At 37.7% G+C, this 72,089-nt stretch overlaps 2 protein-coding genes and 1 long non-coding RNA gene across 10 annotated transcripts in view; 2 read left to right on the top strand and 1 right to left on the bottom strand.

Moving 5' to 3' along the window:
- Window positions 1-6,914, top strand: part of LOC307168547 (uncharacterized protein) — a 19,109-nt gene extending 12,195 nt beyond the window's left edge. For all 5 annotated transcript variants that reach the window (XM_079888660.1, XM_079888658.1, XM_079888657.1 and 2 more), the window contains 13 exons: window positions 1-86; window positions 184-276; window positions 645-755; window positions 838-906; window positions 989-1,036; window positions 1,125-1,250; window positions 1,372-1,542; window positions 2,337-2,809; window positions 3,031-3,341; window positions 4,417-4,595; window positions 5,066-5,238; window positions 5,574-5,788; window positions 6,404-6,914. The exon at window positions 1-86 is cut by the window's left edge and continues 169 nt beyond it. In XM_079888660.1, coding sequence (XP_079744786.1) covers window positions 648-755; window positions 838-906; window positions 989-1,036; window positions 1,125-1,250; window positions 1,372-1,542; window positions 2,337-2,809; window positions 3,031-3,341; window positions 4,417-4,595; window positions 5,066-5,238; window positions 5,574-5,788; window positions 6,404-6,648 — 2,118 coding nt within the window. In that variant the 5' untranslated portion in view covers window positions 1-86; window positions 184-276; window positions 645-647 and the 3' untranslated portion in view covers window positions 6,649-6,914. The remainder of the gene's footprint in view (window positions 87-183; window positions 277-644; window positions 756-837; window positions 907-988; window positions 1,037-1,124; window positions 1,251-1,371; window positions 1,543-2,336; window positions 2,810-3,030; window positions 3,342-4,416; window positions 4,596-5,065; window positions 5,239-5,573; window positions 5,789-6,403) is intronic.
- A 2,480-nt stretch (window positions 6,915-9,394) lies between these two features.
- On the bottom strand, window positions 9,395-15,507 carry LOC307169038. The gene is made up of 3 exons (XR_013823027.1): window positions 15,270-15,507; window positions 9,634-9,869; window positions 9,395-9,531 (listed from the first exon to the last, which is right to left on the bottom strand). It is a non-coding gene; the product is annotated as an uncharacterized lncRNA (long non-coding RNA).
- Window positions 15,508-41,129: 25,622 nt separating this feature from the next.
- On the top strand, window positions 41,130-66,291 carry cep170bb (centrosomal protein 170Bb). 4 transcript variants are annotated; one of them, XM_079888960.1, is made up of 20 exons: window positions 41,130-41,434; window positions 48,048-48,182; window positions 51,314-51,403; window positions 53,265-53,345; window positions 53,569-53,625; window positions 53,745-53,859; window positions 56,056-56,160; window positions 56,237-56,755; window positions 57,084-58,201; window positions 58,502-58,678; window positions 58,807-58,933; window positions 59,047-60,738; window positions 60,936-61,167; window positions 61,303-61,462; window positions 61,781-61,819; window positions 62,238-62,369; window positions 62,541-62,629; window positions 63,089-63,182; window positions 63,271-63,322; window positions 63,416-66,291. In XM_079888960.1, the coding sequence occupies exons 2-20, from the start codon at window positions 48,078-48,080 to the stop codon at window positions 63,589-63,591; spliced, it is 5,160 nt and encodes a 1,719-aa protein (XP_079745086.1). In that variant the 5' UTR covers window positions 41,130-41,434; window positions 48,048-48,077; the 3' UTR covers window positions 63,592-66,291. The 4 variants fall into 4 exon arrangements, with proteins under 4 accessions (XP_079745086.1, XP_079745087.1, XP_079745085.1 ...); XM_079888961.1 differs by having other exon boundaries at window positions 48,032-48,182; window positions 56,261-56,755; XM_079888959.1 differs by having other exon boundaries at window positions 48,032-48,182.
- The last annotated feature ends 5,798 nt before the right edge of the window (window positions 66,292-72,089 follow it).

The raw sequence follows: 72,089 nt of genomic DNA, 5'->3' as shown, positions 1-72,089 counted from the left end.
AATTGCAAGTTAGTTCTGTGAAGGAACTAAAAGCAGTTGTTGGCAAAAGCAGGCTTTACATCGTGCCACGAGCCAATGTCTTGCAGGTATGGAATTATACACAGGGATTTATATCATACTACAATCATATAAATGTGTTCTCTGTAATGTCTATGCCTATAACTGAAGTTACCCTCTGCTCAGGTAACATCACCACCCTCTGCCATGTCCTAGAATTCATTCCCACCACTCGCAGCTCCAGCAGTAGATGAGACCTCACAAGTGGTTTCAGATCAGGTCCATATTAAAATGATTGCACATCTAATGATTTTTGTTATGTCCACTATACACTTTTTAGTGATGAGTGGCAAATACAAATATAAACCCTTTTTTTTTTTTTTATGTACAGTATTATGATGTATCAATTTATTCTGTGTGATGTCTGAGCAGTTACATTCCCTAGGATAACAGTTTTTGTAATTTTTTTCTACCTATGGATATTTTCAGTTTCAATTCAGTTGAATTGGCCTTTCATTTAACCTTAATATAAATGATATGTTTATGCACAGTGCACATTTAATGTTAGGTGACAGTTCAAGTAACTTCTTTACTATGCAGTGACTCTAACAAATTCTTTGTCATTATATGTTTTTGTCTTCTCTTAGGTAATGACACCATCCGCAGCCATTCCCCAGAACTCACAACAACCATCCAGCACTACAGCACTTGATGAAATCTCCTTCAGTGCTGAGACTACAGAATCTGTAAATCTCCGTGTGAGTGAAGTTATTTTTGATGTTGTCAATGGTTGTAAATATGACTGATTTGTGACTCATAGTTGTACTTTATTTCCTTCAGGAGTGGCAAGCTGTACGTTCCCAGCAAGATGAAGAATATAATGCTTCTTTGTTGGCAGATATAGAAAAGGTAATTTGACTATTCACAGTTTGCTTGCCAAGGTTAAATTTTGTTTAAAACAAAAATGTGTATTACATATATGGTATTGCAGGACAGAAGGAGGCACTGCTATGAGGTTCTGGAAGAAAAGCGCAAAAAGGTTAGTGCTGCCACTAAATATTTTGTTTAATTATATATATATATATATATATATATATATATAATATATATCCTTTTTTTTTTTTTAGGCCATTGAGGAAAGACGCCAGCGAATGGCAGCCCGTGTTGAACCTCTTGATGGAAAATATCTGAAAGCCAAATATCCAAATGGAGATGTGAATAAGAGGAAGTTCATCATGTCTGATCCAATTCAAGTAAGACTTCATTGTGAAGAAGGATCAAGGTGTTTTTTACATAGATGTTTTTAGTTATTTTTCCTCATTTCTGGATTTCTTTATTTATTAATATTTGCCATCATGGGCTCTTTGTTTTTAGGTCTTGTTTGATTTTATTGGAACAGATGAAATGGCCAGTGAGGTGTTCAGAATCCAGGAAGCTACTTCTTCAAATGCTATAGAGAGCACTTCTACTGGGTCAATTTCAGATCATGGAATCAAACCGTTCTCTACATTGTATGTCCTTTGGACATCACCTTTTGATTATCTGGTAAGTTACTACGACAGTATCACTTGAGCAAGTTTTTTTTTTCATAATGATTTTGATTTGGCCATATGCATTACCTTTTATTGATAAGTTATCATTTTTTGGCCTGATTGTCCCTGTTAAATTTTATCTTAAGGCTTGTTAAGAATCCCTGCGTCCCAGTTTACCTACTTATACCATGCCCTAAAAGTATGTGCTCTTTTTGTGAAGAAAAAGTACATACTTTTGAGTGTGTGAGAAGACTAGGCAAGCTTTTGGGACATACTATCCAGTCATAAAACTGTGTCTTTAACGGACACCATAAACTAGCCTGTCAATCATCTTTTCACAGTTAATATCCTCCACAATTTAATTTAATTTGCTACTAGCCTGAGAGAAAATATTTATGAGCCTTGCATGTAAAGACATTTACATTTATGCATTTGGCAGATGCTTTTATCCAAAGCGACTTACATTGCATTCAAGGTACACATTTTACATTTTGTCAGTTCTTGCTTTCCCTTGGAATCGAACCCATGACCTTGGCATTGCTAGCGCCAACGCTCTACTGTTTGAGCTACAGGAAAGCCTGTAAAGACTCTAAAGACTCTTTTTAAAAGTTCACATTGTTAGTTAAGATTAAATATAACATGAATAACATTAAATAAACATGCACATAAACTAAGATGGAAACACATTTACCAAATAAAATCCAGTACATGACAGATTATAACTCATCATGCCCAAATGTATAGTCAGTACAGTTGTGTTCAGTCTGTGATTACAGTCTACATTAATGTCTGTGTGTTTCATTTCAGGAAAAACACTGTGACCCTGTAAATGTTGCCCAGCCTCCAGTGGATTCGCCCTTTGTTCAGTCTCCAGTGGCTCTATCCCCAGTCCAGTCTCCAGTGGCTCTATCCCCAGTCCAGTCTCCAGTGGCTCTATCCCCAGTCCAGTCTCCAGTGGCTCTATCCCCTGCCCAGTCTCCAGTGGCTCTATCCTCTGCCCAGTCTCCAGTGGCTCTGGCCTCTGCCCAGTCTCCAGTCGCTCTGGCCTCTGCCCAGTCTCCAGTCGCTCTGGCCTCTGCCCAGTCTCCAGTCGCTCTGGCCTCTGCGGCTTTGTTCACAGCCCAGACTCCATTCATTCATTTTAATTTTGAAGACCAACCTACAGAGCCAATTGTCATTGATATTGATGAAGAGACACCACTTAGTTTTCCATCTCCCCAGCAATCAGACATTGTAGATCTATCCCTAATAGATCAAGGGAGGTCCGTGGCCCTAGATGAGTATGTTCCTATATATGCTTATACTTTTTATGCATTCGCAAATTAACAAACACTCGCACACAAAGCCACCAACTCTTAATTTAAAAATAATGGGATGAGGTTGCTTTGTGACTGGAAGTCCCTGCATGTGTGAGTGGGACTTTATGCAACTAGCAATATTCTAAAATATACCATAATGTTCAGCATTTGACTAAAAACAATCCAATCTTTGTCTCTTGCAGGGTTGACCTACAGACCATTCTAAAAAAACTGCAAAGCAAAATCGATGGAAACAGCTGCCCAACAGCAAACCAAATAAATGTGTTCAGAGAAAACATACTACAGTGCAGCCTGCAAGCTATCAAGCGGCGACGATTCAACCCACAAGCAAAATTAGATGTAGTGTTTGTTGATGCTGAGGAAAATGGGGAAGGGGCAATAGATGAAGGCGGCCCTACTAGAGAATACTTGCGGTTGTTGATGCGGGCCATCCATCAATCAAATGTCTTTCAGGGCCATGAGAAAGACCGGAGTTTGGCTCTAGACACACAAGGTCAGTACTCCTGTTAAAACAGAAAGCTTTTGTGTCAGGTTATGTTTTAATGCTATTCAGCTATTCGGTATCATGAAAAAAATGCTCTTTTTTTCTCTCCCACCACTACTGGTCAGATGATGCTTTTGGATTCCACCTTAACAGTCGAATAGTCTTTTTGATCTTTTGTGTTTGTATTTTTTTGAGGGTTCATAAACTGACAAATCAAATTTCCTAAGTTTCACATTGTACTATTTAAACATTCTGCTTGTTTCAGAAATAATATCTAACTTGGTAGTCCAGTAAAGGGTTTTATTCAAGGGTTTTATTGAATCCAGACTCGTAAAATGTCCGTTATAATGACAGTGCTACACTGTAGTCTCATGCTATTTACACCTTGTTTGCATTTCAGGTGATGAGGGTAGATCTAAATATAATCCTATAATCTACACCTCACACTTTGTTAATCTATACAGCTGTTATAATAAAAAATTTGTTTAAGTATTCAATAGTTACACATGTGTGTATATAACTGTTTCATATGTTTTTGTGGAAGCTGCCACAAAATAAAAAAGGTAACTGAGTTTTTATCTAACAATTCTGACTTTTTGCTCCCAATTGTGCAATATTTATTTTCTCATAATTATGGGATATAAAATTGCAATTGTGATTATAATAAAGCTTATAGAGTTGACTTATAAAGTTTATATCTCACAGTCATGACTTTATAGTACACAATTTTGAGTATATAACTTGCAGTTGTTAGTTCATATTATGCAATTCTAAGAAAAAAGAATTTGGACAAAGATAAAGACAAAGACCTACAAAGAGTCTTTGCACAAAGAGACCTACAAAAGATGAATCTGTTTAAAAAATGTGTCTGTTTTCCTCAGTTACATTAGAAATGTAAGACTGTAGAATGTAAGGATGACAGTCCTGTTTTCACCTGCATTTAAAATTGTCCAATTATGATCAGATCTCCTGAATTCTAATAAGGAGTGACTGAGGGGTAAAATATTAACTTGAATATTAAAAAAGTATTTAGAATGGTTCTGTAGGAATTTCTGACATCAATATTTCTTCTGTTTTACTTTAGCTTTGGAGAATAGGTTGTATGCATCAGTGGGGAAGATGATAGCTATGTGTGTCGTCCATGGAGGAGTTGGCCCACATTTCTTCTCTGAAAGACTTTTTCTGCAGATCTGTGGCATGCCAACATCCTCTGCCTCAGTGGATGAGGTTGGAGATCATGCATTGAGGGAGCAACTAATCAAGGTACAGAGATGTTTGAGAATTTAAATAATTGTTTAAAAATGATGCTATTATTAAAGATCATTATTTTGTGTATTTGGAAAATGTGTTGACATGCTTCAACGTTTAAAAAAAACATTATTTTTCATATGCAGTGCATTATTTTAGCTCCTCTATGCCCAGCCTCTCTCAAATGTGGTGTTTTCTACAAAGCCCCTCCTTCCATCTGCTCTGATTGGTCAGCTGACCCAGTGCATTGTGATTGACCAAACACCCACAAGTGTGTGTCAGAAATGTAATGCCCCTTACCATAATTGTGAGCTACAGCTTTCAAAGTACATATAAAAACAGTTAATGGGTACATGTTGCTCAGCTCTGCTTGAGCAGGCATCAGTGTCATACAGAACACAGGGCATCTAGAGCTGCTTTTCCACCATCAGGCCGAACGTTTCTCTTTGCTTAACAGTTTCATTCTTTTTTCGCAACTGTTTTAGATACAGGAAGCAACAACTGTTCAGGAGGCAAATTGTGCCATTGCAGAAGCAGCAGACAGCTTAAGTATCATTGGTGCCTTGAGATATATATCACACCTGACAGAAAGGAACTCTCTTGTCCAGTCAGCTGCAGAGTTCTTTGTGAATGGGAGACTGCGGGCTGCCTTGGACCAGTAAGTGATTTAAAGGGTTAGTCTGCCCAAATATTGAAATTATGTTGTTAATTATTCACCCTCATGGGTTTCCACACCCCAGGACTTTAGTTAACTTCCAGAACACAAATAAAGATACTACCATGCTAACATCTCCTGAGAGTTGTAATGATAGAACACCTTTTGTGTTGAAAACATACAGTCTTAAGGGTTGACCTGAGTAATTAATGACAGAATCGTTTTGTTTTTTGTTTGTTTTTTTGTTTTTTTGGGTGAAGTAAATTAAGCCTTTACTTTTTGACAACATAACTATCATCAGCTTGAAACTTCCATTGACTGCTTTGTTTGTTATGCAGGTTTTCAGAAGGGTTGCAAACTCTCGGTTTGCTGGAAGAGATGCAGAAATATCCTGCACTTTTTAATGACATGTTCGTCAATGAGCAGAGGCCCCTTCAAGCAAAGGACCTCTGCAGTCTTTTTTATGTGAACTTTTCCCCACAAGGCAGCAACAGAAGGGCAAAGGAAAACCAGACCATATGCTACTGGAGGGACTGGTTGATCGATGTTGAAGGTATGACATGTTTTTATATAATGTTGAAGGTATGCCATGTGAAAAAAAAAAAAAAAAAAAAATTCAACGTTTAAAATTTCTACAGTATAATGAGTGAATACTTAAATCCATTTTCCAAATTGTATTTGTGCCTTGTCCTGAATCATTACAATTACAGTAAATTTATATTCAGACTGTTTCATTATGAGCAGGACACATTTAAAGGAGCATTTAAATTAATAGCTAGAATGCTAACGCTACTTTATGTAGCTTTTAATTCTCTTGTAATGTGTCATTTGTATTTGTTTTATGCTATTGGTCCTCTATAAACAGTGATTAATAAAAACAGTGACTTAGATTTAAAGAAAACAAGTGTTTGAAGTGAAAAATTATCTGATTTTTGGTAAATCTAACCATTATGCAGAACAAATACTTAGGATTGTAAATTTTTTTTTTTTTTTTTTTTTTTTTTTTAATCAGACAATATATAGAAACCCTGCAGCTAGATGTAGTCATAATTAGACAGGCTGGCTAATTCTGTTTAGAACAAAATATTGCTGTCAAAGAACTGCGTGTACCACACATTTTAGGTTAGTCTTTTGAGGTTTGTGATTTTTCTGTACATATATTTTACAGAGGGAGAGACTGATGGAGTCACTCTTGAGATGATAATGGAGTTTGCCACTGGAGCCTCCACAGTGCCACCTTTGGGTTTCCCCCACCGCCCAGAAATAGAGTTCCTCCATCAAGACAGGAAAATCTTTCCAGAGGCCAATACTTGCCTCATTATACTACGACTGCCGATACACACAGAATATGAAATGTTCAAGACCTACATGACAGAGGGAATCATGCAGAGCCCATATTTTGGTGTTGCCTGAAATGGTTAAAAAAAGAATGTTAATTTTTCCTCTTTTAAGGAATAGTTCAGCAATAAAATAAAAATGTTGTCAATGATTTGACTTACAGAAGTCTCATGCTTTAAGCTTTAATATTAGCCTACCTTTTTACACTTAAGTAATTTTAGGTACAGTTACAACTGAGTACAGCTTTTATAAATTTAAATTTCCATTAAGAAGCACCTTGAAGTCAAATATGTTTGAGATGTGCATCCATTGCAAAATAAAATGCATTGTTCTGCATTATGCATGTTCGTGTTTATTGTGGAAAAACAGTGTTACATTGCTCATTAACTGTTTGTTCAGGTTCTCTCACTTGTACACCAGCTTTTCATCGAAAAAAAAAAAAAAAATTCAATGTTAGCATCTAAGCATCTATTAATTCTTCAACAGAGCATCCTTGTAGTTCAAACTTTTACATATTAAAATATTACAAAAGAATGACATTCTTTATAACACACTCTAATCTGCAACACTAGTTTACCAAAACATTAGCAATTTCTGCACAACAAACCTGAAACTTAATCTTCAAATCTGTAATATGGTCAATAGCATGGGAAACCGTTTCCATTTGCTGAGGAGTAAGGTTAATTTGAGGCTGTTCAACAGTTACAGCAGGGATTTCTTAATTTTCAGCTGTGGGCAAAGACTCAATGCCATGTTGAAACTTTGTGAAGGTCGTTGCTGGGATCAAGCAGTTCAGAATCTTCAAGACTGTAGAATATGCTGTAGAATGATTGTAGCACGTGTAAAAATACATCTCTCCACAAATGTTCTATCCTTTGGTTGGACGGATTCCCCAGTAATGTGACTAATGGATTGATGTTAAAGGGATAGTTCACCCAAAAATGAAAATTCTATCATTGTTTACTCACCCCCAAGTTGTTCCAAACCTGTATGAGTTTCTTTGTTCTGCTGAACACAAAGGAAGATATTTGGAAGAATGTTTGTAACCAAACAGATCTCGGTCCCCATTGACTACCATAGTATATTTTTTTCCTACTATGGAAGTCAATGGGGACCGAGATCTGTTGATTACAAACATTCTTCCAAATATCTTCCTTTGTGTTCAGCAGAACAAAGAAACTCATACAGGTTTGGAACAACTTGGGGGTGAGTAAACAATGATAGAATTTTCATTTTTGGGTGAACTATCCCTTTAAGGAATTTTTGGAAGTTAAACCTGTTGATCTAAAATTTTCATTCAAGCCATTAAACATTCGATCTTTTTTCATACATTACCAGTTTATTCATCTTTTTTTATTCATCTTGTCAATCCCATTCAAAATAGTTAGATCCTTCTCCACTTTTCCAAGGATTCATTGAATTTCTTTTTCATGCATTTTCAAGTCTTGTCTATTGATTCATATTCCATTTAAACCTTAAGATGTTTCACATATTTCATACATTAAGAGTTCAACATTTAAATCTCATTCATACTAATTAGATGCTTTTCTGCTTTTTTTCTACAAATTATAACACAATGGGAGTAGAAAGGAACAATACAAATATTGTCAGCCAACAATACTACTACAAAAAAAAAAAAAAGGCAATAAAACATAACACAGCACCAACAGTGCTGTTAGCTACTGCCAATGTTTGGACTGGCACCCACAAATCTAGCACACCTGACATTAGCTCCATCAGCTGCAGCTGCACCGACCATACCGCCTTATTTGAACAGAAAATATAACTTAAAGCTGTTTAAACTAAAAATGTCTTACAGTCCTGGATAATATATGCAGCCAATAAACTTTTGTCTCTGGGCTTGGAATTGGACTATACCTGAGTTTGCAAAATACTGATAATTGCAGTACAGCAAGCCTGATATTTTATCTTTAGATCAGAAAGGTGTTGGATTGCATTGTGTACAGATGTCTGTTGTTGCTGAGTGAGGATGAGTTGAGGTGGCTCTACATTAACAGCTGGGAACTCTTCCTCATCAAGTGTAGGCAGTGTTTGAATTCCATACTGCGCTAGGATGGCATCAATGTTTTGGTCGCTGTAGGGATTTTCCCCAAACACATTGTTGACAGCTGTGCTGTCTGTTGCAATGTTTTTGAGCATGCCCTCTGTCCAGAGTTGAGTTGGTGTGCGATTATTTTCTGTTCGCAACGGATGGAGGTTCCAGGCCTGTCTAAACTGCTCCAGTCTTTTTTGAATCTCAGGAAGATAAACAATATGCAGTGAAAGTCTGTGGACATCATCATCTGCGTTTAGAACCTCTGAATCCTCTAAGGAGTAGAACATAAGGTAAAACTGCTGCAACACATGCAAAAATACATCACGCCAAAGGCGTTCAATTCTCTGATTGTGAACTGATTGTCCAGTTATGAAACCTCTGTGTTCAAGTCCTTGAACTAGATGCATGAATAAAGCCACAAGGACATTTTCACCACCATGGTCAGATCTGACTCTTGATGGTAAGGCATAGAGGCATGTTGCTTTCAAAAACTGAGAAAGCACTGTTGTGGCACGATTGTCTGTGCTGCAGTTGAGGTAAGTAATCAGACGGGAGTATCCATCAATTGCACCATGAATCACAAAGCCCCATCTAGAAAGGTTGAAAAGCAAATATTACTTGAAAATGATGATACTATTGACAGTAGTCTGCAAACAATATAGCTGTAAACTATAGTTTTTTTTTTTTTTGCTGAAGTTCTTTTCAAAATATTAAAAAGGTAATAATAACCTTCTGAGACGCATGTTCCCATCAATGTGCCACAAACTATTGGGGTAAGGTACATGATAAACACGTCTTGCAACTGTCCTTGCAGCAGCAGTAGGATTGACCCGTGTCAACATCTCACGCACCCTGGACCGTGTAACAAGCACACCCTGTGCGCGCAACAGGGCTCTTATCATCTGCAACAGATTTGTGAAAAGATCTAAATTGACATGATATTCACAAAACAATGCACACAAATGTGAATTAAATACAGCCTAAAGATAAAGACCTCCAATTACCTCATTTCCAGAATTAGGATATTGGCTCTGAAGTTGCCTCACATGTTGTTCTAGTTCACCATCATCTATTGCAGACAGCATACTTCTAACAGGTATACCCAACAACTTTGATTTCTTGTACAGAAATGATGAGGAGCATCCCAGTATTTCAGCAGTTTTTGAAATTGTATGGCCTTGCTTCAGCAGAAATTCAATGTGTTCTCTGGTAACATCAATGGCTGGTCGGCCTCTTCTCCCTACAAAAAGAACAGGGTTTAATGTAAGATTTTTGCCCATTTTTAGGAAATTACAGTTTAAAAATTTTAATAAATCACTTTAACCACTATATGGCTATAGAGCTCCACTATGCCATATGCTATTTGAGTGTGTGTGTGTGTGTGTGTGTGTGTGTGTGTGTGTGTGTGTGTGTGTGTGTGTGTGTGTGTGTGTGTGTGTGTGTGTGTACATTTTCAATGCGTCTTAGTGTTACCAATTTATTTTTGTGGTGGTTCTGCATTTTAGATTATTTTATTTTACAAATGATAAGAAAACATTTTTTATAGTCTGTAGGCCTATTCCTGTATATTGTATTCCTCTATGTGTGTGTGTGTGTGTGTGTGTGTGTGTGTGTGTGAGCATGATAATTTTGGATTGTGGATGTTTTTTGCATTGTTGGAAGTGTGCCACTTTATTTCTTTCATTTCTGTCTATGTATTCTGGTTCTATGTGCGTTGGTTCTGATTTTGATGATGAATTTTGTCTATTTTGAGTCCAATGATAAATAAATATTTATTTATAGATATTTAAAATATATCATAAATCCTCCAAACACTGCACAAATGTTGAGTAAAAACATTAATAAACAGAGTAAAATTATATTTGTAAAATAAAAAAAATAAAAAATATTGTTCTATTACAAAATCAAATGTTATTGTCTGGGGTCCAATAGACCCCAAAGACCACGAGTGTCACTATTTTTGTTTCATACCATGTGGAAAAAGAGAAAAAAAAATTGAATTCAAGCAATAGTCATTTGGGGTCCAATGGACCCCGAAGACCATCTGAGGGTTAAGCACAAATAAAAGACTGACAAGGCCAAATGTTCAGTTTTCTGATAATATAATTCGCATATATAAGTGTGGCAATACATTATATAACAATTATATTAATACTAATTATAAAAATAACAACAGAGTTGCTTGATGCAAGTAAATGGTGGTCTAATTATTGTATGGTTTCTATTCTGTTTAAGGCAGAAGAATATGATTATGTAACATATTTATTAAAAAAATGTTAGTAATGGACTTAAACTTCAAAAAAACCTGTAAAGTAGTGGTCTAGGTTCAAACATTCCGACACGCAAAGTGAAGCATTCACGTGACTGGAAAGAAAGTGGGGCTTCTTTTTTCGAATCACGTGTTTCTCTGAAAACTACGCACTCCGGCACAGAGCTTCATTAGAAATTGCGCTGCGTACTCGATACGCGCTTTGAAGCTTCTTCAGTGTCATATGTAACATAACATAGAGCCATAGCTAACCAGCTAGGTCAGATTTTTTTGTCATTTTTGTTGTTGTTGCTTCCTACAGCTCCCGCGGTGAACCTTTCTACTGTCTATGGGTGAGCCACGAAAAGCAATAGGGGTCTCCAACTTTTTTTTCATCTGAGAGCTACTTTTTAAAAAGGAAAGTGGCCGAGAGCTACTCATGTAATACAATACTTAAATATCTTAAATAATGCCTTATAACTCTCATATTATTAACAACCAAAACTGTTTTAGACCTAAAAGAGTTTTTGTAGGCCTAAATATGTCACCCTTAAATGTCAGAGAAAAGAACAGAATCAGAGATTATTTTTTAGTTGATCATAACTATGAAATGGCATGAACATTTCATTTCATGGTACAAAAATGATCACGGTCATCACAGAATCCTGTTCAAAAAGTATAAATACTACACAATGAAATCAATTCACCAAGTTGTAGCCTATGTCGAAAACCAGCAAATAACAAATAAAATTAGCATCAATATGCACTTTTTGTTTACATAAACATTAAAATAATAACATTAAAAATGATAGCCAGATTTTAAAAGTGTCTTGCAACGTTATCTACTAATGCATCAAGTTCAAATCAAGTTGTGACAAAAAAGGTTTTATAAAAAGATAAACCTCACATATTTCAGCCTTTAAATCATTTTTTATAAAAAGAATGAGTCAAAAAAGATAAATTAATGACATTTACAATGCACATGATTAGCTTATTTTTTATTATTAATAGTAAGATTCGGTCCGATTTGCCTGTGGCGTCTGTCGTTACTATGCAACCATGCGCTGCTCTCCACAACGACAAAGATTTCCACCACCGAAAAATGCTTGCTGTAGCTTTGCTACAATATTTATTAACAGATAAGAGAAAAACACCTGTAATGATTGGTTGGTTCTTGTCATATGGTTTGTGGCATTCTGAAAAGTTGCGCCTGGAAAAAATGAGCGCGCATTTGAATGACATTTGAATGAACTTGAGCGCGCAAAAGACGCGATATGTGAACGGCCCCTTGGCGAGCTACCTCAAATCAGGCCACGAGCCATGGTTGCCAGGGTAGCGGTTTTCCGCACAATTGGGCTATTTTAGAAAAGGAGTTGCAGGAAAAAATACGGAGTTGCGGGTTGCGGTTTTTTGGGCTACATTTATAATGTACCGCGGCCGCAAAAAAATAAATAAAAATAAAATAAAATAATTGTGGACAAATATAAAAGGGAACCTTTTATTAGTGGGTGTTGATCCCCGGGAATGAATACTTGGCAACAAACGCTGCTTCTCGCGAGACGCGAGTAGGCGCGCGCGCCACATTGACATCACAAATCAAGCATCATCATCACGTCACTCACATGAGAGCGTTGTAGTCAGAAGCGTCGGTTCGGTTGTCTGTGGATGAACAAGCAGCATTCTAAAATGTCAGGTAAATGGGGAAAGTATGGAAAGAAGTATCGCAAAGAATGGGAGACAGAGAAAGGATTAAAGGAGTGGATTCGAAGTGTTCCAAATGATGATAGAAAAGCGTTCTGCAAATATTGCAAATGTGAAGTAAGAGCTCACCACGGTGATCTGGTAGCTCATGCTGCGACTGAAAAACATTTAAAAAATGCGGCTCCTTTCTCAAATGCCAGAACATTATTTGACACAGGCAGTTCCTTTCTAAGAAATAATGCACCTGTGAAAGAGGCAGAGTTGAAGCTGGCTGCCCATGTTGCTTGTCACTCAAGCACTTCAACTGTTGACCACTTAGGAAGTGTTGTGGAAGAAATTTCGAAAAAAGGCATTAGTTTACATCGAACGAAATGCACAGCACTAATTAATTCAGTGATAGGACCAGTAGTACATGAAGACCTTTTGGAGGATGTAGGAAGTGGACCATACTCTCTAATTGTTGATGAGAGCACTGATGTCACGACCAAAAAACAACTGTGTATAGTCATCAGATATTACAGCAAAAAGCTCTCACGAATCATTAGCACTTTTGCAGGAATGATCAATATAGTAGCTGGTGATTCACTTACCATAGCAAATGCTTTATTCAAATTTCTGGATGAAAACAAATTGTCCATACTGAATTGCATCGGTCTTGCAACTGATGGCTGTAACACAATGTGTGGGCAACATAATTCAGTGCTACAGAAATTCCGTGACCGCAATCCTCATATTGTCTACATAAAGTGTGTGTGCCATTCTCTTCAGCTCTGTGCATCAAAAGCCGTCAGTGTCCTCCCCAGAAATGTTGAGTACATGGTTTCTCAGACCTACAGTTGGTTTTCAAATGCCACCCAGCGTCTCCAAAAATATTCTGAACTGTACAAAACCATAAATGTAGGTGAAAGCCCGCTGAAAATTCTGCAACTGTCTGACACTAGGTGGCTCGCTATTAGTGAGTGCATCAACCGGATCCTTGCACAGTATGTGGAGCTTAAGTTGCATTTTCAGTTGACAAAAGACAGTGAGAGGAGCTATGCTGCGGAACTGCTGTACCAAATGTATAGTGACAATATTAACCTGATATACCTGAAATTCCTCCAACCAATTGTGTCAGAGTTAAACAGACTTAATAAAATCTTTCAACTTGACAAACCTGATCCTGCAAAACTTCTTACGGAACTTCTAACATTTTACCGGTCCCTGCTTGAGCGCATAGGTTTGCCGAAGACATTCCAGAGCTGGCAAGACATCATGGAGTTTAACCTTTCTGATGAGAATCTTTTGCCACTTGATGCCGTAGACTTTGGGGTGCAGTTCCGTCTTGCTTTGTTTGAAGCCAATGGAATAAGTGACCTAGCTGAACAGGACATGAAACGCAGGTGCGACGCTACATGCTAGAGTTATCTAAGGAAATTAGGAAGAGACTTCCAGATAACATTAAACAGTTAGAGGCTCTCAAATTCCTGTCACCGAGTCATACTCTGTCGTCAAGTAAGCCAAGGATTGATGATCTTCCCTTTTTCCACCTCTTCAAGGGAGATGTAGGAAAAGCAGAGCAACAGTGGAGAGTAATTCACACTCTGGAATGGAACAATGCAGAAGATGGCAAAACAGAGGACTTCTGGGTAGAAGTTTCTGCATACACAGATACTGCAGGTGATAGAAACTTTGAAGATCTTGGGAATTTTGCATTGAGTCTTCTTGCTCTACCATTCAGCAATGCAGCAGTTGAGCGTTCATTTTCCCAAATGTCACTGATAAAGAACAAGCTACGAAACAGGCTAGAGCAGAATTCTTTGCTAAATACTGTATAATGAGGATTCGAGCTTACATGCAAAGAAGAAACATATGCTGCCATGAATTTAAACCATCACCACGGATGCTTTCTCTCTTTACTGCTGAAATCTATTCAGCACCACCTGAGAAGGGTGGGGAAGAGAGCACCAATGTCTAAAATAAAACAGCCCTGAGATTGTATATAGTTCTGTTCAAATCTGTAATCAAAATGAGGCTGCGCAGTTAGACCATCTAAGAAGAAAATGTTGTGAAAAGTTCTGAAAAAGGAGAAGACAAACAACAACAAAAACAAAGGGACAAGTGTTCAAGTTCACCCAGTAAGCATATTTGTAATAATATTGATAAAAGCCAGTGTACGTTAATTTAGTTTAACAGTGTGTTAATTTTAATATTGATGCTTGTGTGTAAACAGAACAGCCGCAGATCTGGAGAGAAAAGCATCAGAGAGAAGTGCTGAGAAGAGAAAAAGTAAGTACAAGTTAGTACTTCTGACTAGGGTCAGAAAATATCAGAGAGGACATGTTCTTATTTGACCTTTATTGTATGAGATTGTGTATTAAAAAAAACACAGTGTGTGATATTAAGAATTTGGGTAAGACAAAAGGCGAATACTTTAAACTTAAACTTATATACATTTATTTTAAGGCCCTTTTGTGGGAATCCAGCCGTTGTCTAATCTGATTGGACACTGAAAAATTGGGCTAGTTTTCATTCCATTTGGGCGGGTTTTGAGTTGTCATTGGGCTGGAAATATTTCTGGGACCTGGCAACCCTGCCACGAGCTATTGGTAGCTCGCGAGCGACGTGTTGGAGACCCCGCTAAATGTTTTAAACGGCCGGATTTCCCCTTTAACGTTAATGCAATGATAATGCAGTGATAAACAGACTCACCTGAACTAATGCGCCTGACAGAGAAACGTCTGTCTTCCCCAGCATGGAAATTTGCGTCTATTCGAGTTTTTAGTTGAGCCAAACTGCTTTTGAGTTCATTGTTTGTGTCTGGTGATAGCAAATGCTCAATTCTTCCGAGATTTCTTTCACACTGTTCAATAGAACGACGTTCTCTCTCTCCACAAATCCCATGTGTGAGGGCTCGTTGAATTTCATGCCATTTTCTGGTGGTTTTTTCGATTACAGCCAACGCCATGACTGCTTTCTTCTTCTATTCACAGAAATAAGGAAATGAACCCACTTCTTCTTTGATTATGGCGGGGAGGGGAAATTACGTATTTATGGATATCTAAAATAGAGCAACGTCATGCACAATAATTTGCACTAGTCATAATGACGTTTGAGATATCTTTAACTTTCATTCTGCCTAGGCGAAACTGAATTACAGATATCTGCAATTGTCATTTAAGATGTGTGACGAGTTGAATGTCGTTTTCAATGATGTCATTGCAGATATCTGTAATTCAGTTTTGCCTAGTCAAAACTGAATTACAGATATCTCTATCTGTCGTTTTGACTAGTCACAATTACGTTACAGATATCTTGAATGACAATTCCAACTATCCAAAATGTAATTACGACTAGTCAGAAAGACGTTGGTGATATCTACAATGTTAATTCCGGATAGTCAAACTTAACTTTTAAATGTTAAAATGGCTTGCCATACAACGCCATTGGATCAGAGCGCTGTCAATCACTGCTTGATTTGCGATCCGCAAAGCAGAATCACTGGTCCGCGTTTTTCAAACAGGAGAGAGGGACACCTCGACACGTCACTGTTTATGGTATAATACACACTCAACAGTATAGATACTTTGATATCGCACCGTATGTTAGTCTGATTACTTTCATTCATGTGTGTGACTGATCAAGCTATTGTAATTCGCCAGTAACGTTAGATTAGCTAACGTAACTTCGCCAGACTATAACGTTACTGAATAGAGATGACTTGTCAGTGTTATTCAGCGGCAGCGCACTGCACCACATAAATATAAAATAGATACATATTACGTTATCTGTTGTTTTAAAGACTAAAGGCACAATATTTTTCCCAAAAAAGCCATGGCATGGTAAACATTTTTTTTTTTATTTTTAGACAGAATTTAGTGTGTGTGTGACGGAAAAAAAAGACTTTTTTTTTTTTATTATTTTTTTTTTTTTTTACAAAACTGTGTCTTCCAATAAATGCAGTGCCATTAATACCATCTATATTAGGGCACTGGGCATTGCGAAGATTTTTTAAATTGTGCTTAAAATTTTCTAAATAAGTATTTATTTCCAGTTTAATTTTCTGATTTCCCATGGGCCCCCCCTCACTGCTTCTTGGTCCCCCCTGTGCCCCCCCTGTGCCCCCCCTGTGCCCCCCCCCCCCCCCCCGCTAGCATTAACCGCTAGCATTAAAACATCAAGACTCAAACTGCCCAACTAAAGCAAACACTGATCACCATAATGTTGACATCAAACCAAACTATTAATTTCAATAAATCATCAACATCTAAACCTCTCTTAATCTCAATAAGGACTTTTGTACACATATGAAATAAAGTCTGGTTGTGAAGTGAAGTGAAGCTGGTAATGCTGTTTGTGGAGTTGTTTAATTACTTTGGAGCCTGACATCAAATGTTTAAGATGTCAACCCAATTTTAATTTTCAACCAAAATCTTACGTCTGAGCGATGTTGGAGTCCATGTCCAATAACATTTCTAGCTGGGGTGACTCACATTGTGGCCATAATATGAGCACACAGTGAGTGTGCTGTGAGGTTACACTTTTAGCTCACTGTGACCTCACATTGGGATCATATGATCACTGTGAGATCAACGTGTTGGGTAGTCCAGTTGAAACTCCAAGGTTGAGAGCCAAACAAAACTTATCAGAAGATTCACTAATGCCCACAATTCATATTAATTAAATATTTCATATTTCATTTTTCCGACAAACAATAAAAAATTGGCAAATAAATTAGGATTAATCCGATTCAAATAGGATTATGATTGATCCTGCAGTTGACACTTCCACCAGTTCCACTCTGACTAAAAGGTTAGAGAGAAACTGCATGAAGAGTAAGACTTGCAACATTTTCTTTAATGATTTTGCCTTTCTTCAGTTCTGTCTTCCCCCTTAAAGGTGGCCTAGCATTGAAACAGATGTGGGGAACAAAGTTGCCACGGATACCACAGCCCAGGAGTAACCTAAGTTCCAGTTTAAATTCCTAAGTTCTTGACTAAATAAAAGATCATTTCTGTTAACCCGGCTCCTGTCTCTCTTGTGGTTGTGTTTTGTGGCAGCTTAAACCTCTCCTCGTCTTGGGGCCCGTGTCACAGTGTCCTTTGTATAAAGCCAACATTGTCTCATCCAAGAGACAATACCACATCACTGCAAAAACTTGAAATGTTTAAAACGATGTGGTATTGTATCTCGGATAAGACAGCAGATACAAAAATCAGGTTTTATGGAGAAAACAGGCCTGACACAGTTCATTTTGCATTTCGAAGTCAGCATGTTCTCTAAGTGCGCAACCGACGTCACGTTTCTGCGTGACGTGGATTTTCAATGTATGTGCTAAAATGTCACGTAAACTTTAAAGCCCACAGAATTCAACTACACAAAACCATTTTAGAGGAGAGGCGCAGCAGAATGGAATGCAGATTGAGTTTCGATAAACCATTAAGACTATATTTTCAGGAATCATTTCTATAGGTCTTTGCTTGGAAATGTGTTTTGAAAGTGCTTCTCTCCCAACTCATGATGCGCCTTTTTAAACGTGAATGAATGTTCTATGTTGCTTTTTACAATATTGAAGAAAGGAGTTCTGAGTTGTGTTTGGCATTTAAGTCTCTTTTTGGAATTGTTTTGTTTTTTGCATCTGTAGTTTCTATGCAGCAAACTTTGTTGAAATGCAGAAATGTTTGCAATGATGTGGTACTGTATGTTGTGTAAGACAGCAATTGGGAAAAATTGGTTTTATGATGGAAAGCGTTCTAGATGCGTGCTCATTTCGGGGTCAGCCATTGCAAGTTTTCTAAGTGTGCAATCAACGTCAAGTGTCTGAAATGCTTACATTAGCAATTGCGTGCATGACATTTTCGTTGATGAAGGTTCTGTATTACTTTTGTCAATATTGAAGAAAGGGGTATGATCTGAGTTGATTGACATTTGTGCCTTTTGAGAAAGTGGATTGTTTTAGGAGCTTTTCTGGAATGCATTGTGGCAATCCAATATCGGAAAGAGGAGCCCAGGACCAATGGAGCAGTTCCCGGCTAGAAAAAGTAATCATTTATGAGCATTTCCATCTACTCACCCTCCAAACTTGGAACCACTGATGGCCAATGGTGGCCTAATGGAGGTCACCATAAAATTGGGAACTCTGCTTCACTCAAGGCTAGATGGTCCTAAGTACAGACTCCTTCAGGATCAGGTGCTGAAGAACAGGTTTGCCTAGAGAGAAACTGGCTGAAGAGTAAGAAGACAGAGTTAGACTTGCAACGTCTTCAATGATTTTGCCTTTCTTAAGTTCTGTCTTCCTTAAAGGGTTAAAGTGTTAAGGGGTTAAGGTGGTATAGCATTGAAACAGATATGGGGAACAAAGTCACCACGGATACCACAGCCCGGCCGGGAGGAACCTAAGTTCCAGTTCAAATTCCTACCCAGTCAACACGTTGATCTCACAGTGATCTCTCCATATGATCACAATGCATCCCCCTGACGACAGCTGTTTCACTACATTGGCATTTAAGATGGCATGACTTTAAATAACTTTTTGTTTTTCTTTAAGAACACCTTCTACCTTTATAAAATTAATCTAAATATTATTTCATTTTTATATGTTGTCGAATATGGTTTTATGACTCTAAAAGAAATGAATATAGCAAAAGGCAAAAGCAGATCTTGCATGGAAGTGAGTGATGTGACACTGGTTGAGGACCAGCATCTAAGAACTCATTTGACACTCATTTAATGCATGTTCACACAGACGTCGGTGAAAAGATTAAATGTAGATGTCTTGATTAAAGCATTCTTTGGCATTAGGGGCTGTTCACACAGAATGTGTTTTTCCATTCCACTCTGCTACTTTTCCATTGTTTTTCAGTGTGAACGCACTAACCGTGTTTAACTGTTGCGCTCGCGTCATGACACAGCATTCTCCAAAACGCAGCACTTAAAACAAGTTAAACTAAAACGCGCCTTGAGACCTTGCGTTTTCTATGGAGTCAAAATAATGCCACATAGTTTTGCAAAGAGATTTTGAAAAAGATTTGCAAAATAAAATAAAGTACTGCAAAAAGAAATATATAATTAATTGCAAAAATCAATGACAGCTGCAATCCTATTTTATCTCTGCAACATATTTTCCATACTCACACCTACTAAGTTATTTGCAACGCTGCTTTTATTCTGCGTTTCAGACAAGCGTGTGCTCGCAATACCGTTTTCCCTTTGCGCTGCACTTTTCTCTACGTTTCTCTTCATGGCGCTGTTTTAACGTGGGGGTGGAGTCAAGGAACCCCGCGAAGTCACCAGCAGGAGACGTGGGCATTCCGGCTCTTTTTTGTGAGCTGGCTTGTTTGACTCAGCTCACTGAAAAGAGCCGGCTCTTTTGACTCACAAACGGCTCTTTAAAAAATATATGTTTTAACCTATTTTTTTTACAGTATGGTTTTAACTCGCTGAAAGTCCACCGCACAACTGTGCAACGTGAATATTCACATTTTTAATTGTCCATAACAACCCAAAAACTTGTCTGCTTGCCTTGCACATCTAATTAATGGGCAAAGTTATGACTGACTATTTTTCTTACTTTATGTTTTATTTAATTTTTTATGTGGATGTTATTGAGCTTGTAGAAGTTTAGCTCTTGCGTTCTTCTGAACATCTTGCGCTGCAATTGCCCGATGTCATTTCTGAGTCATATCAGACCATAATCTCTCTCTCTTTTAAATGCCTAATCCACGAGTGGTAGGCTACAATTGGCTGTGTAAGACTGAAAATACTGGTTGAGGCCCTGGTCTGAGACAAAGGGCTAATTACCATTTGACCTCCCCCATACGACCTCACTTCCGCAAACTACTAAGAACTCACACAAGAATATGGTTTAATGTGAATGTTTATCATTGACTGTTATGTTTTTGGTGTCATTTGAAATGTCTCAAAGTGAGTGGTACAGATATCTCATATCCAGATAGATAAAATAAAAGGTAATAAGGTTTATAGAAGTTTAGAGAAAACTGGTTAAGCCATTTGAGGGTGGTTTTCCCCATTCCCCGTATCACCTGGGCACACAGGATAAAGGAAGGTGTGCGTGCTCTATCGGGTCTCTTCTTTGCTGGACACGAATGGAATAGGGTCTCTCTCTCTCTCTCTCTCTCTCTCGCTCTCTCTCTCTCTCTCTCTCTCTTTCTCTCTCTCTATCTCAGGTACAAGCTGGGTAAGATTATTTGGTGTAACCAATGTATAACCATGTTCTAGATATTTGAATTGATTGTGGAATTGATCTCTGATATCTGAAATATTAAATTGCTACAATGTGATTATTCCAACTGATTTTGACATTGTTCATTTAATGGTTAAAAGGAATAGTCAAACATTCGCTCACGTTTAGTGAGGCACAGATAATATTAAAACCTTTCATTTATGGAGTCAGATGAAATAAACGAGTATACATATGATTAATGTATTACAAATTTAACCAACCAATACTTTGCATGAGTGAGGACAGAACACGTGATAACCTTCCACGTGTATTGGCGAACCGGCAATTGGACCAATATATATCGGGCCTTACAAAATGGTGACCTCGAGGCGTGATCTCAAAACAGATTCACGAGAAACGTCCTTTCCAGCAAGTATTGGGATCTTAAAATCAACAAGAGGTTTGAAAATCATCTCTTTCTTCCGCTGCTATGGTAAGTAAACTTTTTCTGCCCTTTATAGAAGTGTTGAAAAAATGTTTGCATTGATTACGGGTCGGAATTAAAGCCCAGCTTTGTTTAGAAGCGTGATATGGCAGCCAGATGAAGAATGAAAAACCTTGTGTATAGATTTTAAAGATCGCCTTGTTTTGCCTAAGCAACAAGAAACGAAACCTAAAGTGAGAAAAACATCTTCCAAATAATTAGTAACTCGATGAAGAGCTGAAAAAGTAAAGCCTAAAAGTTAAAAAAATCAGCCGCATGTTTTCCGGCCATTGTTGTATGGGCTTAAAACTAACCAGCAACACGTGAAAAGAATGAGCAAACTAACAGGAAACAGAGAAAGAAAAATCTAAGTTTGTAAACGATCGGAAAACACAGTGATTTTATAAATAAAAAGGCAGATCGATGCATTGTTTATGAAAAGAAAATTTTGGGAAAACAGGATGATATGATTTAAAGGCTAAAACTCAAATATCAAGGCTAACGCTAAATGCTATTGTCCATGTTGTTTTCAAAACGCTCAAGGCTAATGCTAAATGCATTTGTCCATGTTGTTTTCAAAACGCTCAAGGCTAATGCTAAATGCTATTGTCCATGCTGTTTTCAAAACGCTCAAGGCTAATGCTAAATGCTATTGTCCATGCTGTTTTCAAAACGCTTAAGGCTGAGGCTAATGCTAAATGCTAAAGCCATGCTGTGTCCGAAATGCTTAACCCTTTTGTGTCGCTGGCTGACTGGTAGATCCAAAAACAGAGATTAGAAGTAACAGAATAATCTAAGTAGTCCCATTATTGTGAAATCATGTGTACTGATCATGTCCTGTTTACATTATGGGCTGAAAAGGTTGAGCCTACAAACTCAGTAGAAAAGGTCTTAACATGGATGCTATTGACAATGAAATTTTCACTTGGTGGAAAACAGTGGGTAGCAAGCAGAAGAAATCAAAACATGGTGAAATAATTGAGGCTTTAAACTTCATAAGTTATAAACGGCTAAATGAGTTAACAAAATTTCTATCTTCACTTATGGATGCTAAATGTGAAGAAGTGCATTCTAAAAATGCAGAGGCACAAAAGTCTGAAGAAAAGATTCAAGATCTCCAAACACAGCTAGATAAAGTACTAGCTGAGCTGTTAGCCCTGACTGAAAAGTGTAAAAATCACAAAGACACCATTGCAGATCTTAAGGCTAAGCTAAATGCTAAAAGCAAGTCTCCCAAAAAGCTTAACAGCGATTGGGCTAAAAATGTACACTTCTTAGATGAGGCAGCCTGCTCTAATAATCTCGTATCTTTTCAGACAGATGAAGCATGTGATAAAGTTATGAAAAGAGTGCCTGTTTCAGCCCTTAAGGTGGTACGGCACCCAAACGGCACAGAGTCAACCATTCGGCGTCCCTTAACAGTAACTGAATGTAGCTTGTTTAAAGCAGAGATCAGACCATTCCCTTTGAAAGGGCCATTCGAACCATGGTGGAGACGCATTGTTAGTCTAAAACATGCATTTCAACTCGAACCAAAAGATATTTGGCAAATTGTTATCAGCTCAATTCCAGATGTTCTGATCTATAAGATACCACAGGTTTTGATGACGGGCACCATTGTGCAGTCAATGCATCAAAATGAGCCTGAGAGCGAAATCTTGAATAGACTAAAACAATGCCTTCGCGAGTTGCGTGGTTGTAGTCCTGTTGGATGGGAATTGATTTTCAATCGGAAACAGAGTACTGAAGAATCATTTGAGACATATGCAGAAAATATGTTTGAACTTTTTGAGGAGTATTCTGGAATTGAAGGTGTTAACCACAACAATGTAATTCTCCTTGAATTCCTGCTTACAAATGCAGGGCCGCGTGTACAGCAATCACTCATGTGTGGTGCTTCTCCAGCACAAAATACATTTGAAGGTATTGTTAGCTGGGCAACAAGAATTGAGTCACGGAAACAAATACATGGTGAGGTAGCTGTGTTAGAATGTCATGAAGATCCTCCATCTGCAGGAGAATTCAGAAAGCCACACTGTGGCAAACTGAACAGATTCTGTAATTATTGTCACAAAACAGGCCATACAGAGGAAAAGTGTTGGTCACTGGGCAGAGGCAGACCTCCACCCTATTTCATAAAACGCAGACAATCACAATCTAATGACACTAACCAGCACTCAACAAGTAACCAAAGCTCAAATGCATCTAAAACTCTTACTGACCTAACAACTTTGGACGCTCAAGGCCTTCAGCTATTAGCGTCATTTGCTAGTCGGGTAGCAGCCCAATAGCAAATAGCTTAATAGTTTAACATCTAAATTCATTGAACCTGTCTGCATTTTCAAAATTGAAATTGTGCTTAACACATCGTGCACTACACATCGTGCACATAGAACACAATTTGGTTGTTTGTGCTACAACATGCACATAGGCTAATTTAAAGTTTATTCTTGAAACACAGGATTGCTTTACTGTAAGTGTATTTGAAATACTTAAGCAAAGGTGATATAGATGTTGTATTCTATTGTTTTGCTGTGGGTGTATTTAGAACACTTAGGTAAAAGGTTGTAGATGTTGTATTCTAGGCCATGTATCCTGTGAACTGAATTAAACATGTGGGTCTGTGCTGAATTTGGTGGCTATAATGTGATTCACAATGAATTTGAAAATCAGAAACAGCGAACGCATCTCATTAATCCTGAAACAAAAACCTTTTCATAGTCAACGTTCCAGAGACGCGTCAGAGAACGTAGAAACTCTGAACTTTGAACACAAATCATAGATTCTTACGTTTGAATTTATTCTGAATTACTCTGAGATTTGTTTTTCCCAAATAAGATTAACGGATTCGTATATTACCACAAGATTGCGTCAGAGATTGGCGATGGCTAATAACTGATATCAGGAAGTGTGCGGGCGACTTGGATGAGAGGATGGGTTAGTCCGACTAGGATCAGCTTTACGCTGGTTGATTAACCTAGCTTGGACGCTTCCGATGACTTCTGTTCTAATTTAATAGTTTTGGAAAATGATTGAATTAAGTTCCTGAAGGGCATCCAAGGGGGCTATTGAATATATCTTTGATTGTTGCACGTGGGAATTACGGCAAAATCTTAGCTATTTAGCTAACTGCCTCAGCTTCTGATCTTCGGGACTGACCACTTGTGTCGTGCATCCTTAGGAGAAGGACTGCAAAGCGATATAGTTTCCTTATCTATAAACGGAAAAATATAAAGTAAGAGTAAATAGAAGAATCAAACGTTAAAATGGCCATTTAAAAAGACTAAATGAGAAGAAAAGGTATTTGAAACCTAGCAAAGAGAAAAGAGAAACAGCCAACGTACATCTTATCAGTCCTGAGCCAAAAGCCTTTTCATATTCAAATGTATTGACATGAGAACAAGCAGAGATTTGACCATGCGTTAAGTTGTTTTCCGGAGACTCGTCAGAGACCGAAAACAATATAATTGACCTGTATTGTTAGAGAATATAATTATATTATAACTTGAATTATAATAAACATTATATTACACTCGCGGAGCAGGACAATAATTGGAGAAGTGTGACTTTCGTCATTAAAACTGAATTTCAAAAACAGATTTTCATTTGTGTGCTACCCAGTGCCAAAAAAAGGGGAAGGGTATGCCTTTATTTTTCACCGTAGGAGTGTGGCACAGGTAATAGCACGCTAAATAATCCTTGACTGGGGTGCACCGACTGAATTGAATCTGATAAGATAAGTAAATGCTAACCAGACAACCCAGAGATCTGGCTGTAATGAGAGAAAGCAATGAGCATTGCACATGCAGCGGACTGAAGGCTGAACTGGAAAAGCAGCTTCAGGTGTCACAACACACTGAAACAACAGCAACAATTCAGACTTGGTCAATGAAACTCGGTTTCATGTGACATCTGGAATTAAAATTGCAACTGACATGATAATGGAACAAGTAAAAGAATTCCACACGTCTGAATTTAATGCTTTTGAAATATTGGAATTATCTGCCTGTGGTTCGCTCTTCTCTGTTTTCTGTCTCAGGCTTACTTCTGCAAATTCCTCGGAAGAGATGCCAGGAGGGGCAGGAGCCCACCTGGAGCAAATCCAGGACAGCGGAATTGTTAGAACATAACCTGAGACTCGGGAGATGGGTGAAAAGACACTTCAAGAGGCCATTCACATCTCACAATAGTACATCACTGCGTAAATATGGCCTCCCAGTTTAGAACTGGAATTAAATTTGCAACACAATTGTAATAGATTATATTCCACCCATCTCCTAGAAGTGAACACTGAACACACACCTCCCACACTATAGCCTCACAACATCATCACCTGGGGTAGATGGTCTATCCAGGCTGAACACTGCACATCAGACGAAGATATGTCATCTTCACACTAACAGATCCAGATAGCTTCACACACACAGGGTGGAGCTGATCTCATGATCTTGGTCTAACGGAGACCCAGAGAATAGCATACGCTGTTCACAACACACTGCCAACTCATGGGAAAACACTGCAATACACATATGAATGGCTACAGTCACAAGTCAATGATGCAAATTACAAAGCAGAGACAGACCTGCTATTAGATTTCAAAATGTTTAAACTTTCTGATTGTTATTAGAGTGGTTGGAAAATCAGAGGGCCCCTGATTTGTCAACACACCACTAATAACAGAAACATCATAAAAAACGGATAGATCTGAAGTGTGACCACTTCAATCAATTACAAAATTTACAATTCAACTCTGTCATCGACTGTGACTTAGCCAGATTAATACACACACTCTCAAACACACTCTCTGACGAACACACACACAAACACTCTCTGTCACAGACAAAGATAAACACACACACACACTCTCGCGCAGACAAAAACACACTCTGACATTCTAAAAGACACAAACACATAAAACCATTAATTATACCACTTGTTTGATTATTCGGTTTACACCGACCTCTTGCAACATTTCTGAAACTTATTTTGATTTCTGCATTTTTTCCTCTTTCCCATTTTTTTATTTTCATTTCTGTAACTTATTTTGATTTCTGCATTTTTCCTCTTTCCCATTTTTTTTATTTTAATTTCTGAAACTTATTTTGATTTCTGCATTTTTCCTTTTGAGTAATTCAGAAAAACATTTCTGAAACTTATTTTGATTTCCTTTGAATAATTCAGACAAACATTTCTGAACTTTAGATTTAGATAGATAGATTAGATTTAATTTCTGAACCTTATTTTGATTTATGCATATTTATATACTGTTTTGGACATCAATTCAATTGAATCTCTATGTTTGGTTACACCAAAATTTTGCTGACACTCATGAAATGTTGTTTTAACCCAGCACTGGTTGTTTTGTTAGAATGCCGTTTATTTAAATGTTTCTAGAAACAGGGTAAGAGCTTGTAAGATCTTCCTTTGTCCTTCCTTGACCCTCTATAGGAGTACTATTGGTGCGGTAATTAAAAATCTGGTAATTAATGAGACCAAATGTACCACTCACATTTGCTGACTTGAACATGGTATTTTACATTGAACATGACATGATTTTGCTTTATTGCATTATGCGTTCCTATGCATTTCCTTACGACTGTAAGTTCATATATGTGCTCAATCGTGAAGCGGACATTTAAGATGCTTTTCAGGTGTCAAAGGAGAACCCCTTCATCCACTGAGGTCTGCCCAGACCACCGTACCGCTGGAGGTGACAGGGTGGGTCAAGGAGGGTAAGATCATCATCGTGGAGAAGGTGCCAGGGAAGCGGAAGTTTCCCCATGAAGGAATGACACGTCAACTGAACAAGTCACAAAAGGTTCAGATTGACTCTATGAACTTTGCTCACGTCACAGGATTACAGGAAAAGAACCTGAATGCATTCATCCACGTGCTGGACTCAAGCTATACACCTGATGAGAACAGGTGTTCTGTGAACAGGTGTTCTGCAGGTGAACACAGTCCACTGAGCTTCTACAGATGCCAACATTGCAAAGACAATTTTTGTGCTACATCTTCAAGGATTATAACAAACGTCTTACTGTGACCCCGTAAGTGTTCATCAGAATGTGACCCACGGGATCAAGGAGGGAATCTGTAAGACTGAAAATACTGGTTGAGGCCCTGGTCTGAGACAAAGGGCTAATTACCATTTGACCTCCCCCATACGACCTCACTTCCGCAAACTACTAAGAACTCACACAAGAATATGGTTTAATGTGAATGTTTATCATTGACTGTTATGTTTTTGGTGTCATTTGAAATGTCTCAAAGTGAGTGGTACAGATATCTCATATCCAGATAGATAAAATAAAAGGTAATAAGGTTTATAGAAGTTTAGAGAAAACTGGTTAAGCCATTTGAGGGTGGTTTTCCCCATCCCCCGTATCACCTGGGCACACAGGATAAAGGAAGGTGTGCGTGCTCTATCGGGTCTCTTCTTTGCTGGACACGAATGGAATAGGGTCTCTCTCTCTCTCTCTCTCTCTCTCTCTCTCTCTCTCTCTCTCTCTCTCTCTCTCTCGCTCTCTCTCTCTCTCTCTCTCTCTCTTTCTCTCTCTCTCTCTATCTCAGGTACAAGCTGGGTAAGATTATTTGGTGTAACCAATGTATAACCATGTTCTAGATATTTGAATTGATTGTGGAATTGATCTCTGATATCTGAAATATTAAATTGCTACAATGTGATTATTCCAACTGATTTTGACATTGTTCATTTAATGGTTAAAAGGAATAGTCAAACATTCGCTCACGTTTAGTGAGGCACAGATATTATTAAAACCTTTCATTTATGGAGTCAGATGAAATAAACGAGTATACATATTAATGTATTACAAATTTAACCAACCAATACTTTGCATGAGTGAGGACAGAACACGTGATAACCTTCCCCGTGTATTGGCGAACCGGCAATTGGACCAATATATATCGGGCCTTACAGCTGTTTTAAAATATAAAATATAACTAATATCAAAACAAAATACGTACCCCAGGCAGTCTCATCTAGGAGATGTTTAGGCCTCCTCCAATAGTACTGACAGCTGGGCTCATAGCTTGCAGATTTGCTTAGTGGCAAACTTTTTTCATTTGACATTTGTTTCGACTGTCTGATCATTCTCACATTCTGTTCCTGTCAATCATACACGCTGTAACGACACTGACAGTCCATCCGGCCAGATGCTCTGAATTAGCGAATCCTGATTGTTTCTCTCATGCTAAAACACATATGAGCATATACAAGCCCTAAATGACTAGCTTTCTGACACAATGACTACAAGTGTCTACAAGGAGGGCCTGGTTAATGTTTCACACGACTTAATGAAATCAACGAACAGGCCCCGGTTTGTTTCTCAAACTATCACGTGCTGCGACCACAATTCCCTTACTGTGTCTAACGTTTGTTCTTTGTGTACTGAAGGCAAATTACAAGACGTACCCCATTCAGTTGTTTCGGACAACTAGGACTATCTTGCTTCTCTCAGCAAAATTATATGACGCCTCGGGCTGTCAAGTTAGTCTGCCCACAGAACTACCTTTGTTTTGGCCGAGTAACATGTTCCAATCAAAACCCCAACCCCTCACATGGTACGCCACCACAAGATGCAACTGAAGAGACATTCTAACACACGCACATTACCATATATGGACTTCCACTAGTAAAATTTCATTTTTACCAACTATAACAACTGTATAAAGAGTGTTCTGTGTGATTTGCATGTTCCCCAGAATGATATTAGAGTAGTTGTGTTTTTGAATTACAGTAATGTAATCTTAAAGTGCCTTTGTGTCAACAAAATAATGTATCTCTATGTTGCTATCTTTGTCAATAGTCGTTCTTAGTATTGTTTTAATCCCCTGTGCACAACGAAGAAGATTTTTGATAAGAGACTGTGATAAACGTTATGGTTCCATGCGTTTTAATTCCCCGAGCATAATATCATATTTTGCCCCCTCGTGATTCCACACGAGGGTCGGGAAGCATTAACACACCCAGACGATCTTCCTGCTCGGAATGCTCTAAACTGATTCGTCATCCACGAAAAAGGAGGCGTACACAGGACACTGATAAAAAGTCCAAACCCTCCTTCTTCTCGCTCTCATTCCTACGCTCTTCTTCCTCCTCCAAAACCCAAGTCCGGACCGGCTTCGGCCTGCTTCTCTTTTCTTCTCTTTTATTTCTTTTTATGTTTTTCTATAGTCTAGTTTCATTTTCCTATTCGCCTCTGTTCATTCACGAGCTGAATGAACTTAGCCTGAATCATTCCCGGCAACTTCACCTCAAAGAAAGAGACTCTTTGAAGCTCCCGCGCTCGCACGCGCGCCGGAAGACACAGCACGCGCACACCGAAGCAAGCCCTGCTTCCTTAAAGAAACACACGCAGCTGCTCTTAGGACACACGCACGAACTCGGCGTTCTTCAGCAACAAAGAGAACCATTTTGCAAGATAAGTTTACTGAACTTTTAATGTGATTTGATTCCTTGTTGTCTCTCAAGGTTACTGCCTGTGTTTTTGCCATGCTGAGATCATCTCGGTGATCTCTCTCGTCCTGAAACTTTAGTTTCACTTTCTCCCTTCCTCTCCCTCTCTCATCTGTTATCCGTTTAGTCTTGTATTTTGTTTACGTGTCCTGTACATACATATTTACTCGTGTAAATTGTAGAACTTGTATTCCTTAGTTCGATGTAGTATTAGTCCAATTATTAAAAACCCATTATATCCTAGATTGTCTCTGTATAAGTGTTCATTTTACAAGTCAATGAAATGATGATCAAGCTACGCTTTACAAAGGTGCTACTGTTAAGTAACCTACATTTTATAAGAACAAGAAGCTAATTTTCTTGGCCAGAAAACATAGCTTTCTTCGAATTATAAGAAAGAGATAATTTTGTTGAGAAGTTGATGGAATTAATTTTACGACCAGTTTGCGGGACAAACAACTGTTTAATTAATACATTAATTTCCCTTAAAATTATTCTGATTAATTGATCTGAAAGAGGGACATTGTGGTATATTAATGATTGAATTATAATTCATTGTAATTGAACATTGATGTATACGAATAAGTCTAAATTTCAGCTTCAATAATTTATTAATATTGTAAGAATATAGATGAATCAACCCGATTCATAATTTTGATTCCCTATAATCATTTGAGCTAATTCATATTCGTTACAACGCGATGTCAACCAATTAAACTGCATGACGGAGGGCCGAGCCAACTCACACACACACTCTAGTCTAAGTCACGTGTCTAGTATCTGTAAAACCACATTTTTCCATCTTAAAAATATATCTAAATTACGTCATATGCTCTCATTGACAAATGCGGAACAATTAGTTCATGCTTTCATGACATCAAGGCTAGATTATTGTAATGCTCTACTGGGTGGTTGCCCTGCCCTCTGGGGTCCTTCGGGTCAAAAATGACCCGAAGCGTTTAAATAAAAAAATATTAAAAATCGTAGCTTCATCAGAATGGTCCGAAACTTGGTGACTTTGTTGGTACTTGGTATATGAACACCCAACAAAATTGGGGACAGGATTTGAATAGTCTAAGTGGCTGTAAAAAAAATAGTCACACTCAGGACATTCGGGTCAAAAATGACCCCCATAGGAAATGAATGGGAAATTGGCAAAAATGTGACAATATAGAGTTTTTTTGTGCGTACAATCTACAAATCAGCCATGATCCAGAAAAAAAGTACACAACAGTGAAGGGGTGAATCTATAAAACATCAAGAGTGCAAAACAGACACATCCACACACACACACACACACACACACACAAACACACTTTTATACACATACACACTAATAAATTCAGATTACAAACATCTGTTTTGAATTTTTAAAAATCACAGCTTCATCGGAATGTTACGAAACTAGGTGACTTTTATGGTATTAGGTATGTGAACACACAAAAAATATTGAGGTCATGATCCAAGCATGCTAAGTGGTCGTCACACTTCTGCTCTTTGGTCAAAAATGACCCCCATAGGAAATGAATGGGACATTGTCAAAAATATGAAAACACAGAGGTTTTTTTGCACATACAATCTACAAATCAGCCAGGATGCAGAAAAAAAGGACTCAACAGTGAAGGGGTGAATCTCTAAAACATCAAGAGTGCAAAACAGACACATCCAGACACACACACACACACACAAACACACTTTTATACACATATACACTAATAAATTCAGATAACAAAAATCTGTTTTGAATATTTAAAAATCACAGCTTCATCGGAATGTTACGAAACTAGGTGACTTTTATGGTATTAGGTATGTAAACACACAAAAAAATTGAGGTAATGATCCAAGCATGCTAAGTGGTCGTCACACTTCTGCTCTTTGGTCAAAAATTACCCCCATAGGAAATGAATGGGAAATTGTCAAAAATATGAAAACACTGAGGTTTTTTTGTGCATACAATCTACAAATAAGCCAGAATGCAGAAAAAAGGACTCAACAGTGAAGGGGTGAATCTCTAAAACATCAAGAGTGCAAAACAGACTAAATCTGTTCAGGCAAAAATCACTAGAATTCGCAAGCCTTTCTACAGAGAGCTGTAAATCCACTAGTGGTAAAAATGTGCTATTGCGTGATAAAAATACTCAATGTGTCCACCAGATGGCGCCCATCTCATTTCAAAAATTGTTTTCATGAGGCCTAGGCTTGACTCTAAAATGAAATTCAGCTTTAATAAAAAAAATAAAAAAAATATATAAATTTTCCATTATATTCAATGGGAAAAAATGGGTCATAATTATTGCATAAATATTAATTATAAATCATAAAATTCTCTCAAAACACCAAAAAAGAAAAGAAAAAATATTATTAAAAACAATAAAAAAAAAAAATGTATGATTTTTTTTTATATATTAATTTTGCCCTCCGGGTCATTTTTGACCCGAAGGTCCTGAGTGTGAGTGTTCAATGAAGGACCCCAGAGGGTTAATAAAAAAACTACAGCTAGTTCAAAACGCAGCAGCTCAAGTTCTTACCAGAACCAGGAAGTATGACCATATTAGCCCAGTTCTGTCAAAACTGCACTGGTTCCCTATTAAACATCACATCAATTTTAAAATATTGCTGATGACTTACAAAGCACTAAATGGTTTAGCTCCGCAGTACTTGAGCGAGCTCTTAACGCATTATAGTCCTTCACGTCTATTGCGATCTCAAAATTCCGGCCAGTTGATAATACCTAGAATATCAAAATCGACTGCTGGCGGTAGATCCTTTTCCTATTTAGCACCAAAACTTTGGAACAATCTTCCTAACATTGTCCGGGAAGCAGACACACTCTGTTAGTTCAAAGCTAGATTAAAGACACATCTCTTTGACATAGCATTCACATAATACATTATAGACTTCTATGATTCAGTGTTAGGCTGCATAGATTAGGTCAGCTGGAACCGGGAACACTTCCCATAAATCCTGATGTACTTGTTACATCATGAGAAGAATGGCATCTACGCTAATTTTAGTGTCTTTGTTTATCCCGAGGTCTTCCCGCAGCCTGCCGGATCCAGGCCGTATCCAGATCTGACGAAGGCCCTTCGCCTGGACCCGATGACAATGCAGTGCTGAAGTGCCAACTAGTCTCTCCCTATGGAGGATCCCTTTACCACTCTACAGATAAAGCGTCGTCGGGAAAACTCAATTTGCGTATCTACCCCGAATTGATAAAATAAAATAAAATTCTGAATCAAAACTATAAGGAAACACCAGTAATTTGTTTAGGCTTGGTTTGTAGGGAATAACAAACCTGCACACATATATTCAAACGCACATAACTATAGAACCAATTCTTAATGCGCATGTGAACGCCATCAGCGTTTCTCACAGGATCGCGTTTAAAGTTTGTGTAGAGAGAATGGTGTCTTCTTGGCGGCCCCTAATTTAATAACAAATGATCGTTGCGACGGAAGCGAATCAATCAAAACTAACTTTAGCTGTAAAATAACTTTATTAAAGAACCGCTATAAAGCCAAAACATTCTCTGTTACCTTAAATTATACGTTTATCTCTGTAAAGCTGCTTTGAAACAATCTACATTGTTAAAAGCGCTATATAAATGAAGAGTCATCTTCATTTATATAGCGCTTTTAACAATGTAGATTGTTTCAAAGCAGCTTTACAGAGATAAACGTATAATTTAAGGTAACAGAGAATGTTTTGGCTTTATAGCGGTTCTTTAATAAAGTTATTTTACAGCTAAAGTTAGTTTTGATTGATTCGCTTCCGTCGCAACGATCATTTGTTATTAAATTAGGGGCCGCCAAGAAGACACCATTCTCTCTACACAAACTTTAAACGCGATCCTGTGAGAAACGCTGATGGCGTTCACATGCGCATTAAGAATTGGTTCTATAGTTATGTGCGTTTGAATATATGTGTGCAGGTTTGTTATTCCCTACAAACCAAGCCTAAACAAATTACTGGTGTTTCCTTATAGTTTTGATTCAGAATTTTATTTTATTTTATCAATTCGGGGTAGATACGCAAATTGAGTTTTCCCGACGACGCTTTATCTGTAGAGTGGTAAAGGGATCCTCCATAGGGAGAGACTAGTTGGCACTTCAGCACTGCGTTGTCATCAGGTCCAGGCGAAGGGCCTTCGTCAGATCTGGATACGGCCTGGATCCGGCAGGCTGCGGGAAGACCTTGGGATAAACAAAGACACTAAAATTAGCGTAGATGCCATTCTTCACATGATGTAACAAGTACATCAGGATTTATGGGAAGTGTTCCCGGTTCCAGCTGACCTAATCTATGCAGCCTAACACTGAATTATAGAAGTCTATAATGTATTATGTGAATGCTATGTCAAAGAGATGTGTCTTTAATCTAGCTTTGAACTAACAGAGTGTGTCTGCTTCCCGGACAATGTTAGGAAGATTGTTCCAAAGTTTTGGTGCTAAATAGGAAAAGGATCTACCGCCAGCAGTCGATTTTGATATTCTAGGTATTATCAACTGGCCAGAATTTTGAGATCGCAATAGACGTGAAGGACTATAATGCGTTAAGAGCTCGCTCAAGTACTGCGGAGCTAAACCATTTAGTGCTTTGTAAGTCATCAGCAATATTTTAAAATTGATGCGATGTTTAATAGGGAGCCAGTGCAGTTTTGACAGAACTGGGCTAATATGGTCATACTTCCTGGTTCTGGTAAGAACTCGAGCTGCTGCGTTTTGAACTAGCTGTAGTTTGTTTATTAAGCGTGCAGGGCAACCACCCAGTAGAGCATTACAATAATCTAGCCTTGATGTCATGAAAGCATGAACTAATTGTTCCGCATTTGTCAATGAGAGCATATGACATAATTTAGATATATTTTTAAGATGGAAAAATGCGGTTTTACAGATACTAGACACGTGACTTTCAAATGAAATATTGGTATCAAAGAGCACACCCAGGTTCCTAACCGACGACGAAGACTTAACAGAGCAGCCATCAAGTGTTAGACAGTATTCTAGGTTATTACGTGAGGACGTTTTTTGTCCAATAATTAGAATCTCTGTTTTTTCAGAATTTAGAAGTAGGAAATTACGAGTCGTCCAATTTTTTATATCAGCTATGCATTCTGTTAATTTAGTGAATTGGTAAGTTTCGTTAGGTTTTGAAGAAATATAGAGCTGAGTATCGTCGGCATAACAGTAAAAGCTAATTCCATGTTTCCTAATGATATCTCCTAATGGTAGCATGTACAGAGTGAACAGCAGCGGTCCTAGTACTGAGCCTTGTGGTACACCATACTGAACTTGTGATCGATGAGTAGGGTGACCACCCGTCCCGCGTAGCGCGTGCGCGCACAGCGTTTGAAGCCCAATTCATGCGTCCCGCAAATTGAGACCGTGTCACGCATAATCTATGCTTGCTCAAAAAAAAGTTGGTCGCTCTATATCCTCGAGCCCCAAGCAGACAAACGAACATTACTTGACATTTCAGCACGCTATTGTTGCCACACCCACCCCTCAGTTGAACTGCTGACTAGGTTGTTGTCAACTTTTTCGTTGTTGTCATGACAGCGCACGTACGCGCATACCAGACACACTGGGAAGGAACTTTTAGATGCGCGCTTTCCAATTCGAAAAATTCGAGAAAGAGAGGCACCATCATCATCAATTAAAAAGAGAAGGTGTGGGTACAAGAAAGACTGGGGAAATGAATATTTGTGGCTGAAAGGTGTTGAGGGGGATACCGAGAGGGCTTTTTGTGACCTTTGCAAAACGTCCTTCTCAATCGGACATGGAGGGGAATACGATGTCAATCGTAATTTTTTTTAAATACTTTTTTTTTTTTACTGTTCCTGTGGTGTTGAGCAACTACAATTCCTGTTAATCCTATAATTTTATATTATAATTTATTTAAAGTGAATAAATTGTAATGAAAAATAAATAAAATTAAATAGTAAATCTTAAGTGGAAGTACATCTGTCAATTCATTGAATGTTCAAAATATTATGAATATTTATTTAGAAAAAAAATACACATTGGTTGGCCTATTCATGAGCATACATCAGCAATTACTCATGTTTAGGGGAATAGGGCATTATTACCATGTAAGGTGGTATGTGCTAGAAATGGGTAAACCACTATCAGTGAGTCTGCCAGTGGGGTGGGGGCACCGCCGCGCCAGGCAGTGTCCCACATTGTCCCTCAGAAACATACCCCTTGTCCCCCCTTGGGCTTATTAGCAGGTGGTCACCCTATCGATGAGACATCTCTTCATTTACTGCTACAAATTGATAACGGTCAGATAAGTATGATTTAAACCATGCTAGTGCAATTCAACTAATGTCAACATAGTTTTCTAGTGTATTTAAAAGAATGTTGTGGTCAATGGTGTCAAACGCAGCACTAAGATCGAGTAACACTAATAGAGAGATACAACCACGATCGGATGATAAGAGCAAATCATTTGTGACTCTAACGAGAGCAGTCTCAGTACTATGGTACGGTCTAAATCCTGACTGGAAATCCTCACAGATATCATTTCTTTCTAAAAAGGAACACAGTTGTGAAGATACTGCCTTTTCTAGTATCTTTGACAGAAAAGGTAGATTCGAGATCGGCCTGTAATTGACTAATTCTGTAGGATCAAGTTGCGTTTTTTTAACAAGCGGTTTAATCATAGCCAGCTTAAAGTTTTTTGGTACATATCCTAGAGACAAAGACGAATTAATGATATTAAGAAGAGGATCTATGACCTCTGGAAGCATCTCTTTCAGTAAGCTTAGTCGGTATAGGGTCTAACATACATGTTGTCGATTTAGATGATTTAACGAGTTTAGTAAATTCTTCCTCTCCTATAGCAACGAATGAATCAAATTTTTCCTCAGGGAGACTACAATGCACTGCCTGATGCGATACTGTAGTAGACGGTTGCATAGTTATAATTTTCTCCCTGATATTATCAATCTTATAAGTGAAGAAGTTCATAAAATCATTACTGCTGTGCTGCTTGGAAACTTCTGTGTTTGAAGCTTTCTTTTTCGTTAGTTTAGCCACTGTTTCAAATAAAAACCTAGGATTATGTTTATTTTCTTCTAATAGGGTTGAAAAATAAGCAGATCTAGCAGCTTTTAAAGCCTCTCTGTATGCAATCGAGCTCTCTTTCCATGAAATGCGAAATACCTCTAGTTTTGTTTTCTTCCAGTTGCACTCCATTTTTCTGGCTGCTCTCTTAAGGGCCTGAGTGTGCTCGTTGTACCACGGCGTTGGATTATTTTCTTTAATCTTCTTTAAGCGCAAAGGAGCAACTGTGTCTAAAGTGCTGGAAAAGAGAGAGTTAAAAGTTTCTGTTGCAATATCAAGTTCTTCTAAGCTATCCGGGATGCTAAGATGATGAAACTGATTAGGAAGATTATTGATAAAGCAATCTTTAGTGGCAGAAGTGATAGTTCTAACATATTTGAAACAGGGAGTCGGCTTTGCAGCCTTGGCTAAATGTAATTTACACGAGACTAGATAATGATCTGAGATGTCATCGCTCTGCTGCAGAATTTCAACGGCATCAACATCTATTCCATGTGATAATATTAGATCTAGAGTATGATTACGACGATGAGTAGGTCCTGACACGTGTTGTCTAACTAATTAAAATTACAGCAACACCACCCCCTTTGCGTTTCAGACGAGGCTCATGTTTATAAGAGTAATCTTGCGGGGTGGACTCATTTAAAGTAATGTAATCGTTTGGTTTTAGCCAGGTTTCTGTCAAACACAGCACATCTAGGTTATTATCTGAAATCATATCATTAACAATGAGTGCTTTTGAAGTAAGCAATCGAATATTCAGCAACCCAAGCTTTAGCATTTGCTCATCTGTATTATAGCTGTTTTTTATTTGTTGAACATCAATTTAATTTTTAACCTTAGATGGGTTTAAACGTTTTTTTGGATTTCCAAATTCGGGGAACAGACACAGTCTCTATATGATGATAGCTAGGTGAAAGAGGCTCTATGTGATGGGATTTATCTGACCTGGGTGACGCGAGGCCGCTAGCAGACAGTCGGTTTAGCCAGTCTGTCTGCTTCCTGACCTGGTGCCCAATTTGTCATGTTTGAGCTCTAAGACTATGAGCCATATTACTAGAGAGAAGAGCAGCACCATCCCAGGAGGGATGAATACCATCTCTTTTCAACAGGTCAGGTTTGCCCCAAAAACTTTTCCAATTGTCTATGAATTCTATATTATTACCAATTCTATATTATTACCACCCTGCAATAATCAAGCCACGCCCCATTAAGCCCCGTCCCCAGCACTCCTCTGATAAAATATGTTCCCGTGCCTATGTCACAATGTGAGGTCACAGTGAGCTAAAAGAGTAACCACTGTGCACTCACTGTGTACTCATATTATGGCCACAATGTGAGTCACCCCAGCTAGAAATGTTATTGGACATGGACTCCAACATCGCTCAGACGACAAATTTTGGTTGAAAATGAAAATTGGGTTGACGTGTAAACATCGGATGTCAGGCTCCAACTTCATTTAAACAACTCCACAAACAGCATTACCAGCTTCACTTATTGCTAACCAGACTTTTTTTTATGTCAATAACTGGCCCGAGTCTCAGCCAATTACTTACCCATAATTGGCCCTGCACTGGGCCTGAATAGGTTTAGTGTTGGTAATGATTATCAGCTTTAAGTAAACCAGAAATCCCACACCTGAGCCTTATCTACACTGTCAAAGAAAAAAGAAAAATCATAAAAAAAACAGTAAGACCATAAAATATTCTAATCTAAATAAAGTGCAAAAAACTTTTACAGAAAAACTATTATTTACAGGTAATTCCTGAATTATTACCAACAAAAACATTCACTGTAAAATGCAAATCTTTTATCAAAAATTAATGACTTAATGTATCTATATGGTACTGTATCAGCCACTATACAGTTACTGCCTCTTAAATAAAGCAATATGCAGCATAAAGTTAATATTTCTCTGCTCATCCTGGATTGAGGCAAAAGGCTCTACTCTTCAGCACAATGGTGTCCCACAAAACTCAGACGTACCAGAAACCCTTTAAATCCCAACACTAACAGATCTCTCAAGATCTCAGCATCTTCACTTATTACAATCCAGACAGTATTTCTCTCATATTAAAGTTCTTAGTGAGATTTAACAGAGGTTTAGATGTTGATGTTTTATTGAAAATAATAAACATTGATGTCACCATTATGGTGATCAGTGTTTACTTTAGTTGGGCTCTTGACCCTTGACATTTTAACTTTAGATTGTTTCTGAAACTCGTTTGTTATGGCAAAAAAATGCAAGAGGATGTTGACACCGTGATGGTGTTCATTTCTTTGTGAATCATCACTCAGTGACCTGATTCACTGATATTAGAGTAAAACATTTTATTAAAGGAGAACTCCGGTCAATTTTAACATACCTATGCGCGTGAACTCAACAATCGATTACTGTGGACTTCAACCGAAAACAGGAAGAAAATACAGGTATGTGCGCTGGCTGAATTAACATCATTTTTATTAATATCTTTTACATCTACTGATGTCAGATTCACCCGCGTTCACTCTGAAGGAATCACTCACATGGCTGGGCACTTGTGATGACACATCAAGGATGTTAAGAGGCTAAAAGCAGGTTTAAAACTTGCCCCATTGAAGTCAACAGGGTGCAAATTTTAAAAAGAGGATGACAAGGTGTAGGCAACACCGATTTTTGTCGTTGTTCTCTGTACTGACAGCACTCCAAATTTACAAAAAAATGAGCTCAATGTTAAAATTGACTGGAGTTCTCCTTTAAGTTGTTTAATGTTAGTTATTAATACTACTACAGAATTTCCTGCAGTCCTGTGACACTCTAAAACCTTTTATGAAGTCATAATGCAGAAAATATTTTGACAAAGTCATGTAGCCTCACACAGACATCAAGAATCAGCATATGAATCTCAACAATGGTGACAATGAAAAAAACAACATTTAGACAAACTCTGAACGTCACAAAACAAGCTACTAAAGTCACAAAAAAAGCTTTGTTGATTGTCACCTCAAAACATTTTATGTATAATGACTTAAAATTCTGAATACCAGATTGTCATAAATCTGATGTCACAATAACACAAGGCTACTGTATGTCATGTGAAGTTAACTAAAAATATACTCAGATATTTGACTTTAAGTGATATCAGTGAATGAAGTCACTAAAATGACAATATCATCACCAATATGTGATCAACAATAGTTATAATTATCTTACATTTTTTGCTACAACAATCATGTATCAGAGACACACATAGCAGCAAAATAAATACTTATTTTAAAAAGTCAAGTGTCAAGAGCCCAACTAAAGCAAACACTGATCACCATATTGGTAACATCAATATGTATTATTTTCAATTAGACATCCACACCTAAACCTCTCAATGAGAACTTTTTAATAAAATAAATAAAGTCAATCTGGACTTTTTGAACTGAAGATGCTGAGATCTTGAGAGATCTGTTAGTGTTTAATGTTATGTTGCTGCCAGTCATTTGAATTAATCCAGGAAAAACCTGTAAAATAACAGTGTTTGTCTGTAAAACATTAAAGAAAAATTTCTGTATACGTTTTTTGTACTTTAATTAATTTAATTTTACGGGGTTTTTTGGCAGCCGTAGCTGACAGTCATTGATCTTTTTTTACGATCAGAAGAGAGGAAGGAGATAAATATCCCTGAATATAATTGAATTTGGATCTGTTCCTGTAATAACTTGAGAGAGATAGGTCTGAGAATTAAAGATTGATCATTTACTTAGTGAGTTCACAGCAAACCCCATGATAAACACAATTAATGAAATATTGCACGATTATGGTTAAACGATCATAGAAATTTTAATGAATCCATTATTTTAAACTGTAGTATTCTTTACAATTCTGTCATAATTTATTCACCTTCAGTTTGTTCCAAACCTGTAAGAATTTATTTCTTCTGCTGAGCACAAAAGAAGATGGGTAACCAAACAGTTGATGGGCCCCATTGACTTCCATAGTATGGAGAAAAAAAAGAAAAAGAAAAAAATACTAAGGAAATGGGGTCCATCAACTGTTTAGTTACTGACATTTTTCAAAATATCTTCTTTTGTGTTCAGCAGAAGAAAGAAATTTATACAGGTTTGGAAAAACTTGAGGGTGCAATGACAGAATTTTAATTTTAACTTTTCCTTTAAATCTGTCCTTTGCCTGCATCAACCTGTAAAATTATTAGTGTTATAGCCTACATTTTCGGTAATACCTTACAAAATAAATCAATAGAAAATTCATATTTGTGGTGAAATATAGACTGAAAAAAAAAGAATATGTTGAAAATTTATCAAATTTGTAGTTAGCTATAAAGTGTTTGGAATGAATGCACATTTTCTTTAATAGCTGCCAATAAGCACGACCAGCTTTATATTTATATTGATCCCCCACGCGAGTGCGCGGTTGTTCAGGCGCTGGTGTTGCAGTCTCTGCTGTACACATGCACCGGTGGCGGCGCTGGACGCAGATGCCATGATAGCATGATCCGTGTCTAACGGGAGAGGGTGTTGTCTACATGGAACCAAAACACTGATGAGAATCCACGACCTTTAAACTGGATTTCACACAATAACGGTGCAGCCGGGATGCGCCTATCACATTAGGGAAAGCAAGAAGAAGACGTTTGATTCGTTTATCTGGGAGAGATCAGCGCATCTGGAGTCGAGTAGGTAAGGTCGGAGATATTCAGTGTCATCAGAGGCTGTGGATGAAAGGGCAGATGCGCACTAGATGTATTTATTTCACAAACAGAAACGTTCATGTTTTGCTACCTCATAACGATTCATGTACACGAGAGTTTGATATGCGCTTGAATTAAATAAATTCAGATCGGAGATGTCTTAATTCTACCATAATCAATATGGCTCAATATCTGTAAATTCGTGGATTTGGTTGACGTATACTGATGTAACATTGATGTCTGATGTAATTGTGGAGGAGAGAGTGAAATAAGGCAGCAGAAGGCGTCTCTCTTGCGACGGCTGCTGATCCTCCATCACCAACCCATTGCTGCTCAGACTCACTGTCTGATCGCATGGAGCAGACAGGCCCGATTTAATGCAAATGTGACATAAAATACAAGAACTATGCGTGCATGCTGAATCGTATTGTCCACTAATAGCATGAAAATTGCGTGTGTATGATATGAATAATTGATAGCATCGTCCCTTTGAGACGAACAGATGAAAGATGTATTATCTGCAGGCCTGCTGAAATATCATAGCTTCTTACATATAGGTCTTTGGCACATTTTAAAAATATCTTTAAAAAAAAACAAACGTTTTATCTGCTGTTTATTTATCTACATTTCCTACATTTCAAATAAAATCTGAAAAACTGGCTGTTATTTCGATGTAATATGTCTAGACAGCTGTCTTATCTAATAACGTATTAAAACTGTCAGTAAATGTGCAACTGTTAAGCTTCCATTTTGAGGAAACCGAACTTCAGTTAAAACAAGAACCCATTATGTCTATAGTTCTGTGTTAGGGTATAGGTACATGAATTACCTTAAAAAAAATACCATGCACTAAATTAAAACTTAAGTTAATGCATTTCATTTGCCAGAAGCGACTGCTTTAAATGGATCATCTTCCATTTGAATTTATTAACTGATACTTATAATGCAATGCACTAATAATATGACCATGGTATATTATTGTGAACATATTTAATTTGATACCACTAAAAATAATTTAAATAAACAGATTTTTACTGGATCAGCAAACATTTTTAACGGGATAAGACGTGCGCGAAATGTGATTGTTGTCCATCATTCTGCGCAATTGTTGAAAAAGAAAAACGTCACGTCGCAATATTGGAAATATTTGCGTTTTAAACCATGAAGGCGAGCACTTTGCGCGAGAGTTATGTCGGTGAAGAAGTACTATCAAATCCCATTAAATTATTCACTATAGAAAGTGAAAGTAAAAACTGACCGATGAGAGCTGAATCTACTCAACATGTTCTGATATAGCCTAACCTTAATTTATTTTCTTAATATTTCTCTTGTGGCCCATGGTGAAAAAAATGAGAATTATTTCGTGTTAAACACGTTGTTTTTAAAATGAGGACTAATATAACATCTTCATCGCTGCACGTCGGTTATGCAGTGATGCGCTATGAAATTATTGCGGGGCGAATTCTAATTGTAATATTAATTGTAATATTGATTTGATAATAAAAGTAGCCTCATAATAATAATTGTAACAGACAATGGGCCCTATCTTGCACCCAGCGCAATTGACTTTGTATACCGACGCATGTATCATTCCTATTTTGCACCCGCGCACAGCGGACTTTTCAGCGCAAAGAGGAGGCGTGTTCCGGCGCAAACGTTCCCTCATGCTATTTTGCAGGTTTAGAAAACAATTCTGCCACTGACCGAAAAAAACTAGTCTAAAGTCAGTGGTGTTGCACATGTTATTCATATGCTATTTTAAGGGCATGCTTGGCCATAATCAATGTAGCGTGTGCACAACGTGCGTACACTTTGATTCTCTCATCTACACACAGACGCAGCAGGTTTCATTTTTGCAAATCATAGCCTACATTATTACGATAGATAGATAGATAGATAGATAGATAGATAGATAGATAGATAGATAGATAGATAGATAGATAAACAGTTTATTATAAAAGCATACATCTAGCTTACACATTTACCCAAATTATCATACGCCTGTTTAACCAAAGTTAATTTGGGTGTGTTTCTCCATCCTCAACGTCCCTGACGAGAACGTCGGTCTCCTCGGCTGTGAACCGCTCCTGGCGCGCGCCTGACAAATCTTGTCCTGCTCTTAAAGGGAATGTGAGATGTCGCTCTGATTGGTTTATTTCACGTTACGCCCAAACCACACCTATGAATAATGAAGCTACTTCAGACCAACCCATTTTAGATTTGCGTGTATTCATAAAGTGTTTAGGCGAACCCTGCATGAACGCTCAGTCAAATAATCATCATTCAGATCACCGCAAGGGGGGCTTGAGATCATCTTAGGGGGGGCCAAGCCCCCCCAAGCCCCCCCTTGACGCCGGGCCTGGACAGGAATCTCTGAACTGCGGCCCAAACAAACATGGTGGTGCCCATCCACCGTTACGGATCAAGATCATTTATAAGAATTTTTAAACAACAAAACTTACTTACACGTATTTGAGAATCGGAACAGAAGACAGTTGACATGGTAAGCAAGTTTGTAAATATTTAGAAATAAAAGCGCTATCTGCATACCTGCAAACGTACTCGGTTACCTAACATAACCTCGGTTCTCTCTAGAAGAGGTTCTCTCGTATTGCGCAAGTTTGCTTACGCTACGGGTAAAGTCATCTTTTCTCGAGATCTGAAGCCAAAAATTAAATTTTGTATTTATTGTCAACGCAGTGCGGCAGCCAGCAGACCATAGCAGGCTGTATCAGCGTGCTCATTGGCTGACCTGCGGCAACTGCAGCAGCCTACCGGTGAGCCCTGCGTGACGTCACGCCCAATGAGGGCGCCCTCCACGCGCAAACATTGCTGTTGCACGCGCAAACCATTGGTGTTGATGTTATTGATTATAACATCTATAATTTACAGCATGAGATCCAACAATCACTTATTTTGAAGGCTATTGAAATAACTTTGTGCATAAATCATTCTGCATGACTTAGACATATACAGACATCAACAATCAAAACATGAATCTCAACAATGGTGACAATCAAAAGTTTCATGTCGCAATGCATGCTGGGTTCAGTGTTGGGAAAGTTCACTTTCTACATGAGCTAGTTCAAAGTTCAGTTCACAAATTTTAAAATGAACTAGTTCAGTTCATAGTTCATACTCAAAATTTTGAACTAAGTTCACAGTTCCAAAAATGAACTAGTTCATAGTTCTATTTTCCATGTTGCTGCGAGATTGTTTTTCTAAATGATTGCCACAGCCCATATAGAACCACAGACAATTATTTTATCAGTTTTAACACTGAAGCTATGCGTCAGATTTTTCCCATCCTCACCGACCTTGTCATAAAACTCGTTTAAATTATCATCATACGACGCCTTCTTGCAGCTTTTTGTTTTGATTTGTAACGTAAGTGATGAGTCGTTCATGAACGATCCATTCATTGCGTCTGTCACGTGACAAACGAACGAAAGACTCGGAAGGTAAAGAAATTATTTATGTTCCCTGTAAACGATTTTTGACTGCATTATAATGATTTATTAATTCAGAATATGATCAATATTGCGTAGGTGGATGTGTCCTTGGAATTTGTCAGTTAATAGTATAACATTTAAAGCCCCTTAAATGAACGAAATGACTCGAAAAAAGATTTGTTCATTTTGATGAACGAGATCGAACAAGAGTCAGTAGACACTGGTGGCTGGTGTTGCCAGATTGTTTTTTTTTTTCCCCGCTACATATTAAGGCCCGGTTTACGGTGTGTTTTTGCCGGGTTTTCGCCTGGAATGCTCTATAAAAATCTGGCATCCTATTGAACGAAGTTAAACTGAGAGAGCGTGGCGTTCACAGACACCAGAATGAACGAGTTCACAGTAACGTTCATCAGGCAGTAATAGAGTACGTTCAGTTCACGTTCACCCACGTTCACTATCGTTCAATGAACGCGTTCAGGCACAACACTGGCTGGGTTCCAGTACACAGTAAAAAATTAAATCTTAAAAAAATCGGTCAATGACTGTCAGCTTCGGCTGCCAAACAAAAACCGTAAAAATAAAGTAAAATATCCTAATTTAAATAAAGTGCAAAAAACTTTTACAGAAATTTCCCCTAAATTATTTTACAGCTATTTCCTGAATTATTACAATCAAACACCTTCATTGAAAAAAAAAAAAGAAATGACTGTCAGCACTGGCTACCATACAAAAACCGCAAAATGAATGTAAAATATCCTAATTTAAGTAAAGTGCAAAAGACTTTTACAAAAATCTTTATTCAACTTTTTAACAGAAACACAATTATTTTACATAGGCTATATTTCCTGAATTTGTACTAACAAACACATTCCCTGTAAAAAGCGAATCTCTTGTAGGTAATTACATGCATGATTTATTGCGACTACACGTCACTGAATCAACAACTACACAGTTACTATCTTTTAAATAAAGCAACATGCAGCAAATCATCAGTTCTGCTCATCTCTGCTCATCCTGAACTGACAGCACAGGCTCTAATCTTCAGCACAATGGTGACACAAAACACACGATACAGAAACACTTTAAATCCCAACAGAACATTAAACGCTAACAGTTCTCTCAAGATCTCAGCATCTTCACTTATTACAATCCATACTTTATTTCTTTCATACTGACGTTCTTATTGAGAATTAACAGAGGTTTAGATGTTGATGTTTTATTGAAAATAATAAAGTTTGATGCCACCATTATGGTAATAAGTGCTTGCTTTAGTTGGGCTCTTGAACCTTCAGTTTTAACTTTAGTTTTTCTCTGGTTGCTTCAACTGTGTGTCTCTAATACATATTTGTTATCAAATAGAAACTCATATCAGATGATTTTGTTCACTTTTTAGTTTATTGATACCACCTTAAGTTTAATATCTGATTAAGTCATAGTCATTTATTATTAGTTGTTAATTTTAACCCAGCTCAAAACACTTTCTTTTATATTTATATATATATATATATATATATATATATATATATATATATATATATATATATATATATATATAATTTTTATGTCATCATAATACTGATGCCATACCATCATGTAAAAAAAAATCAGTCACATTAGTGAATCAGGTCACATTATGACTAACATCATCAATTAAGTAATCAACACCATCTGATGACCTTTTTTCCTGGATTTATTTATTTTTTGTCATGACAAATGTGCATCAAAAACACAGTTAATACAACCAGAGAAAATCTATAGTTAACAGTTCAAGGGTCATGAGCCCAACTAAAGCAAACACTGACCTCCATCATGGTGACATCAAATTTCTGTTAAGGTCTTTTGCACTGTACAACCAATATTATACTTTAATTTTATGTTTTGTTTTTTTTGTTTGGCAGCCGTAGCTGCCAGTCATTTTACCCTTTTTTTTAAATATTTTTTTCAGGTTTTTTTTTTTTTTTTTGGGCTGCCAGTCATTCGACCATTTTATCATTTAACTGTTTTGTTACTGTTTAATTACAGATTATATTTATAATTTTACATACATTTTTATGTAATTTAAGAAAACAGAACAAATACAGTAAATTTTCTGTATAAAAAATGTGAATTACTGCAATTTGTCATTAATGTCACAATACCTAAAATAACAGCTGAATTTTTATTTTAGATATTATTTGTAATTTTACAGAGTTTTGAGTACAATTAAAAATGTAAGAAAATGAGCATCAAAAATTCTGTTATTTTATGGAAATTTGGATTTTGTTTTTTTACAGTGTAGAGCATAAAACCAGCATGCACTGCAGCATGAATACTGGGTTTTTTATTGCCACCATTGTTGAGATTCATGTGTTGATTTTTGATATCGGAGTATATGTTGTTTTTTTATGTGCATGATGTGGCTAAAAAAATTCTTCATTGTAAATGATTGTTGCTAGAACTTTAGCTGTAGTTTTTCAAGATCTCAGCAGAAGTTATTTTTGAGAATCAACAGAGGTTAAGATTGAAAAGATTTTATTGAAAATGTATGGTCACCATTACGGTGATCAGTGTTTGCTTTAGTTGGGCAGTTTGACTTTTGGCTTTTAGTTGAGTTTGTGGTCTTTGTAGTAGTGTTTATTAAAACATAATTTGTTGTAAAGAAAGATAATCCGATGAAGTAATTTTTGTCTCAATAAGAACTTCTGTAGATGTATGACAGAAACAATTAATAAGTATAATAATGTGTAATGGCTGGAAGTAAGTTGTAGTTCTTGTTGTTCCTCTTTCCTTCAGTGATTCTGCTTGTTAACAGCTGGTGTTCCTCATTAATGTTCAACAATCACTTACATATTCATTCAATTATTACTTTACTCTTTGTAGTGTGGAAACAACAGGATTTTCCTGTTGGGTTGAAAGGGTTAATAGTGTAAAATAAAAAGACACACCCACCAAATGTATTTTAATAGTAACAAACTGCAAGTTAAAAAACAGGTATATACTGGTCAATTTATTGGTCAATTTAAGGCAGTCGATTTCCTGCAAATTAAATGAGTTTCAATTTAGTGCATGGTATTTTTACAGTAACATACTGTACAATTAACAGTTTTCTCCTTCTTGTATTAAAATATTACATAAAACCTGTATTTCTTCTCAAGAAACAATCTTTTACAGGATGCAAAGGGGTTTCTTTGAGCAACAAAGATGAGTGTGACATCATGGTTCCTGGTCAGCAGCTCTGGTACTCGTCACCGTCTCCCACGGGAAATGATCTTTGTTGGACGGGAGGACTGCGAGCTCATGCTGCAGGTAGGGTTCATGGCTGAACACAAGCATGTTTAAGTTTTCATACATGAAAATCATTTGAAGATTGTACTTAATAATTACATATAATTCTTCAAAATAATATGTTCAATTTTGAATTTGAACATCTATACTATCTGTAGTTATTTTAACATCTTCTGGAAGAAATAGCTGAAATGGTCTACAAAGCTAGCACTACAGCTGTAGTATTTTGTGCTGTGTCATGTTGAAGTACTGTTGTTGGGAGAACAGATTTATGAGCTTGTGTCAGTAATGGTCCATTGGTGTGAGCCGAAACCCAGTGCTCACTTCCTGAAGTGGATAAATTAAGCGTAGCGTCAGTTCTGGCAGGTCACGTTAGTCAAGCTCGCATCAGCTGACTCTCAGCTGATCCACGTTTACCTATAGGAATACAACGCTTATCACTGTATACATATATAAGCTCCTTCAGTATTATCAGCAGCTATCGCGTTTCTCAGGAGCAAATTACCCTCCTCCATCCCCAGCTCCTCCTCTCGTCAGTCAGTATGGCATTCTGATTCCCCTTGAATTATGCATTTGAAAATTCTCGAATTATGTTGTACTTTAAAATCTTGAATTAGTGAAATCTGCAATACATTCATGTTGGTTCTGTTCTGTTTAACCTAAGGGGGGTTATTGCTGCTCTCTCTGCTCTTATCCATGCTAGGCTGCATGGATGCACAGGGAGTTCTTGCCCAGAATAGAACCATACCGCCAATCCAAACTGTATGCAACTGCCAATCGTATTTGACGATAGTGGTCCTAACAGAACAAGGGTCAGTTTTTTTAACAATGTTAAAAAAAGTAGATTATAATAAAGTTTGCATTAAATATTTTAATGCCTCAGATGTAAAAATGAGTCTTAAATAGGTTGTTATATAATTATATTCATGCAATAAAAAAAATAAAACAAATCTGAATACTGCTCAGACTATTGTTGCATCAAAATGAGTCAACATATCAGTTTTGATCTGTTTAATGGGATCCCACAAAGTCTGGAGTAAAATGTGTTGCTTGCTCAACCATTATCAAGAAAGCAAAAAAGATCAAATGTGCATAATTTTTTTTATATGTAACATGCCTTAGCAAATTCTTAACTTATTTAGAGTCAATTCAAAAAAACATGTGGATAAAAGATAAAGGAAAAATGGAAACTTTCCTTGCCATTATTGCCATCATTGCGAGAGAAAAAAGTCAGAATTGTGAGATTAAAAGTCGCAATTGCTTTTTGTATTTTTTTATTCAGTGGCAGAAACAAGCTACCATTTCTTTCTTTTTCTCAGAATTGCAAGATATAAACAAAATTGTTATAAAGTCAGAATTGCAAGATAAAACATTAGTTTCCTCAGAATTGGACTTAACTCGCAATTGAGAAAAAAGTCAGAATTGAAATATAAATTCCATTGTGTGATAAAAAAGTCAGAATTGTGAGATATAATCTTACAATATACCATATACTATAAGATATTTTAAATTTATATCTTGCAATTCCGTGAAAAAAATGACAGAATTGTTAGATAAAAAGTCGCAATTACCTTTTTTTCTTGGCAAGAAAGGAGCTTTCATAGAAAACTTGCTACTATAACAGCAACAACATATTTGAGCTTGAGACACATGCAGCTATTTTGTATTGTTCTGCAAATCTTCTGAAGCCATATAGTATAATAGGAATTTTTTAATGGTCACCATTGTTGAGATTCATATACTGATTCTTGATGTCTGTGTGAGTCTTAACAATGCCATCAGTGAAAATGTTTTGAGTACAAATTGTTTGTAAATTGTTTTTATTTTACCCACTTGCCATAAAACTGCTGTCTCTTATGTTGTAGAATAACAGTTTTGAATAACATTAATAATGTCTCGCTTGTTTAATTAATAAGTATACTAATTAACTAACCCAAGCAGGTCACTAAACAATGATTGTAATCATCAATCAACACATGATTATATTTTCTTTTGGATTTTGTGCCATAACAAATGTGATTTATAAACACTCAAATACAACAGCCAAAGGAAAACTGTTGCAAAAAAGTCAAGGGTTAAGAGCCCAACTAAAGCAAACAATGATCTCCATCATGGTGACCTTAAACTAAACTTAATAAATCATCAACTTCTAAACCTCTGTTAATTCTTACTTCCATCAAGGCTGTGGCTGGAAGTCAGTTGTAGTTCTTGTGTTTATATTTACTTCAGTGCTTGTTAACAGCAGGTATTAATCTTTCATTAATACAATTTTTAATAATAAAAATTCAAAATTGAAAGTTGCTGTTGTTTAAAGACTAGTACTGTAGTTCCTTTCATGCACATTTGGGAACTCGTATGCGTCAAATTCTGGCTGACTGTCACTGAATCCAAAAAAGTGTAAAAAGTAAAGAGTATGTCATTGCTGTCAGGTGCATGAAATGCTGAAGACCAGGGCTCTTCAACTCTGTGATTTGCAAGCAATTTTGAAATCCTTAGCTTGTCCTGGTGTGTTTGGTTAGAGCAAAAACTCAAGCAGGACACTGGTTCTCCATGACTGGAGTTTTAAAGATTGCAAGCAATTTCAGATTTCAACAACCTTTGTACACATACCATATAAAAAAAAGGTGTCGTCACTAATGGTCAGTCGTTATTTGTAGAGTGAATCTACTATTTTTATGTCATTAACTACAACTACAAGAGGTTTTTACCGTGTACCAGTAAACATGTAACCTGCCATTCAAGCCATTTCTTGACTTGATTATATAATCAGTGAGCAAAGGGCGGGGTAAACAGATTTGGCTTTGCTGATCATAATTGAAAGTTTGATCTTGAAATTAGATCGAGTTGTTGCAGCCAGGACAAAAAAAAAAAAAAAAAAAAAAATCCCTCTTTTGTGTTCCATGAATGAGAGAAAACCATATTTTGAGATTAAGTACTTGCAAGCCACACAGGTAAGATTCATAGAGCAGAAATGTGGGACCTGTTTAAAGATTTTAAAGATCCAACTTATGTTTACTTTGCTAAAAGAGCACTACCTTTCCAGCTGAATTAGGTGGGAGGCCTCAAACATGTATGAGAGTATTGTTTGGGTGGAGTGAAAAAGTGTGAAGAGTCATCAAGATGGCTAATATAGATGTCTTTTTCACCTTTAGTCTCGGAGTGTGGATAAACAGCATGCTGTTATCAACTATAACCCTGCCACAGATGAGCACCTTGTCAAGGATCTTGGTAGTTTAAATGGGGTAAGCTTTTAAACAAAAGGCAACAGGGACTTTTACTGTCATAAAAACATGAGTGCATTTTAACAGACTACTGTGACATTATCTGTGAAAGACAATCTGTATTCTCTTTCCCCTTGGTTTTAAAAATAAAATGGACAGAAGTAACAGACTTAATGTCACTATGGTGCTGTTGCAGACTTAAAAGCTTAAAGTTATTGCTGGTGTCGTCACTGCAGTACAGAGAGAATTAATTAACCCTTGAATCAGACCCAGTCCCAATGACAAATGTGTTAGGATAGGAAACTTTCTTAAAGTCGTCATGAAATCAAAATTGACACTATTTACTTTGTTGGCGCACTACTATTACTAATCTTGTGATGAACATGTACAATCTGTGCAAGTTAATACACAGAAAAAAAATTAGTTTGTCGTGGTGTTTCCGCTCTGGAACGGCGTTCCTTCTCTGATGATGTCAGTTTGACAGCTTGGGTTGAATATCCTTAACCACTCACTCCCCTCCAACCATCAGTCTGCTATGAGCGAGGGATGGAGAGGAGGTGCGCTAAAATAAACACCCTCTCTATTAAATATTCCATTTCACTTGGAAATACATCACAACACTGAAGCAAAGACAAACTTTGTATGTAAATTAAACTAATTTAATTGAAGACATGTTTATAAATAACTTAGTTCAGTTGGATTAACACTGATGTTTATCATTATACAATACGTACATAATGAATCTCTAAGTACAACAAACATTAATCTATGAGTGCCCACAGCCTGAACACAAGCACTACTCTTCAGCACAATGGTAACCGCAACATTCAGTAACAGAAACTCCTATAAATGTCCAACATAACATAAACTACCAACATCTTTCCCTTCACTGAAAAACACATAAAATAACACATTGAATACCTAAATTTACTCTCCTATTGCAGCCAAAGCATGCAAAGCATGCTGGGAACTCTAGATCCACTGATTGTAGAGCATAGAGCCTTTGCCACCAATGGTCTCTACGATCAACTTAGCTCACGATGCTTTTGAGAAACACAGCCTTGGGTAGTTGATCTGTAGTTCCCAGCATGCCTTGCTGCGTTAGGAGAGTAAATTCAAATTCAAGGTATTAAGTGTTATTTTATGTGTTTTACAGCAAAGGGAAAGATGTTGGTAGTTTGTTAATGTTTAACATTGTTGGACATTTTGAGAAGTTTCTGTTATTGTTGTTGTTACCATTGTGGTGAAGAGTAGCGCTGTCGGTTGTGATTTTCACTTTAATACAACCTAATATGTTTAATATCCCCAAATCACAATTTCTCATTGAAACAAAATCTGCCGATTAGCAAAGAGCAGGTGCACATGTGATGAATATGTCTATCCTGAGCTTTAATGGAAATTGTATATTGGGTCAATGTAACTCAATTAATTTAAAACAGCATTCCCTTGTTTTATAGTACATAAACCTGATTGAAGTATAGGTTATATCAAAATTGGACTTCGTAGGTAGAATCAGGTAGAAATACCTCCTTAAAGCAATAACTGCATGTTCACTTTTTACAGTGCATTCACACTCACATATCGTTCTGAAACTCTTTCTTTTGCGGAACACAAAAGTAGATTCTGTAGGTTACTATGAATATTGTTAAATCTTGACTTATTTCTTGTGATGATCATGTTCCTTATTTATCACTTTAGATAAAAAATAATCTGCTAAATGAATTACTGTAAATATAATTTTTTTTTTTTTCTTTCAGATTGAAGTTAAAGCACATTGTTTTCTGAAACAAAAGCATTTTCCCTAATAACCTGCCTTCGTTCGCTGTGGCATTCCAATATCTCAGGCACATATACATAATTTGTTTTTCTTCTCTCATTTCAGACCTTTGTGAATGACTTGAGAATTCCAGACCAAACATACATAACCCTCAAGCTGTCAGACATTGTTCGTTTTGGATATGATATCCTTTACCTGATTAGCTTTTCTATGCATGCCAAAGCATGACACTTTAAATTTGGTTGAGGCAGTTTGTTGTCTGTTGTCTAATTTCTTGAGCATTCTCTGTACAACCTTTTGGAGAGACTGTGTTACCATGATTTAAATTCCTGTCTGCTTAAGGTACAGGTATTCAGAAGATTTATATACATCTAAATTGTAATGTACTGACTTAACATGAAGAGCACATTCACATGTGTATATTCTCGAGAAGAGTCAACATAAAGTCCCTGAAGAGGCCCTCAAGGTATGGTTCTACATGTTTGTGAGTGTGTGTCTTTTTTATGTTCTATCTGAAGCATATACAAATAATGATGAATGTTTTATACATTTAATATTTTGGTGGACTATCCCCTGCTGTGTCAGCATGAGAAGTACACCAGTCAGCTGCAGATGGACATAAAATCTGTAGAGGGGAAGCAACAGAACCTGCAGGAAGAAAGGACCAAATTAGAGCGTTCTGAACGCAAGAGTCTCACAGGTGAGAGTGATGAAGAATGACCAAAGTCAGGAGAAAAAGACAGAGTGATAAAAAGAATTTTAAAAAATGCTTTGCAACATGTAGTACAGAGGGTATCTAACAACAAGATCATGTCTCTTATCTACAGCATGTGTTAATCTCTGTTTATCTGTATACGGTGGCCTGGTTTGTTTGTAAACCCCTCCTAGTCGAGCTTTTGGTCAGGTGACGCATACGAAAGATAATCCTTTTGCCTTAGTCCAGCTGCTGGCACTGCATTGACACATACATCAATGAGCATCTGTTGGCACCACATGGCTCATGGACCGCTCAACTCGTAGAGTGCTGAAAAGCTCATTAAATCTATATACATACAGTGGTGTCTAAAAGTCTGACATCACTAGTGTTTCTATATATGTAATATCTATTTTTATTACAAATAATACAAAGAAACTGAAATAAAAAAATCAACATGAGGGTTGTTTGGGTTTTTAGATAAAATATTGAAATAATAATAATCACAACTTTTGAAATAATGCATAGTAAAGTGAGTATGCAAAGAGTAACACTAATGGGCAACATTTAATATGATGTATTAGTTTTTGTTAATCATATGTAAGTGGTTAACAATTATATTATTGTGTAATATAGACACTTAAAATAGACACCTGTATACTGGACATTCAATTTTCACAATCTGATCTACCTGCATTGACACCATTATGTGAGAACTGAACTGAGCTGGGCGATGACATCACTGTTTTCTCCAGAGCGACTATAAATGAACTAAATTAATAACTTTTTATAACAAAAATTAACCATCACTGAACTTACTTAAGCTGGATTATGACACTATTTTCTTCTAGATCTGTTGTACAGCCGAAACAAACTTTGTTGCATTATTTTCCTGTTATCTCTGTAAAGCTGCTTTGAATCAATCTGTATTGTAAAAAGCGCTATATAAATAAAGGTGACTTGACTTGACACAAGAAAACTTGTTTCAGGTCATATGGCTAATATGTTAGAATATATAATAGAAATGAGCTTTATATAATAAAAAGTAACGTTGAGACGTAAAAATACTTGGAGAACACACTTCAGTCTCAGTCTCAGAGTGAAAACATACTTTTACTTTTCCTTAAAGTTGTGTCCTTTTATTTCCTTTGTATATCAAAAAGCTTATCAAAAGATGGGAATAAATCTTCAGGATGGTCTAAAATAACAAACAGAACAGAAGCTAACTAAGGTTTAAGGGAGCTACCTACCCTGCACAAAAACAAAGATGAAAATCAACAACAAACTTCCCTGAGCTTTCTCTCGAACCTAAAACAGGAGAAAAATATACACAAAATAATAATAAAAAAGCACCCTCTCCCTGCATTTCCCAGATAAACATAAACAAGTAAACAGAGCTAATAAGAAGTGATACAATACCTTTTAATTACCAACAGAAAATTTAATTAATACCTGCTTTCACAATACCTTTTAGTTACCCACAGGTAAAAAGTCAATGTTACAATACCTTCCAGTTACCCTCACAAGGATAAACTGGTAACTCTTGTTGCCACACAGCAAATGAGCATAGGTCCCACTCCTAACTCAAAGGTAAGCACTAGTGCTCATTCAGCATGCGTGCACACACACACAGACAATTTCCAGTCTAAGGCTGGGGTGGACGCAATGTTCTGGTGATGAGTCGTTCATTACGTTTGTCACGTGACAAATGAACGAAAGACTCGGAAGGTAAAGTAATTATTTATGTTCCCTGTAAATTATTTTTGACTGCATTATAATGATTTCTTAATTCAGAATATGATCAAGATTGGATAGGTGGATGTGTTCAGGGAAATTGGAAATTCATTTAAAGCCCCTTAAATGAACGAAATGACTCGAAAAAAGTTTTGTTCATTTTGATGAACGAGATCGAACAAGAGAGTCAGTAAAATGATCCGAACTTCCCATCACTAGAATGATCTACAGCACTGGCTTCTGTGAGTGCACCATTTATACTCCTCTGCTCAGTCTCAGGCATGCTCACAATGAGTTCCAGCTGATGGTAATTAACTTGAGTGAGCAAGTGAGGGAGAGAAACAGAGCACAACACAGGGAATGCAAATATTTTCTCACAACAAATGATATTAGAACACCCTGGGATGTAACGATAACCAACTCATCATCTCTCTTTCTCTTCCTGTGTTTACATGTGTTCCCCTTCAGAGTCCCCTGTACCCCGGCCAACACCATTGTATGGACAGCCATCATGGTGGGGTGAGGAGGACTCTGGGAACAAGGGAGTACAAAGGTCAGGGGATAATCATTCAGGTAAGCACTTGTCCTCCCTTATGGCCACTTTCATGAGTTTTTAATATGGACATTTGTCTTATTACCATATTCATAGTTTGGTGTGGGTGTCTGTTGACAGAGATCACAAAGGAGATAGCTGAGGATGAATTTAACGTCTCTGTTCAAGAGATCCGTGACGGCCAGCCCAAGTCAACCTACCTGTACCATCGAGAGCCCAGCTATTTTGAAATTCCAACAAAGGAGTTCCATATGCAACCCAAGTCCCCAACGACGGATTTGATTGACATCCCAACCAAAGACACCAATGTTTCTCTGATTTCTACACCTCCAGTTGTCCAAAGTCATGCTTCTTTTACTATTGAGTTTGATGACTGCATGCCAGGCAAGATTAAAATCAAGGATCACGTGACCAAGTTCTCCTCTCGTCAGCGTAGCAAGCAGCTACAGCCCAGTAATTCTCTGGCAGCCACACCCACTGAGGTTCTGTCAGCTGAGAGCAAGGTGGCAGATTGGCTTGTGCAGAGTGATGTCAGCATGATGTGCAGGCGGCCACCCTGCGAGGATGTGTACAGCACTAAGAGTGACTTAGCAATGCATATTCGGACACTCAAAGGTAAGAGACATCTTGCACTTCCTTCTGTTAGACTCACACTGATACAAAATGTTCTAAAATATGTATATACATGCATCCTATGTGAATACATTGTTACTCTTTCTGTGGCTGTGCCTGCTCTTAGTAGGTCTAGACGAGGCAAGCTGGCTGTAGTCTTCGTAAAAACAAACTTCAAGCTTTGATTGTCATGATTTTAGTAAAACAAATTATTATAGAATTGACATGCAGGCTATGAGGAATGATTAACTGCATGAATTTTTATTAAAAATTTTTTTTTTTCGAATTAGATTGACAGCCATAATATACACTATATTTGCAATCCTAATAGGACACCATCATGATGATGGAACCCAGAGTGATTCAGAAGATCCTGTGCTGAATGGAAAACGCAGCAAATCACATCATTCCATGCAATCACAATCATCAGTACAGTCACACCAGTCAGCGCAGTCTAAGCCATCTGAACCATCAGAATCAGTTCTGTCCCAGCCGTCTGTCTCAATGCAAAAAACTCATCATCCTCAGTCAGTCTCACCACACAAACCCCATCAAGGTGTTCTTGATGAAAGTGAGGCTCATCCTGTACAAGAAGCCTCCTCCCTTCACCAGACAGAGGTTAAGCCCATTCCCCCTGAGCCTCACACCCAGCAAGCCTTCATTATTGAGTTTTTTGATGATAATCCCAGAAAGAAGCGGTCACAGTCCTTTACCCACAACTCTGCGCATGCTGACTCATACTCTGCATTGAAGGCCAAACTAGAGAGACGCAAAGGCCTGGCTCATGGGGAAAGGCCAGCCTCTGTGCATGGGCATGTTCCTCCAACACAGCAAATCACTGTTCCACTGAAAGGTTCAAGCCATGGTGGTTCACAGCGATCAAGCTCACTGAAGAGAGAGAAGACAGAAGACAATGGGACCAGCACATCTTTATTAGGGACCTCTTCTCGCTCTTCACCAGCTATCACCATTAAGCCTTTTGGGAGTGTGGGCAAGAAGTCCAATCTTGCTCAAGAATTTACTGCAGAGTTCTTGAAGGATACAGGAAAAACGTCCCCACCTCCCTTGTCTGCCCCACCTGTGATGATGTCCCCATCACACACTCTTTTACCCTCCCCAGCAGAGCCCTCTGGACCCTCATCTCTGTCGTACCCATCTTCTCCTTCTCAACTACCTGCATTATCCCAGTCTCTTCTTCCAATATCCTCCCCTGTCTCGGTCCCTTCGGAAGCCCCTGGAAGGGTTCCAGTTTCTAGTGCCTCCCCAGTCTGCTCAGCTGGGTCATCTGTGCCCCCGTTTTCACCACTATTAGCTAGTGGTGTTGAAACTAAGGGCTCAAGGGTGACACGAACTGAGGAGGAGGACAGTCTGAGTGATGCTGGTACCTACACAATTGAGACAGAGTCACAAGATAAGGAAGTGGAGGAAGCTAGAAGTATGATTGACCAGGTGACAAAGCCTTTTTTTTTCTTTTTCTTGAGAAAGAGATATGTAGTTTCTATATTACAATTGGTGTAAAATTCTATAAGTAAGTGATTGGTAAGTTGAATGGTAAGAGTGAAAAATTGTGGCTCTTTGGCACTTTCAAAGCATTTATTGAGTTCAATGTTTGAGTTGTCCGAAATATAAATATGTGTTTCAACTTCTGGTGTGAATTTGGGGTGCACCGCCTGTTTGACCAATGTGATCTGAAAATGTTTGAGTAGTGTTTGAGAAACATAGTAAATCATATTTGTTCTCATTTCACAGGTGTTTGGTGTTTTAGATGCACCAGAATACAGTGGTCAGACTCTTGGAGTTTATAGGCCTGTGATTGATGATGGTAAAGATGTGCAACTATTCTTTAGTCATAGCCACGGTATGGCAGCTGATATAATGTCGACATCATCACAGGGCCATGGTGGGGACCAAGTCAAATCACTGCAGGTATTGCAATTATGTACTGCTTCGACAACAGTACTCTCCTTCATTGCTAAATGTCACCCTAACGGTGTCAGTAAATAGTGAACAATTAATGCAATTATGATTGATAGTTGTTGCCCTTCGTGATTTAGGCACATCCTGGTGTAGGAGAGCCTAAATGGGTCTCATGCTGGGCCAGCCTAGCAGACGCTTATAGTGATCCTGGATCTACACAAGGATCTATGGGAATTCCACCCAAAAATGGGCCTGCAGAGAGAGGTATTTTCATTGAAAATCACAAGTTGTGTTTGAACAAGTTGGCAATACAAATTTTGATTTCATTATGAATAGCCAACAAAATAATAACTATTTTCACTCTTTTGATTTCGAAGATGATAGAGTGACATTAAGTCAATGCTTGGATATCTCGGAATCAGATGGCAGTCAAGGTTTCAGGACCAGACGACTACTTCCTCAGGTTCCACCAGGAGAAAAACTGGAGAACACAACCCCTAGTATCTTGATCCGGCATGAAACTAACGTGGACCATGAACCACCGGAGAAAGGTTCTAGAGCACCACAGCAGCAGGACTGTAATCAGAGGCTACGTGTCCAAGACGATGTGGACCCAGACAGTCTGAGTGACACCAGCCGTTCAGATGACAGCTCCATCCTTGATAGGAGTGGAAGGAGCCAAGAAAAGAGAGGAACTTCAATACCCTCACCTTCTGAAAATGTAAACCATTCTAGAGGGTTAAGAGAGAAGCCACCACCCACTCCCAAACCCACCTCATTTTATATTGGTTCTGAAGATGGTTCATCCAAGTCAGATGCATCCAAAAGTCCAATTCTTTCACAGCCAGAGAGAGACTGCTCTCCCAAAATACCTCCAACTACTGTCTTGATACGACATTTGAGTGGTCATGAGTCTAGGCGTCCAGTGAAGCCCAACTCGTCAGCCCCGAACCTTCAGGCACATAACAGGGATGTGGTGCCCACCAAAGAGACCTCAACCTCATTTGTTCGACAGGAGAGTTTTACCAAAGATAGGCCAAGTGACAACATTCAAGTCAAGAAACTACCACATATCTCTAGTCATCCTGCTTTGAGATGCTTGGATACAGAGGAAACTGTCCAAGATACATTTCCCTTTCATAAGGAAGCAGAGAAATCATTGGCATCACCAGAAGAGAAGTTACCTGGATCTAGTCAACGCTCAAAAACAGGAAGCTCTCCTGCACAAGAGGACTCCCTGTCTGGTGATTCAGATGTTGATACTGCCAGTACTGTAAGCATGGTTAGCAGTAAAAATGCTCCTGTCACTGCACCTAAGAAGCGTACATCTGCAAGTGACCAGCGTAAGGAGAAATCATCTTCCGGTTTAACTGCAAAAGACAAAGCACGGCAACCTACAGCACGTGAACGACTATCAGAAAAACGCAGAAATCATGCTTCTGCAGATAATACTAGTAAATCTGAAATGAGTCGTCGTCTCCAGCTTCGTCGCAGTGCTGGTAACCATGGTTCTTTAGACCTTTTGGATAATCAGCATGGTCAACAGCTGTGGCATGAAGCTGCTGCTTCTGACTATGAGTCAAGTTCACAGCCCAACAGCCGCAAAAAACTCACTGCACCCCTGCAGAAGGAGGACCCCAGTAAGGTGACCAAAGGAAGCCCTCAGGTGCTCACCCGATCCAATAGCCTTTCAGCCCCAAGACCAACCCGTGCCTCGATGCTCCGCCGAGCTCGACTAGGTGAGACCTCAGACAATGAGGGTGCGGAGACAGACCGTGCGTCTCAGAGCTCCGACCACAGTAAGACTCCTGCTGAAGGCAAGAAACTCTCACGGCTGGACATTCTTGCTATGCCTCGGAAACGAACTAGATCCTTCACTGTTCCAAGTGACAATGAATCCACCTCAAGCAAGCATGGCATTTCTAACCATTCTACAGAGGCGAGTAGCAGTGCGAGGAAAGGGGCTTCAAGTGAAGTGAGGCAGGCTTCCGGCAAAGGGACTGCATCAGTAGGGAAACACTCCTCCACTCGTACCCGCTCTAACCAAGTTAAACACAGTAGCACAGCTGGTGAGTATCTGTCAGTTTAATACTCTTAGAATCTATAAATACAGTTTATATAGACAAGACCACTGGAGTGCCATAACATTTTTCAACATTTTGAATCATTTTTCATTATTACTGACAATATTTGATGTTTCAAATTACAAACATGATACATTGATTAGAAATATTCACTTCCAATTTTTTTTTATTTACAACTTGAGGTTCCCACCGTAGACAAAAGGATTCAGACTATTCCTCTACCTCAGAGGAGGAGTTTGAGACCAAATCCAACTCTAAGCAAAAGCGCTCTCATGCCTCAGCTTCAACTCAGACACAGACACCACAGAAGACTGTTCAAATGAGGCTGAAATGTGGCTCTTTGGAAACGGAAGAAGACGACACTCAGAATGAACACTTCCAGAATTGGTCTACTCATAGTGCAGAGATTGCCAGGTTATTTGGTTTTTGTGTTGTTGTTGTTATGGTGTAATATGGTAATGCATTGGGTAGTGTGTGCATGCATAAGTATTTATGATTGATGATTTTTTTTTAAATATATATTTCAAAATTAATACTTATATCCTTTAGGCTGAGTCAAGACCTGGCCAAAGATCTTGCTATTCTTGCACGTGAAATCCATGATGTAGCAGGGGATGGTGACTCCCAGACATCCTCAAGCTTAGGAGCTACCACTTCCCCAGGCTCCATGCCAAATACCCCCGCATCCACTATCTCGACCAGAGAGGAGGTAGGCCTAAAGTTTGTTTGCTTGGTTAAATGGCATCCCATCATATACACTGGCCCATTCCACTACCTTTTCAGTATGAAGCAGAACATGCTGCAAATGTTTACAATCTCCTCATTAGCACAATGAGGAGAAAACATAGTAGATAAAATGCTAAAGTCAAAGGTAACCAAGCATGTTCTGTAACCAAGAAGTCATGGTGAAGTAGCATGGTACACCTCCTGATAATTATATTGTGTCCCCAAAGAGGATTAAGATTAAAGAACAAGGTTTTTTTGTAATCTTGCATATGTTTTGTTGTATATTTTCTCTTTTGTGCAGAGACCATATGCATCATTACAGAGGTTCCTGTTACCTCAGGTGCTGAGTTCATCACTCATTATCACCAAGTGTTGTCCAAAATCAATGTACTAACAGCTGTCTGATGTCCACCTTTGAAACCTGTTGTTGAAACTGCTGCTCTAATTGATTTATTCCCTAATGCATCCCTAATGCATGGAACTTCACTTCCAAACTCAATCTTAAGGCTGTATGTTCACAAAACAGGTTATGTTCACTTTAAGGAGACTGTCCAACTATGTTGACTGTGAACATAGAACCCTTTGCTATTCACAATTGAATTACCATGATCATACAGATATCTTCCCAGAGTTGTATCTCTGAAGCCTCCATTGTAATCTGAGCTCAGAGATGTATGTCTGTTAACATCAAATTTTACCTGCCATTGTCATGTCCATGTGTTCTTACTAGTGCTTTCCCATCCCTGATTAATCTACAGCTGGTACAGCATATACCCGAGGCAAGTCTGAACTATCAAAAGGTTCCTCCAGGCTCAACTAGTCCAATAGACCAGGACTCAAATATGAACGACCATGACAGTTCCAGACGGCGTCCCTGGAACCGTGAAGAGGTCAAATTTGGTCAAATCCTTTGCTCATTACACTAATAAACTGATCCATTAGTCATTTGCTTAGGGTGTTACAACCTTCATAGCCAATGGCAGTGTCTCTCAGATACGGTATAGATAAACTACAATTACATCATTTTTAATTTTAACCTTTGACTCTTAATTTAATCACAGGTAATTCTAGACAATCTAATGCTGAACCCAGTCTCCCAGCTCTCCCAGGCTATCAGAGAGAACACGGAGCAACTAGCAGAGAAAATGAAGTATGATTCCTATTTAAAGGTCAAATAGGCTGTAGGTACATCATAACCATAAACCACTTGCTAGCTGTTAGCAGGGGGTATTAAGGGAATAGAGATTCTCATCTTAGAGAATATGTTAAAATATGTATAGTCCTCAATATTTAGACTTTGTGTATCAGCTAAAGATTGACTTTGACTTTGTCAACCTTAGGAGGTCACTAGAATATACAGATATACTACTGACCTCCTAAGGTTGACAAAGTCAATCTCTAGCAGATACACAAGTCTAAATATTGAGGACTACACATATTTTCACATATTCTCTAGGATGAGAATCTCCATTCCCTTAATACCCCCTGCTAACAGTAGATATATTTAAAGCTAATAGACTTGAAAAGCACAAAATGCATTTTGATGTTCTTTAAAACAAAGTTCTCAGGTGTTTTGTCTGTATAGTCCCACAAATATTGTTTCTTTTAGAGTTCTGTTTCATAACAAGACTGAAGTCTGGGAGGAAATAGAGGCAAAAATCAACGCTGAAAATGAGGTTCCTGTCCTTAAGACATCTAATAAGGTAAATTCTGTCCTGATTAAAGGCAATTTCTTAGACCAGACTTTCATTTCAGAGATTTTGTAATCTATTTTCCTTGCTTTGCAAACAGGAAATCTCATCTATTCTCCAAGAACTGCGACGAGTCCAGAGACAACTTGAGGGTGAGTTTATTAGCACTAGATCTTTAACTTTGACCTTGTATGCTACACATTCTGGGGCTTTCCCTATATCCATTGTGTTTTGTCTTGCCTTAGTGATCAACACTATTGTTGAGCCTGGAGGAATCCTAAAGATGCCCCCTGTGGCACCTTCTCCCAGGGGAAAAAACAAATCTGCTTCCAAGGAGTTTACCAGCCCCACGTCTAGTAATGCCAATGCAAGTGCAAAGCGAGGTCCCAAAGGGCCTGAGGGAGGGCGATATGTAGTATAAGCATAGTAAACAACTGCACATTTCTTTGGAGACTGCAATATTTGTGGCGTATTTGTAAAAGTATTGTAAGAATACCTGTGGTGCAAATATGCGTCATATGCTTTCTCTAAGACTGCAGACACACTTCACAAGCTAAAGTAGGTTGTAAACATTGTTCTTTTCAACAATTGTAATCATTGGCTTGCTTGAGCGATTGTCCGTATGCCATGTTGTCATTCATGATTGAGTTAATGCGTGGGTGTTGTGTTGCTGTCTGTTTTGAAAACCATTGTAGCATTCAATCCACTTTCCAATTCAATTCACTGTCAATCATGTAATGCACTTGGCTGTTACAAATCTACAGCATGACAAAAAGGATGAATACACAATACCTAGTGCTTGTCTTCAACACGGGCATAGACATTAGCTTGCTTTGAGAAAAAAAAAAAGATTTACCAGTTGTTTTAGATATGCTATCGTGCTTTAATGCTATTAATTGAATATTGCTGCTTCTGAGAATATGGCTACTGTTGAATTCCCAGATATAGCAAGTTAAAATATTGTTAATAGCATCAAAAATATTGTTAAAAGCAATCAACCTTTGGCATAAATGTATACGGTGACTGGGAGGGGATATGTTTGGTTCACTTTTGTAGTAGCCACGAGATCCTATATTGAGATCATTTTTTTGAAAATCTAATTAAATTATTATTTTTTTAAATCAACCCGCGGCAACAATTTAAAAGTAACCCAGTTCCATAGGAAAACCAGACTTTGTAGAACTGTGGTATTTACCCAAATTTCAACATCGATTCATTTGGTTATATATATATATATGGATATATAGGCTAGTACATGCTATTTTTTCTCGAAGAAAAAAAATAATCTTTCTCAGTTAGTAAACTATACAGGGAAACCTGTCAGCTGGTACTTTATTGTTAAAGGTTAAAATTAACAACTGATTTCAATACAATTGCATACAAGGGCGTTTTTATAACAATGACGCTTTTGGATGATGTAAGAGTACAAATAAAATGAATATGTATGTCACATTCACTGAATCAACTCATGTTAAGATGTTGTGGATCACCATAAGGGTTCCCACAAATCCATATCTCATGGCCAGGACAAACCTAAGTGAACCAAATTTGTCCCCTCCTGGTCACCGTAGTTTTGTGACTACACCACAAACTGTATGTCTGGAGTGTTTAGGGTGTTTAAGTTTATGTGTGTAAGCGACTGCTAGATTATAATAGAATCATGTGTGATGCTGTGAAGTGGTGTTGCTATGTGTTACAGGTAAAAACTTGAAAAACGGGTTACCTTCACCCTGCCCCACTATATTATATGCTTTTATGATTGTATGCAACAAAGTGATTGTTTTTAATTTGGGATGACAAAGAGCTATCATTGGTGAGAACAGAAAACCACTGGATGTAACAGGCTATCACCCCTACGTTTACATTAGCCGTGTATTCTTTAAGTGTCATATATTCTATGTATTTGTGATTTTGAATTGCATCAAAATGATGTTTAAATATCCTGAATGAGATCCTCAACAATAATGTCACACTAATATTCAATTTAGGAAACTGTACATATTAGTAAGGTAAGGAACAGTGTTGAAAACCATTGGGTTAGAGTTCAAATTAGACCTTTGGGGTAAGATGCCCCCCTGAATTCACCCGGAGTGGAATGTTGTCACTATCATTATTTTATTTATTTATTTATACTCATTGTAATTCATGGGGTTTTATTTAATAATTCCATGAATTACTTTGTACATGTCAGAAGCTTTTCAATAAAACCCATAGCCTAAATGAGTGAAATTATTACATTTGAATTCAGTGTTACAATTATGACATCTTCAATTAAAATACGGTCAATTAAATATGTAAATATTCATAAGCCTGTATATAAATCATGGAATAAATTTTCCTTTCAGATAAATCTCTTTTAACTGGGATTCTGCCATAAATTGTCTTTCATAAGTTATTCAATTATTCCAAAAAAATAATGCTCAATTTTAAATAGAATGGTTGATTTAGTATTTTATAATTATGACTTTTAAAATTACATAAATAATAAGGTTGATATAATTTATACATTCATAGTTTCCCCCAGGAAGGGGCCATCAGCTCTTTGAATAATTTTACAACATTTCTAAATAGAAAACCAGTGCATTATAATACATCGGTCTTATTAAGTGAAATAAATATTTCACTTAATAAGACCGATGCATTATAATCCTGCACGTTAAACATATCTAAATATTTTAGAGTTTCAAAGTTGATGCACATTGTTGTTAAGGAGGGAGGGGGGCATCTTCCCCCATTTTAGTTTGCATCTGGCCGTATAGAAATATTGCGACAACCAGTATCTTCTGATGACAACAGTGTGAATGTGCAGTGAACCACACATACAGTACAAAACATCTTTCTGTCTACCAGTGTCCCATCAACACATTGCATTATTAAGTAAACGACACCATGTTAGTATTGAATTGTATTTGCTTTGTGTCTGTAATTGTGATCTTCCATTACAGCATTTTTTTTTATTTTTTTATTTAACATTTTACGTTAAAAAGGCTCTACAATCCTGGTATCTAGTATAATCAAGTAAATCTAGGAAAAAATGTTTCTAAATATCTGCACTAAGAAATGATTGTATACAGTAGATTTGTTTAGTGGTTTATCAGCTCACCATTAAACAGTTTGCTTTTTTTTTACCTGGGTGTTATGAATGGTTTGTTGTTTCAAATGCAAATGAAATTAAAGCTGCAAGCAGCATTTATCGGGGTTCAAGCAATTAAGTTTTTAAGTTATTAAGTTTTATTTAGCAAGCATGTAACCACTGACATAATAGATGGAAAAGACCATTTACAGCCAATACAGGCAATGTACCATAGGAAATATATGGTTTTAAACCTTTTTAACAGTTATAGTGCCACCTATGGTCCGATCTTCATGACATTTTGCATGCTTGTTAATGATGTTATGTCACATATGCTCACCAATTTTTGTGAAGTTCTGAGTTTTCATTTAGGATTTATAGGCTTTTTAGTGTATTTTGCCACACCCATTTTATAAATTACCCCATTACAGCCATCCAAATGCAAAAGTTCAACTTTTTTTTGATAATTATTGATCTAGAGAGTCCAGAGAATTGTCCTAGACTTGTCTGGTTCCGATCGGGCAAAAAACCTAAGACTAGTTTGCAAAAGAAGGTTTTTAACATATTCATGAATAATTAATGAACTGTTTGATTGACAGCAATAGTTCTTGAGGCAAAGTTGTTCAGCATGAGGAGTTCTATCAACTGATATGCATATTGTGTGGATATGTGCAACATCACGTGATTGCAGAGCCGAAAAATCTCGTTAGCGCCAACTAGTGGCCGATTTCTTTCAAAATTCTTACAGACCTCTTGGGCCATGAGTCGAACATGCCCATCGAGTTTCGTTCCGATCGGCCTCCGTTAACCTTGTCTAATAGGTGCTCAAAATTCATTGGCCGTGAATTCAAATTCATGTTTTTTGAGATACGCCAATGTCCTCATAGACATACATGGCACCTTGGACCAAGACACTGCATACCAATTTTCAAGTCAATCGGACTAACGGTCAGGTGGTTACAGCCCTTTTCATGTTTTTTTTATGTTATAGCGCCACCTAGTGTTCAATCGTCGCGATTCTTTTATTGTTACCTCAAATAGACCTCTTACACATGTGTACCGAGTTTGGTGAAGATACCTCATTTACTTCTCGAGTAATAGCCATTTTAGTAAAATACGCCCCTCCCACAACGTACGTTTTGGTGCCCCTTAGCGACCATGAATCGAAATTTCAACTTTTTTTTCGATAATTATTGATATTCAGACTCCAGAGAACATTTCTGCACTGGTTTGGTTCTGATCAGACGAAAAACCTAGGATTATTTTGTAAAAGTACATTTTTGTCAAAATTCAAAAATGAAATCGGAGATATACATTTTGTTCTTCAGGTGTCCAGCTTTCCAATGATATAAGACACTTGAGTGTACGACATACGAGGTCTTTCTCAATGTCAAGGATACTTCCTTGGCAGGACTGGTCCTTCCAAGTCACTTCCTTCAAAGGCTAGACGAGGCTCCTCTTTAGCATTCTACTGTCTATGGTTTTTCAACGGCTCTGGAACAGGCTAGCAAGTGCACGTCAGTGCGTCATTACGTCAGTGAAAATGAAAAACAGAGCGTTGCTATGGACGCAGTTCCGTTCACTCAGGCAATATAATCGTTTTTAAATCAATAAACTCCTTTTTAATCATATTGATTCTTTGACTGTCAAGTGTGTTTATAAACAGTGCGGGTCAATTTGACTCATAACATAATGGATGTAATTATTTTTTTAAACAAATGTTTGGTAACGTAAATATACTTATATTTGAAAGCATATTGCGCCGTTAACGATCCGACTCCGTTAACGTCCGAAATTTTGAATTTTTTGAACAAGATAGCAAAGCTGCGCGCATAGGATTGTGGGTGATTTGAGAGCGTGAAGAGCGCGAAGGCTACACATATGCATCCTTTCCTGCATATGGGATATTTTTCGAACGAGGGCTCAGTCCTTGGTTGAAATTCCGAGGATCCTCGACATTGGAACAGTCCTTCGACGGATGTCGATGACGTAGCATCCTCGAAATTCTGGCTTCTGAGGATCCTTCCTTGACATTGAGAAACGTCTACGGTCTAGGAGTTATGAACAGTTTCGCGCTTTTGGTCGCTATAGCGCCACCTATGGGCCGATTTGGCTAAGTCCGTGTATCTGAGTAGCGAGCAAAACTACTACCATTTGACAAAGTATCACGTCTCTAGGCCTTACGGTTTTGGCTGCACGATGCGTTTTAGGGAAGAATAATAATAATAAATATAGCTGCAAGCAGCAATTACCGGGGCCAAGCAGAATAAGACGACAAGACATGCCAACATGTCTGAAAGTGTCAGACCAACTGCAACAATGAGCAATTAAAGACATTTAAAGAGGATTTTTGGCAAAATGCCTGAAAAATCATAGAAACAATAATTAAAAATATGATTTGATGGATTATCACTTTCGACCAATAGGTGGCGCAGTTACAAAACTGATGTGATGTGGTCAGAGTGAAGTTACAATGACACATACAAAGTTTGGTGTCAATATGTCAAGGCATTGCAGAGATAAAGCCTTAATTAGTGCTATTAGCATCATGCCTCAACTTTGTTGCTGCGCTATACGAAAACGGTTTCGTCTATCGACACGAAATCCATAACTTTTAGTCGGCACGGTCTGGAGATGATACGATTCGATTTTGGTGAAAATCGGACAAACGGTCTAGGAGGAGTTCGAAAAAGTAGGTTTTGAATGAAAATCAAGATGGCGGACAAGAAGTTTGACCAAATAAGGAAAATTTGGTATCTATGTTCTCGGCTTGACCCAAGGAATCTATTAAGACCAGTGGCATTTACATAGGCCGATGTATTCAAAAGTTATTAGCAGTTTTGGAAATGTTGTTATAACTTTTGACCACTAGGTGGCGCTGTCTCTAAATATTTTGGGTACCTTCAGGGGATGGTGCTGATGGCACATTCTGAGTTTCGTAATATTACACCAATGCATTTGTTAAGTATAGCATTTTATTTCACAAAACTGCATTGAAGTCAATGGGAATTTCATATTTTGTTCAATTATAGCGCCACCAAGAGGCTCAGTCCCACAATTTTTTTTACGTGTCCTCAGAGTGAGCCCATACATATGTGTGTCAATTTTGGTGAAAATATCTCAATTCGCTTCGGAGTTATAGACATTTATATGAAAAAACACGAAAAAAATGACTGACACATTACTTTGATTGGAAATTAGTACCCCTAATCATCAATATTTTCGCATTTGGGCATTGGCGTATAGCTATCGACCTATGTTTCCAAACTTCTGACGGTGGTTTCGTCTCGATCGGACTAGCGGTTTCAAAGATATAGCCAAATGTTTTTTAAGCGCTAAATCACAACGCTACACAAACCGTAAGGCGAAACCTAGCATGTTTGGTATCGTAGGACTCGGCAACGATTCAGGAGTCTAAAAAGATGAGTTTCGTGAAAATAAGTCGACCACACCCATAGTTATAAGCATTTGGAAAAAAAAAATCACCACTAGGTGGCGCTGTTTCGAAACTTCTCAGGCTCATTCAGGGCATCGTGCTGATGACCCATGCCAAGTTTCGTAACAATCCGTTCATGCATTCCTAAAATACAGCATTTTAGCACATAATTCAAAATGGCCGACAGTCAAAATGGCCGATATGGCAAAATTGGATATCAGTCGACTCGGCATGTCGCCCTGAATCTATCAAGACCAATTTTATGATTTTTGGACAAACTGTTCAGAAGTTATAAGCAAAAATAGCCATTTTTCATATCTCCGGACCAGTAGGTGGCGCTGCGCCGAAACGCAGCATGTAGCCTCAGGTCATGCTTGTGAGTACATGTACCAAGTTTGGTCTGAATACGATAAACCGTTGCGGAGATATAGCCTTACGACTGTTTTTGCTAGCGCTACGTAAAATGTATTCGTGCGTTTATCGAAAACGGTTTGACGAATCAATTTGAATTCCATAACTTTTGGTCAGCACTGCCTGAAGATGATCTGGTTCAATTTTCGTGCAAATCGGACAAACCATCTAGGACGAGTTCGAAAAAGTAGCTTTTTCAGAAAATTCAAAATGGTGGCCATATTTATATGACGGAAAATGACGTCATAGGGTGCAATCGAATCGGCATGAGCTCAGGAATCAGAGGAAAAAAGAATTTTGTTGATTGGCCTTACGGTTCAAAAGTTATTAGCAAAATAAAAGTGAAACTTTGGACAGGTGGTGGCGCTAGAGGGAATGACTTAGAAACACAAAAATTGGTGTATTTAATGTTGGGACTGTCCTCTATCAGAATGTCAAACCAAAACAACTTTCCCGCAATCGGTTCTATGGGCTGCCATAGACTCCCATGGCGGAAGAAGAAGAAGAAGAAGAAGAATAAATATAGCTGCAAGCAGCAATTACCGGGGCCAAGCAGAATAAGATGACAAGACATGCCAACATGTCTGAAAGTGTCAGACCAACTGCAACAATGAGCAATTATAGACTTTAAAGAGGATTTTATGCAAAATGCCTGAAAAATCATAGAAACAATAATTAAAAATATGATTTTATGGATTATCACTTTCGACCAATAGGTGGCGCAGTTACAAAACTGATGTGATGTGGTCAGAGTGAAGTGACAATGACACATACAAAGTTTGGTGTCAATATGTCAAGGCATTGCAGAGATAAAGCCTGAATAGTGCTATTAGCATCATGCCTCAACTTTGCTGCTGCGCTATACGAAAACGGTTTCGTCTATCGACACGAAATCCATAACTTTTAGTCGGCACGGTCTGGAGATGATACGATTCGATTTTGGTGAAAATCGGACAAACGGTCTAGGAGGAGTTCGAAAAAGTAGGTTCTGACTGAACATCAAGATGGCGGACAGGAAGTTCGGCCAAATAAGGAAAACTTGGTATCTATGTTCTCGGCTTGACCCAAGGAATCTATTAAGACCAGTGGCATTTCAATAGACAGATTTAGTCAAAAGTTATTAGCCTTTTTGGAAATTTTGTTATAACTTTTGACCACTAGGTGGCGCTGTTTCGAAATATTTTGAGTACCTTCAGGGGATGGTGCTGAAGGCACATTCTGAGTTTCGTAATATTACACCAATGCATTTGTTTAGTATAGCATTTTATTTCACAAAACTCTATTGAAATCAATGGGAATTTCATGTTTTGTTCTATTATAGCGCCACCAAGAGGCTCAGTCCCACCATTTTTTTTATGTGTCATCAGAGTGAGCCCATACATATATGTGTCGATTTTGGTGCAATAATCTCAATTTGCTTCGGAGTTATAGACATTTATATGAAAAAACACGTAAAAAATGACTGACACATGACTTTGATTGAATATTACTACCCCTAAACATCAATATTTTCACATTTGGGCAATTAGTGTATAGTTAACAAGCTATGATTTCAAACTTCTGACGGTGGTTTCGTCTCAATCGGACAAACGGTTTCGAAGATATAGCCTAATGTTTTTTAAGCGCTAAATCACAATGCTACACAAACCGTTAGGCGAAACCTAACATGTTTGGTATCGTTGGACTCGGCAACGATTCAGGAGTCCAATGAGATGAGTTTCGTGAAAATAAGTCGATCACACCCAAAGTTATAAGCATTTGAAAAAAAAAATTCACCACTAGGTGGCGCTGTTTCGAAACTTCTCACGCTCCTTCAGGACATCGTGCTGATGACCCATACCAAGTTTCGTAACAATCCGTTCATGCGTTGTTAAAATACAGCATTTTAGCACAAAATTCAAAATGGCCGACAGTCAAATTGGCCGATATGGCAAAATTGGATATCAGTCGACTCGGCATGACGCCCTGAATCTATCAAGACCAATTTTATGATTTTTGG

The sequence above is a fragment of the Squalius cephalus genome (assembly GCF_949319135.1).
Source record: "Squalius cephalus genome assembly, chromosome: 12".
NCBI lineage: Eukaryota > Metazoa > Chordata > Actinopteri > Cypriniformes > Leuciscidae > Squalius > Squalius cephalus.
The sequence above is the reverse complement of the archived record's forward strand: the minus strand, read 5'-3'. Positions and strand labels throughout refer to the sequence as shown.

Excerpts from the sequence above, each read along its gene's own strand:
- cep170bb (XM_079888960.1), top strand. The coding sequence starts at position 48,078 with ATGAGTGTGACATCATGGTTCCTGGTCAGCAGCTCTGGTACTCGTCAC. Across the intron at positions 61,168-61,302 it reads CATAGTGCAGAGATTGCCAG|GCTGAGTCAAGACCTGGCCA; the intron begins GTTATTTGGTTT and ends TATATCCTTTAG. Across the intron at positions 61,820-62,237 it reads AGAGGTTCCTGTTACCTCAG|CTGGTACAGCATATACCCGA; the intron begins GTGCTGAGTTCA and ends ATTAATCTACAG.